This window comes from Zea mays, chromosome 3 (assembly GCF_902167145.1).
Source record: "Zea mays cultivar B73 chromosome 3, Zm-B73-REFERENCE-NAM-5.0, whole genome shotgun sequence".
Lineage (NCBI taxonomy): Eukaryota > Viridiplantae > Streptophyta > Magnoliopsida > Poales > Poaceae > Zea > Zea mays.
In genome coordinates, this window is record NC_050098.1 from 134,615,097 (window position 1) to 134,686,872 (window position 71,776).

Consider the following 71,776-nt stretch of genomic DNA (forward strand, 5'->3'; position numbering starts at 1 on the left):
AAGCACAACAATCAACGAATTAAACAACCTCGTTTGTTAATGCCACTAAGGTCAAACATCCATGTATCGACAATGTATGAAACACCTGACATACCCGTCTCTAGCACTATAAGACATGGTTGTTATTACACTAGAATCCAACTATTAGAGCTCTCCACAACTATTCTGTTGACGTGAAGCAAATGGTGCTCATGTCATGTAACGTCTTTTCCTCCTCTCAAAAGAGATAAAATTTGCAATACTCATAAAGCAATGGAGGGATAACAACAAGAAAAACTAATGTACTTCTTGACACAGACTCATGCAAAAGCTTCATAAATATTACTTTCAATACTAAAATAGCAACACGATACTATGCTCATCAGGAGTAATTGGATGTCAATAAGACAATCCACATAACCAAACTACCTTGATTAACCTCACATACAACAAAACCTACTATTACTGCACTTGAACAATTTGTACCTCGTGATATCACAGGATGCATTCAAAGTAGTAGACATACATGATCTATCAAACCATCATTCATATAAGAAAAATCTCAATCCGATGCAACAACCCCATCATTAAAGAGATAGATGACTAACAAACATAAGCAACTCCCAGTTAAGCATTGACTTCGTTTAAGATAAAGCAGTCCAAATAATGATTCAACAAGCATGCATAGAGAAACTGATCATAAAAAAAAATCAGACTACCATACAATGTTGGCAAATAAAAAAATAAAATGGGTTGTCAATATCGTCCACATGACTAGCCTGCAACAACTCAAAATTATGCATAGCCTTTATGGCTATTGAAACAAACCATAGAAGGAAAACATGCACGACATAAAATCCACTTGAAACCACCCTATTTATTGTTGAAAAAAATAAGGTTGCACATAATAAGAAAACCTATCAGGTAAACATGGTTGGACTTATCAATCTACGTCATCTTACAAATTCACTTGAGTTCTACCAGTCTCAAGATTTCATAGACATTACAATGTTGCCTTTGCTCTATAGAGACAAACCAATTTTATACTAAGATCAAGTTAGCAAGTAGCCACACTAGCCAAAAAAAGTGAGGCGCAAAGCATTGCACCCATGGAAATATTACATTGATAAGTTGGGTTGTAACCCAACAGTCAATCAAACTCAACAACACCATAAAACTACATTATATAGTGTTTTCACACTACACCAAGTCGGATTAGACCCACTATAGACAAGCTCAATAAACAATCGGTCCTACAAGTACTAGAACCCAAGAATCCTTTTGGAAAAAAACATCCACAGTCAAGCATATAGAAATATATGATAGTAATAGCTCAGAGATTTGAAAACATTGCATCAAAAAAAACATCATGACAATATGTATATAAAACAAGTACAGTAGTAGCTTCACTTGCATAATATCTTCAATAACAATCACATCAAGAAACCAATATTAAATAGAAATAACATATCATATCCAGCATTACGTCATTAATGACGTACCCCATCAAACCATAAAGGAATTTGGAGTAAGGAAGTTCTAGTCATCTATACAATAAAGTACTAATATGAAAGATATACGAACCCATACCCTTCCTATATGTGCAAGTGTGTCAAATTTATCTTCAAATTGCGTAGAATCTAAAGCCTATCCTTTGATACCAACTGTAACACCCCGGGTTCCACAAACAACCTGGAATGCTACTGAACTACACTTCTGACGTCCATATATAAAATTTCGGCAGCATCCCCTTTGCAAGTTTGCATAAATGAGGGGGCAACAGTGTATAAACATATATCATGCCAAAAACATACTAAGTATTATTAATCGGCTAGCAAGGAAAGATTAACATACGACCTGAACTGACTTAACCAGTGCGCATGACTATATAAAAAACAAACTTCCTTTGACAATAAGTTTCTAATTAACTCCTGGCTGCGCCTGGGCAGCGTTATTGTGAGAGTGAAAGTGGACGTGCTGCTACTCCCCTCATTCCCAACATGTATCCAGTTCCTGCATTGAGTAATGCAAGAGTGAGATGACACATCTCAGCAAGTAAAATAATATCAAACAGTTTAACCACATAAGAACATTGTTTTACCACCACTTGATTCCACAACCTTCTTATTACGAAGGTGCAGCACGTATACAACGTACAACACACCTAGTTACCACACCTCGCAGGTAGAAACCACAATAGTAACATAGTAATGTCACACTTCATATATTCCTCATGAATGCAAATGTCTGCAAATGCAAGGATGACTTCTGCCTTCATACCTCTAAGGATATGAAGCCGCATCGTACCCCCCCTCGAGCAACGTACGATGCTAAAAATGTACCGGTACAGTCGGACCATAAGATCACGACATAACTTCAGAATGCAAGATGGATGATGCAATGTGCATGACATGCCTACAACACTTCATATAACGTGATTAAAAAAAATACTTCAACTCCATCCATGATGGGAATCAACAACATATATCATTACCAAATCATGATCATCCACAATATTAGACAATTGAGAATTAATACTTTCGAACAAATAAACTTCATCATAGAATTCAATGATTAACATATTTAAAACTTATGCATACTCAATGACAGGGAATAGGATGCAAACCAAACGGTAGCAACCACCACTGTATTTACTTGCCTTTACCGGAAGTTTGGGTAAATCCCTAAGTACGATCCGGAAGTCCACCACCTGTTTTTGACACACAGCTTAGTGCACCAATTTCACATAACCAGGCTCATAAACGACGCCGCACCTACGCACAAACTCAAACCCCGCCGCGGGTTACATCTCTCCCCACACCCACCAAACTGCAGCGGCGCTGCTTAATAATTTCATAACTTCAAAATTATGACAGCATTGGTAACAAACAAAAACTCCAGAGGCATCTACATAAAATTCCCCACAAGTTTTGTATACAATTTATAATTAAATTCCAACATCTAATTAGCCCAAAACAGTTCACAAGATGAACCCTGTAATCTGTTTTTTTCTCTTTTGGACAGCGACATACCCGGATTCAAACAGCAATATCTTTTAAAATATAGTTCCAATTCAAGCGCATAAGTACTCATTGGAAAGATAAGACAAAGTCATACATGATTATCATACTGGTTAGCACTAATTAACCACGAAAAATTCCCAGAAATTGCTAATACTACTGCTGTTCACCCACCTGAAAAAATCTGTTTTTTTTTACAGCAACATACCCGGATTCAAACAGCGATATCTTTTAAAATATAATTCCAAATCAAGCACATAAGTACTCATTGGAAAGATAAGACAAAGCCCTACATGATTATAATACTGGTTAATACTAATTACCCACGAAAAATTCCCAGAAACTGCTAATATTACTGTTGTTCATCCACCTGAAAAATCTGTTTTTTTGGACAGCAACATACCCGGATTCAAACAACGATATCTCCTAAATTATAACTCCGAATCGAGCGCATAAGTACTCGTTGGAAAGGTATGACAAAGCTCTACATGATTATCCCACTGATTCCCACTAATTACCCCACGAAAATTCCCAGAAATCCCTAGAACTACTGCTGTTCACCCACTCACAAAATTCCTGGACAGCACCTCTACCGATTCGCAAAGATAAACACATAATCCAATTGATTGCAGCACAAAAACAACAAAAGTTAATCACAAATTCACCTTAGGTTCTTCCCTTCCTCCTTCCTTCTTCCTCCCTCCAAACTCCAATTGAGATCGCAGCCACACGACGGAGAACCACACGGGAGGGCTGCACCTTGGAGGAGGGGGAGAAATGGGGGGGCGGCTAGGGTTTTGGGTGGTGAGGGCTGCAAAGATTTGAGGAGGAAGAAGATGGGAGGGGGGGCGTCCAAGAGAAAGGGGAGGGGAAGGGGGCGGCTGCAACAACCCAAGGGGGAAAAAGGGGGGGCGGCTAGGGTTAGGGGAGGGTTAGTGGGCCGGATTGCGATTCGCGGCCCAACTCGCTTGCACGACAGCTCCCGACCAACCACTCTACTGCTATACTGGTGAATGTTTTCCATAAATTCTAAATCCCCAAAGCGCGACACCCGAATAAGAGAAAAAACCAAACAAAAAGAATAACCTTCAACTTCTCTTCTTTGCAAACCGGGTATCACACACCGGCCTAAGGAGATCACCGTCCTCCGGCATGCCGAGGTGGTTGCCTTCGGAGGGACCCCCTAGATCGACGTGGAAACATTCGTGGCTTGGGCCGCAGTCCTCGTCGCCGAGGCTACGGCTACCGTCGGAACAGTCGGAAAGGCAGTAGTCGCATGCGGTCATGAAGTCCCGCATGGCACTGGGGTTGCCAAGTCCAGAGAAATCCCAACAGAAGTTGGGCTCGTCGTCTTCCTCGGACCCAGAGGGCCCGTAGGTCGAGACGTCCGTCAGCCGGCCCCAAGGTGACCGCATACGAAACCCCAGAGGGTTTGGACTTGCCTCTACGAGAGCGCCCGCCAAAGCGAAGCCACTAGGCGGGTCGAGGCTGAATCCGAAAGACGTGGGATGGGAATCGGTCGGTACCTCTTGGTTGACGGGCGGTGATGAAGTCACATCGGGGACTGACTGCACCGTCGTCTCAGGTACGAGGGTGACGTCCAGCAAGCCTTTCGCGAGCGCGCTGGCATCGTCCATTTGCCCGGAATCGGCGCGTTGCGGGGAGACGGCGCTCGTCTTCGTCTCAAGCGCGAGGTCGATGCCCGGCGCGCCACCCGTTGGGGTGCTGGCGCTATCAACTCGCTCGACAGCCGACGAGGCGCTGCCTCCTGCTTGGCCTTGGTTGCCCCGCCTCCCCCTCCGTCGGCGGGGAAGAGGGCGGGGTGAGCTCGAAGGTTGTTCTTCCACCACGCGGGGAAGACGTCGTCGATTCCGCCGCCGGCGGGCGGGCTGTCGGCCGCCATTGTCGCTGTCGCCCGGCGGTGGAACGAGTATCATGTCGTAGCTGCCGTCGAGGGACATGAACTCAAGACTCCTGAAACGGAGCACCGTCCCGGGTTGGAGAGGTTGCTGGAGACTGCCCATCTGGAGCTTGACGGGAAGCTGTTCGTCAACACGCAGCAGGCCCCTACCTGGCGCGCCAACTGTCGGCGTTTCGAGACCGGGGGGTCCCTAAGCCGACGAGTGAATGTCGCCGCGTGCCCCAGCCCAGATGGGTCGACGCGAGGCCGAGCGCGAAGGGGGGAAGTGAGGTGGCCGGAGATGGGCGTGAGAGAGGTGGAAATCCCGCGGCCTTCGTGTTCGTCCCGCGCCCAGGTCGGGTGCGCTTGCAGTAGGGGGTTACAAGCGTCCACGCGGGAGAGGGAGCGAGCGGCTTCAAGCGAGCGCCTGTCTCGTCCTCGTCCCCGCGCGGCCAACCTCCTCTAAGAGGGCCCTGGTCCTTCCTTTTATAGGCGTAAGGAGAGGATCCAGGTGTACAATGGGGGGTGTAGCAGAGTGCTACATGTCTAGCGGAGGAGAGCTAGCGCCCTAAGTACATGCGGTTGTGGCAGCCAGAGAGATTTTGGCACCCAGCTGGTGTGATGTCGTGGCCGTCGGAGGAGTGCTGGAGCCTGGCGGTGGGACAGCTGTCGGAGCTGTTGAGTCCTTGCTGACGTCCTTTTGCTTCCGTAAGGGGGCTGAGAGCCGCCGTCGTCATAGAGTATGCGGGGCGCCATCATTGCCTATCTAGCGGAGCGAGCCAGATGGGACGCCGGTCTTGTTCCCCGTGGCCCGAGTCAGCTCGGGGTAGGGTGATGATGGCGCCTCCTGTTGACGTGGCTGGTCTGCGCCCTAGGTTGGGCGATGTGGAAGCTCCTCCGAAGCCGAGGTCGAGTCTGTCTTCCGTGGCTGAGGTCGAGTCCGAGCCCCTGGTTCGGGCGAGGCGGAGACCGTCGGCTGAGGCCAGGGTGGAGTCCGAGCCCTGGGGTCGGGCGGAGCGGAGTTCGTCGTCTTCCGGGACTTAGCCCGAGTCCGAGCCCTGGGTCGGGCGGAGCGGAGTTCGTCGTCTTCTGGGACTTAGCCCGAGTCCGAGCCCTGGGTCGGGCGGAGCAGAGTTCGCCGTCTTCCGGGGCTTAGCTCGAGTCCGAGCCCTGGGTCGGGCGGAGCGGAGTTCGTCGTCTTCCGGGACTTAGCCCGAGTCTGAGCCCTAGGTCGGGCGGAGCGGAGTTCGCCGTCTTCCGGGGCTTAGCCCGAGTCCGAGCCCTGGGTCGGGCGGAGCGGAGCTTCCTATGGTGCCTGCGGCCGGGCCTGACTGCCTGTCAGCCTCACTCTGTCAAGTGGCACCGCAGGCGGAGCGGCGCAGGCGGCGCTGTCTTTTTGTCAGGCCGGTTAGTGGAGCGGCGAAGTGACAACGGTCACTTCGGCTCTGTCGGCTGATGGGCGCGCGTCAGGATAAAGGTGTCAGGCCACCTTTGCATTAAATGCTCCTGCGATTTGGTCGGTCGGTGCGGCGATTTGGTCAGGGTTGCTTCTTGGCGAAGACAGGGCCTCGGGCGAGCCGGAAATATGTTCGCCGCTGGAGGGGGGCCTCGGGCGAGACGGAGATCCTCCGGGGTCGGCTGCCCTTGTCCGAGGCTAGGCTCGGGCGAGGCGTGATCGAGTCCCTCGAATGGACTGATCCCTGACTTAATCGCACCCATCAGGCCTTTGCAGCTTTATGCTGATGGGGTTACCAGTTGAGAATTAGGAGCCTTGAGGGTACCCCTAATTATGGTCCCCGACACTATCTTTCTCATTAAGAGCATCAATTAATTCATTGATTTTATCTACCTTAGATCTATCTAACCCCTTAAAGAGATCGCTATAATCTACATCATCATCATCAGATTCCTCATCACTAGAAGGAAGTATATTTGGGGGTATCTCGTGTACGTACCTTCTTCTCCTTAGCCATAAGGCAAGTGTGATGTTCGTTGGGGAAGAGGGATGACTTGTAGAAGGTGGAGGCAGCCAGTCCTTCATCGTCGGAATCGGGTGAAGAGCAGTCGGAGTCCCATTCCTTGCCGATGTGCGCCTCGCCCTTCGCCTTCCTGTAGTTCTTCTTATTCTTCCATTTCTTTTTGTGTACCTGGTCATTTTCATTATCGGGACATTATGCAATGAAATGACCGGACTTACCGCATTTGAAACAGGAGCGCTTTCTCTTTGACTTGTTCTTGTTCGGGTACTCCTTGCGTCCCTTCAAGGCGGTCTTGAAACGCTTGATTACAAGCGTCATTTCATCTCCATTTAGCCCGACAGCCTCCACTTGTGCTACCTTGTTAGGTAGCACCTCCTTGCTGGTTGTTGCTTTGAGAGCAACGACTGCAGCTCATAAATAGGCAGTGGTCCATTTGCAATATCATCCACATACCTTGCTTCTTTTAACATCATGCGTCCGCTCACAAATTTTCCAAGAATTTCCTCGGGCATCATTTTGGTGTAACTGGGATTTTCACGACTGAGGTTTACAAGATGAGGATCAATAACCTTAACATGAGTCGAACGATATCATGATCCGTCCATCTTGTGCTCCCGTAGCTTCGAATCCTGTTCACTAGGGTCTTGAGCCTGTTGTAGGTTTCGGTTGGCTCCTCTCCCCGTTTCATGGCGAACCTTCCCAGTTCTCCTTCCATCAGTTCCATCTTTGTGATCATGGTGGCGTCGTTACCCTCGTGAGAGATTTTGAGGGTATCCCATATTTGCTTGCCATTGTCCAAGCCGCTGACTTTGTTGTACTCATCCCTGCATAGAGACACTTACAACACAGTAGTAGCCTAGGCATTGTTATGAATTTGTTCATTAATAAATACATGATTGTCGCTACTATCAAAATGCATTCCATTCTCAACTATTTCCCAAATGCTAGGATAGAGAGAGAATAAATAACTACGCATTTTATGGCTCTAGAAAGAGTAATCATCTCCATCAAAGTGGGGGGGTTTACCAAGTGGAATGGACAATAAATGAGCATTTTAATTGTACAACATGTGTGAATAATCGAAATGATAATTGTACAACATGCGTGAACAGTCTGGTGAATTATAGTCGCGACGCGCTGAGTTTTTTCTGAGAGCAGTCAGTTCGCCGGAACGCCAGCCTGGGCACCGGACACTGTCCGGTGCACACCGGATAGTCCGGAGCACCGCATGTTGGTGCAAGCCTAGCTGGACTTAACCAAACTTCTCCAATCCGATTTCTCTCATTTTGACAAGGTTCCTAGCACTTAGTAGAATGATGTTAGTACTAAAAACAATTTACTAAGGCTAGAATCATACCTTTCTTTTCCATTTGCATCTCTTTGATACTTATCTTATATCAACCAAAACAATATGTGTTGGTCATATAATCACCAAAACATTTATAGAAATGGTCTAAGAGCAACTCCAATAGTTATGTAAATTTTAGCTCTCTAAATCACAGATTTAAGAAGTTGTTAAAGGGCTTTTGGAGTAAAAAAATGTGAGTTCTCCAATAGTTCTCTAAATATAGGTTGTAATTTTGTTTTGTATTTATCCACATTAAAAAATAAGTCACAAAAACTATATAATGCAGTCAACATTTTTGTTTAGGGAGTTGTTAAATGGTTGCCAAATGTAGAGAGAAAATGAGGTTAGATGACAAGCTGTTAAATTTAGAAAGTTCATTTAGAGAACTGTTGGAGAATAGTTTTCATGTTAATTACCTAAATTATTGATTTAGGAAGTCCTTTAAAGAACTACTGGAGTTACTCTAAGGGCACATTTCCCTTTCACTTGGTTTCTCTCCTATAGCATGGAAAACTAAGAAGAAGATTGTCGTATCTCGGTCTAGTATAGAACCAGAACTTTGAGCTCTTGTTATTACTACTGCTGAGATTATATGGCTACAATGGTTATTAGTTGATCTTGATGTCTCTTGTGATACTCATACATCTCTTCTGTACGACAAAGAGCTATACAAATTGCTATTGATCCTGTGAAGCATGAACTTACAAAGCATATTGGTGTTGATGTTTTCTTTACTCAGTCTCATTGTCATAAAAAACTATTGCTCTTCTACATGTGCCCTCAGAACTATTTTATGAGGCGATCGTGGTTGAGCAGCACGTAGAGTCACGGCGAACGGACTAGGAAACGCATATTAGGTCACACAGCACCACGCGCTTCGCAGAGGCGATGAGGTGCGACTCCCCAAAGCTAAGGCCCATCGGCGGAAGCTTGTTGCACGATGAGGCCTGACGCGATGAGGCATACGATGATGCACTTTGCGACAGCTAGAAATTTTTTTGAAAAGAATTATGGTTTATCTTAACCCTGATGAACAACCCGGATTTAATACAAAAAAGAGGGAAAAACTCTAGTGTCGGTCTGAAGCCACATGGGCTGGTGCTTTGAGCCATAAGGCCCGCACGTAGGCCTAGGTTTAACGTTGAGACTGACTTTATTTAAGTTCTTTCATCTTGTTGTCTTAGATTTAGGTTTTATTAATTTATATAAGATATTTAATGTTTTAATTACTATTTTGTGCATTATTTCACTGAGAGATTTTGTTATACCCACCACTGTAATTAAGATGCCTATAAATAAATGGAATCAACAAGAAGTTTGTTTAGAGGGAATTTGTAATTATTTCTAACCAACGTTGATTTAATTATGAGCCTAATCGTTTGTTTCCCACAACAGTGATGTAAATTGAAATTTTGTTTCACGATTTTAGTCAGACCAACATATGGTTATTATCAGGCTTTTGTGTGTATCTTGTCGTATATGATTACTAAAACATAATTTGTCATGATCTTTCAGTGAACAACGTGAACATTGTTGCTTTCTACCTGAACAACATTGAGCCACTTAATGGGACCAACTTTTCTTCTTGGAAAGAGAAGGACATCACTTGCCTTACATTCAATAATCTTGATGTGGCACTAAGAGAAGATAAGTTAGTTGCTCCTGCTGAACGACAGTCTTCAGATCCTTACGAGTTATGAGAGAGATCTGCTCGCATGGCAATCATGGTCATGGGACTGACCATAAGTGTTGGCACTAGAGGAGCTATTCCTACCAAAGATTCTGATGGTAAGGATTTAAGTGGTAAGACCTACATTAAGAAGGTCGAGGATAACTTCAAAGGTTCTTCAAAGGCTTATGCTGACACTTTAATTATGAAGATGTTGATCTCTCAGTACAATGGTTAAGGAGGCATAAGGCAGCACATTATGAACCTGTGAGATATGACTAATCAACTTAAGGATATGAACATGGCCATCTCATATAGATTTCTTATTCATTTCATCATGACACTACTACTTCCTCAATACGATCCATTTAAGATAAATTACAACACTCATAAGGGTACTTGGAACATAAGTGAGTTGATTAATTACTGTGCTGATGAAGAGGAAAGGCTTAAGACTGAGAAAATGAAGGATGTTGTGAATGTGGTTGGGTTTAGCAAAACTCCTAAGAATCGGGCTGAGTCAGGTAGCAACAACTAGTGGGCGAATAAGAAGAATAATAAGAAGGGTGGAAAGAACAGGTTTACACATAATAATTAGCATAATAATGATAAGAGCAAGATGTTGTGCCTGTTTAGTAAGTCGTCAAAACACAAGCAAAAGAATTGTGCTGGTTTTAAGAAGTGGCTGAAGAACAAATGTATAAATAATGTTGATGTTGTTTCATTTATCGATGAGTTATTCTTAGTAAAATTTCACCATGACATGGTGGATTGATTTAGGTGCCACCGTGCACATTTCCAATTCACTGCAGGCATTTGGTTCGACGAGAACTATAAGAAATGGGGAGCGAAGACTAAGAGTGGCTGATGGGGACGAAGTGGAAGTTCAAGACATGAGAAGCTTCTCCTTGGAGTTACTGAGTGGCTTCCAACTTAAATTGGATGATGTTCTTTATGTTCATTGTTTAAAAAACCTTATTTCTATTTCGGCTTTAGATGATCCAGGACACATTGTTAAATTTGGCAACAATAAGTGTTTGATTAAGTTTAATTCTATTGGTGTGGGTCTTGCTATCAAGCAAGACAAACTTTATATGATCTCTCTTGATGATAATATTGACGATTTTTGTCGGTTTACCAGTTTTTTAAAAACTTGAATTTGATTTGCTAAATTGACCAGTTTTTGGCGGTTTTGCCGGTAAACCAAGGGTAAATCGATACCGCTAAGGCTTTGTTTGTTTATTCTCATCCCATGTGGATTGAACGAAATTAGGATGGATTAAGAGAGATTGACTTGCTATGGATTTAAACCCACTTACGTCTTGTTCATTTTGTTGCTAATCCATGTGGATTGAGTGAGATTGGTCGGTTTAAATCCATAGCAAGTCAAAATTCGTCTCAATCCCTCTCAATACACTCCAATCCACATGGATTAGGAATAACTGAACAAGACCTTAATCTACTTTAATACATATGGATTGAGACTAAACCAAATAGACCCTAAGGGCATGTTTAATGGTCCTAGCTAACTACTAGCTAGGAAGTTCCATGCCACTCGTAGAGTTAACCGAAAAAGTTAGTATTACGATTGAAAGTCGCCTAGAGGGGGGTGAATAGGCAAATCTGAAATTTATAAACTTTAAGCACCATTATAAGTCGGGGTTAGCGTTAGAAATAAAAGCGAGTCCAAAAAAGAGGCGAAAAACAAATCACAAGCAAATAAAGAGTGTGACACGATGATTTGTTTTACCGAGGTTCGGTTCTTGTAAACCTACTCCCCGTTGAGGTGGTCACAAAGACCGGGTCTCTTTCAACCATTTCCCTCTCTCAAACGGTCACTTAGACCGAGTGAGCTTTTCTCCTCAATCAATTGGGACACTAAGTCCTCACAAGGACCACCACACAATTGGTGTCTCTTGCTTTGATTACAAATGACTTGGGAACAAGAAATAGGGAAGAAGAAAAGCGATCCAAGCGACAAGAACTCAAATGAACACAAATGTCTCTCTCACAAGCTACTAAGTCTTTGGAATGTGTTTAGGACTTGGAGAGGATTTGATCTTTGCTTTTGTGTCTTGGAGTGAAGTCTAGAGCTCTTGTATTGAATGTGTTGGCTGAAAACTTGGATGCCTTGAAGTGTGGTGGTTGGGGGTATTTATAGCCCCAACCACTAAAGTGAACGTTGGGGAAGGCTGCTGTCGAAGGGCGCACCGGACAGTCCGGTGCACCACCGGACACTGTCCGGTGCGCCAGCCACGTCACCCAACCGTTAGGGTTTGACCGTTGGAGCTCTGACAAGTGAGACCATCGGACAGTCTGGTGGTGCACCAGACAATCACTGTTCACTGTCCGGTGCGCCTTCTGGCGCCTGCTCAGACTTCTGTGCGCGCAGTCCGCAGTGTTCACTGCACTGTTCACTTTTGCAGACGACCGTTAGCGCTGTTTGCCGTTGCACCGCATGTCACATCGGACAGTCCGGTGAATTATAGCGGAGTGGCATTTCCAGAAACCCGAAGGTGACAAGTTCGGAGTTGATCTCCCTGGTGCACCGGACAGTCTGGTGCGCCAGACCAGGGCAGCCTTCGGTTGGTTTTGCTTCTTTCTTTTTGAACCCTAACTTTAACTTTTTATTGGTTTGTGTTGAACCTTGGACACCTGTAGAACATGTAATCTAGAGCAAACTAGTTAGTCCAATTATTTGTGTTGGGCAATTCAATCACCAAAATCAATTAGGAAAAGGTTTGACCCTATTTCCCTTTCAATCTCCCCCTTTTTGGTGATTGATGCCAACACAAACCAAAATATATAAGCGCGGAATTGAACTAGTTTGCATAAGGTAAGTGCAAAGGTTGCTTAGAATTAAACCAATTTATATTTTCATAAGATATGCATGGATTGCTTTCTTCATTTTAACATTTTGGACCACACTTGCACCACTTGTTTTGTTTTTGGAAATTCTTTTTGCAAATAGTCAAAGGTATATGAATAAGATTTCGAGAAGCATTTTAAGATTTGAAATTTTCTCCCCCTGTTTTAAATGCTTTTCTTTTGACTTCAACAAAAGTCCCCCTTAATGAAATTCTCCTCTTAGTGTTCGAGAGGGTTTTTCAAATTGAAAGAAGATCAAATATTTTAGATACCAATTGAGATAGAATTTCTTAGAGTAAAACAAATTTCAAAAGATACCAATTTTTGAAATATCACAAATACAATACCTAAATTGAAAACAACATTTTAAAACTTTTGAAAATTGGTGTGGTGGTGTGATCCTTTTGCTTTGGGCTAATACTCTCTCCCACTTTGGCATGAATCGCCAAAAACGGAGTCATTAGAGCCCTTTTTAAACTTTCTCCCCCTTTGGCAAATAATACATGAGTGAAGGATTATACTAAAGTTGGAGAGTGATGCGGAGTGACGGCGAAGGAGAAATAATACAATGGAGTGGAGTAGAAGCCTTGTCTTCGCCGAAGACTCCATTTCCCTTTCAATCTATGACTTAGCATGAAATACACTTGAAAACCACATTAGTCATAGCAAATGAAAGAGAGATGATCAAAGGTATATAAATGAGCTATGTGTGCAAAATATCAATCAAAATTCCTAGAATCAAGAATGTTTAGCTCATGCCTAAGTTTGGTAAAAGTTTTCTCATCTAATGGCTTGGTGAAGATATCGGATAATTGTTCTTTGGTGCTCACATAGGCTATCTCGATATCCCCCCTTTGTTGGTGATCCCTCAAAAAGTGATACCGAATGGCTATGTGCTTAGTGCGGTTGTGCTCAACGGGATTATCCGCCATGCGGATTGCACTCTCATTATCACATAGGAGAGGGACTTTGGTTAATTTGTAATCATAGTCCCTAAGGGTTTGCCTCATCCAAAGCAATTGCGCGCAACAATGGCCTGCGGCAATGTACTCGGCTTCGGCGGTGGAAAGAGCTACTGAGTTTTGTTTCTTTGAAGCCCAAGACACCAGGGATCTTCCCAAGAACTGACAAGTCCCTGATGTGCTCTTTCTATCAATCTTACATCCTGCCCAATCAGCATCTGAATAACCTATTAAATCAAAAGTGGATCCCTTGGGGTACCAAAGACCAAACTTAGGTGTATGAACTAAATATCTCAAGATTCGTTTCACGGCCCTAAGGTGAACTTCCTTAGGATCGACTTGGAATCTTGCACACATGCATATGTGAAAGGGAAATGTACCCTTGGGACATTTCTATAAGATTTTGGTGATTAAGTGCTTCACACAAATGCTCTAAGTAATATTTGTGCCAAAGACTTAAGAAGTGCAAATCAAGAGTAAAGGTATGTTTCTAAGACTTAGTACATTGTTTTGGAGACTAATGTATTGTGTCTAAGTGCTAGAAACAGGAAAATATCAATTTGGAAAAGACTTGGCTGAGCAGCCAAGACTCTGCGCAGTCTGGGTGCACCGGACTGTCCGGTGGTGCACCGGACAGTGTCCGGTGCGCCAGGCTGGCTCTGGCGAACTGGCTGCTCTCGGGTTTCGTCGGTGGTGTACGACTATAAATCACCGGACTGTCCGGTGGTGCACCGGACTGTCTGATGAGCCAACAGTCGGTCGGGCCAACGGTCGGCCGCGTAATCCGCGCGCGACGCGTGGCAGAGCCAACGGTCAAAAGGGGGCACCAGACTGTCCGGTGTGCACCGGACAGTGTCCGGTGCGCCAACAGCTCTGAATCTCCAACGGTCGGCTGCGCCAAAATAGGAAAGAAATCCGCACCGGACAGTGTCCGGTGCGCCAGGCGACAGAAGGCAAGAATTGCCTTCCTAGAATGCTCTCAACGGCTCCTAGCTGCCTTGGGGCTATAAAAGGGACCCCTAGGTGCATGGAGGAGGACACCAAGCATTCTCTAAGCATTCCTAAGCACCAAGACTCCAATTCCGCGCATTTGATTCTTTGTGATAGCAACTAGAGCTCCATTTGAGTAGAGAACTCCTCGGGTTGTGTTGTGAGCTCGAGTTGTGACTTGTGTGCGTGTTTGTGCTCTGATTTTGTGTCTTGTGTGCATTGCTCATCCCAGCCTTACTTCTGTGCTTCTTTGTAAACATCAAATTGTAAGGGCGAGAGGCACCAAGTTGTGGAGATTCCTCGCAAGCGGGATATAGTAAAACAAAGCAAAACACCGTGGTATTCAAGTGGGTCTTTGGACCGCTTGAGAGGGGTTGATTGCAACCCTCGTCCGTTGGGACGCCACAACGTGGAGTAGGCAAGTGTTGGACTTGGCCGAACCACGGGATAAACCACTGTGCCTATCTGTGTTGATCTTCTTGTGGTTATCGTGTCTTGCAAGAACTCCTTTCTAGCCACGTGGCTTTATTGTGCTAACTCCTAATCAAGTTTTGTGGCATTAAGTTTCAAGTTTTTACAGGATCACCTATTCACCCCCCCCCTCTAGGTGCTCTTAATTGGTATCAGAGCCATTCTCTTCACGAAGGGACTAATCGCTCGAAGAGATGGATCCTAAGGGAAAGGGGATGGTGGTCAACGATAAGGAGAAGGAGACCATTTTCAACGAGCCGAGGGACGACAAAGCTACTGACTCCGGCTCGAGTCAAAAGAAGAAGGAAGGGAAGAAGAAGAGGCGCATCAAGAAGATCGTCTACTATGACGATAGCGACGAGTCCTCTTCTTCCCAAAAGGACAACGACCACGAGAAAAAGAAGACGGTTAACTCTAATTTTTCTTTCGATTATTCTCGTATTCCTCAAAGTACCAATGCTCATTTACTCTCCATTCCACTTGGTAAACCTCCTCACTTTGATGGAGAGGACTACGGATTTTGGAGTCACAAAATGCGTAGTCACTTGTTCTCTCTCCATCCAAGCATATGGGAGATAGTAGAGAGTGGAATGCAATTTGATAGTACTGATAGTCCCATATTTATCAATGAGCAAATTCACAAAAATGCACAAGCTACTACTGTTCTTCTAGCATCATTGTGCAGGGATGAATACCATAAGGTGAGCGGCTTGGATAACGCCAAGCAGATCTGGGACACCCTCAAGATCTCGCATGAGGGGAACGACGTCACCATGCTCACCAAGATGGAGTTGGTGGAAGGCGAACTAGGAAGGTTCGCAATGATCAGGGGAGAGGAGCCAACCCAAACTTACAACAGGTTCAAGACCCTCGTCAACAAAATAAGGAGCTATGGAAGCACGCGATGGACGGACCACGACGTCGTCCGCCTAATGCTAAGGTCTTTCACTGTCCTTGATCCACATCTTGTAAACAATATTCGTGAGAATCCTAGGTACACCAAGATGACGCCCGAGGAAATACTTGGGAAGTTTGTAAGCGGGCGGATGATGATCAAGGAGGCAAGATACGTTGATGATGCGTTGAATGGCCCAATCCACGAGCCTCAAACCGTTGCTCTCAAAGCAACGAGGAGCAAGGAAGTGCTACCTAGCAAGGTGGCACAAGTTGAGGCGGCAGGGCTCAATGAGGAAGAGATGGCCCTCATCATCAAGCGTTTCAAGACGGCGCTAAGGGGTCACAAGGAGCATCCCAACAAGAACAAGACGAAGAGGGAGCGCTCATGCTTCAAATGTGGTAAGATTGGTCATTTTATCGCTAATTGTCCTGATAATGATAGTGACCAGGAACAAGAGAAGAAGAGGGAAAAGAAGAAGGCCTACAAGAAGGCTAAGGGTGAGGCACACCTTGGCAAGGAGTGGGACTCGGATTGTTTGTCATCCGACTCCGACAACGAAGGACTCGCCGCCTCGGCCTTCAACAAATCGTCCCTCTTCCCCAACGAGCATCACACCTGCCTCATGGCAAAGGAGAAGAAGGTAAACACTCGAAAGACTACTTATGCTTCTTCTAGTGATGATGAATCTAGCGATGATGAAATAGATTATGCTAGTTTGTTCAAGGGCTTAGAAAGAACTAAGATTGATAAGATTAATGAATTAATCGATGCCTTGAATGATAAGAATAGATTGTTAGAAAAGCAAGAGGATCTTTTGTATGAACAACGTGATAAATTTGTAGAGGCACAAAAATCTCTTGCTTTAGAAGTTAAAAGGAATGAAATGCTTTCTTGTGAACTATCTACTTGCCATGAGACCATTTCTAGTTTAAAAAGTGTTAATGATGGTTTAAATGCTAAACTAGAAGTAGCAAATAGATCTAACTCTTGTGAAGATCATGTTGTAATTTGCAATAGGTGTAAAGATTTTAATGTTGATGCTTGTAGTGAACACCTAGTTTCTATTGCAAAGTTAAATGATGAAGTGGCTAGTCTTAATGCCCAACTTAAGACTAGCAAAAATGAATTTGATAAATTAAAATTTGCAAGGGATGCCTACACGATTGGTAGACACCCCTTTAATTAAGGATGGGCTTGGCTTCAAGAGGGAAGCCAAGAACTTAACAAGTCTTAAGGCTCCCATCTCCGCCAAGGAGAAAGGGAAGGCTCCTATGACTAATAGTAGTCAAAAGAATCATGCTTTCATTTATGGTGATAAGAGATATTCTAGAAATGTTCATTATGATAGGAGTTGTAATGCTTATGATTCAAATGCCATGTTTGCTTCAAGTTCTTCTATTATGCATGATAGAAGTGTGACTAGGAAAAATGTCATTAATCATGTGCCTAGGAGAAATGTTCATGTTCCTAGGAAAATTAATAAACCTTCTACAATTTATCATGCTTGCAATGCTTCCTTTGCAATTTGTAGAAAGGATAAGAAGGTGATTGCTAGGAATTAGGGGCAAAATGCAAGGAAGATAAAACTTGCATTTGGGTCCCTAAGACCATTGTAACTAACCTTGTAGGACCCAACATGAGTTGGGTACCTAAGACCCAAGCCTAAATTGCCTTGCAGGTTTATGCATCCGGGGGCTCAAGCTAGACTATCGACAGCGGATGCACAAACCACATGACGGGGGAGAAGAAGATGTTCACCTCCTACGTCAAGAACAAAGATTCCCAAGACTCAATCGTATTCGGTGATGGGAATCAAGGCAAGGTTAAAGGACTAGGAAAAATAGCTATTTCTTCCGAGCATTCTATCTCTAATGTGTTTTTAGTTGAATCGCTCGGATATAATTTGTTGTCCGTTAGTCAATTATGTAATATGGGATATAACTGCTTATTCACAAATGTAGATGTGTCTGTCTTTAGAAGGAGTGATAGTTCATTAGCTTTTAAGGGTGTATTAGACGGCAAACTCTATTTAGTTGATTTTGCAAAAGAGGAGGTCGGTCTAGATGCATGCTTAATTGCTAAGACTAGCATGGGCTGGTTGTGGCATCGCCGTTTAGCACATGTGGGGATGAAGAACCTTCACAAACTTCTAAAGGGAGAACACGTGATAGGTCTAACAAACGTAACCTTCGAAAAAGATAGACCTTGTGCAGCTTGTCAAGCAGGTAAACAAGTGGGAAGCTCTCATCATACCAAAAATGTGATGACCACATCAAGACCTTTGGAGTTGCTTCATATGGACCTCTTCGGACCCGTCGCCTATCTAAGCATAGGAGGAAGTAAGTATGGTCTTGTTATAGTTGATGATTTTTCCCGCTTCACTTGGGTATTCTTTTTGCAGGATAAATCTGAAACCCAAGGGACCCTCAAGCGCTTCCTAAGGAGAGCTCAAAATGAGTTTGAGCTCAAGGTGAAGAAGATAAGGAGCGACAACGGGTCCGAGTTCAAAAACCTTCAAGTGGAGGAGTACCTTGAGGAGGAAGGGATCAAGCATGAGTTCTCCGCTCCCTACACACCACAGCAAAACAGTGTGGTAGAGAGGAAGAACAGGATGCTCATAGACATGGCGAGGACAATGCTTGGAGAATTCAAGACACCCAAGCGGTTTTGGTCGGAAGCCGTGAACACGGCTTGCCACGCCATAAACCGGGTGTACCTTCATCGCCTCCTCAAGAAGACTTCGTATGAGCTTATAACCGGTAACAAACCCAATGTTTCGTACTTTCGTGTATTTGGGAGCAAATGTTATATTCTAGTAAAGAAAGGTAGAAATTCTAAGTTTGCTCCCAAAGCTGTAGAAGGGTTTTTGTTAGGTTATGACTCAAATACAAAGGCGTATAGGGTCTTCAACAAATCATCGGGTTTGGTTGAAGTCTCTAGCGACGTTGTATTTGATAAGACTAATGGCTCTCCAAGAGAGCAAGTTGTTGATCTTGATGATGTAGATGAAGAAGACGTTCCAACGGCCGCAATACGCACCATGGCGATTGGAGATGTGCGGCCACAGGAACAAAAGGAACAAGATCAACCTTCTTCCTCAACAATGGTGCATCCCCCAACTCAAAACGATGAACAAGTTCATCAAGAGGAGGCGTGTGATCAAGGGGGAGCACAAGATGATCATGTAATGGAGGAAGAAGCACAACCGGCACCTCCAACTCAAGTTCGAGCGACGATTCAAAGGAATCATCCCGTCGACCAAATTTTGGGTGATATTAGAAAGGGAGTAACTACTCGCTCTAGATTAGTTAATTTTTGTGAGCATTACTCTTTTGTCTCTTCTATTGAGCCTTTCAGGGTAGAAGAGGCCTTGCTAGATCCGGACTGGGTGTTGGCCATGCAGGAAGAGCTCAACAACTTCAAGAGAAATGAAGTTTGGACACTGGTGCCTCGTCCCAAGCAAAACGTTGTGGGAACCAAGTGGGTGTTCCGCAACAAACAAGACGAGCACGGGGTGGTGGCAAGGAACAAGGCACGACTTGTGGCAAAAGGTTATGCCCAAGTCGCATGTTTGGACTTTGAGGAGACTTTTTCTCCTGTGGCTAGGCTAGAGTCAATTCGCATATTATTAGCCTATGTTGCTCACCATTCTTTCAGGTTGTTCCAAATGGATGTGAAGAGCGCTTTCCTCAACGGACCAATCAAGGAGGAGGTGTACGTGGAGCAACCCCCTGGCTTTGAGGATGAACAGTACCCCGACCACGTGTGTAAGCTCTCTAAGGCGCTCTATGGACTTAAGCAAGCCCCAATAGCATGGTATGAATGCCTTAGAGACTTTTTAATTGCTAATGCTTTCAAGGTTGGGAAAGCCGATCCAACTTTATTCACTAAGACTTGTGATGGTGATCTTTTTGTGTGCCAAATTTATGTCGATGACATAATATTTGATTCTACTAACCAAAAGTCTTGTGAAGAGTTTAGCAGGGTGATGACTCAGAAATTTGAGATGTCAATGATGGGCGACTTGAACTACTTCCTTGGGTTCCAAGTGAAGCAACTCAAGGATGGCACCTTTATCTCACAAACGAAGTATACACAAGACTTGCTCAAGAGGTTTGGGATAAAGGACGCCAAGCCCTCAAAGACTCCAATGGGAATCGACGGACACGTCGACCTCAACAAAGGAGGTAAGTCCGTTGATCAAAAGGCATACCGGTCTATGATAGGGTCTTTACTTTATTTATGTGCTAGTAGACCGGATATTATGCTTAGCGTATGCATGTGTGCTAGATTTCAATCGGATCCAAGGGAGTGCCACCTAGTGGCCGTTAAGCGAATTCTTAGATATTTAGTCGCTACGCCGTGCTTCTGGATCTGGTATCCAAAGGGGTCTACCTTTGACTTAATTGGATATTCAGACTCCGATTATGCTGGATGTAAGGTCGATAGGAAGAGTACATCGGGGACGTGCCAATTCTTAGGAAGGTCCCTGGTGTCGTGGAGTTCTAAGAAACAAACTTCTGTTGCCCTATCCACCGCTGAGGCCGAGTATGTTGCCACAGGACAGTGTTGCGCGCAACTACTTTGGATGAGGCAAACCCTCTGGGACTTTGGCTACAATCTGAGCAAAGTCCAACTCCTATGTGATAATGAGAGTGTTATCCGCATGGCGGATAATCCTGTTGAACACAGTCGCACTAAGCACATAGACATCCGGCATCACTTTTTGAGAGACCACCAGCAAAAGGGAGATATCAAAGTGTTTTATGTTAGCACCGAGAACCAGCTAGTCGATATCTTTACCAAGCCTTTAGATGAGTCGACCTTTTGCAGGCTGCGTAGTGAGCTAAATGTCTTAGATTCACGGAACTTGGATTGATTTTTAGCATACATGTGTTTTATGCCTTGACCATGTTCCTTATGCATTTTGTTGTTTATGTATGGTGCTCAAGTTGTACAAGCACTCCCCGGACCTCACAAGTCCATTTGCAAGTGATGCACATATTTAGGGGGAGTTGTGCTACAACTTGACCCTTTGAGACTAACCATGTGCTTGAGTTTTAAAGATTTAGTCTCAAAGGAGGTTTGAAAGGGAAAAGGTGGACTTGGACCATGCAAGACTTCCACTGCACTCCGATGAGAGGGTAACTTATTCCAAGTTCATCTCCATGCTCTTATTGCCTTTTTACTCTTAATTGAAGATTTTGGTGAGGCAATGGGGTTCCAGGGCCAAAAATGATCCCGTTTTGGTGCTTGATGCCAAAGGGGGAGAAATTAAGGGCCAAAGCAACAAATGGATCAGCTAATCAGCTACCACTTGAGAATTTTGAAAATAGTAGAGTTAGGACTTTTGATTTGTCAAAATTCTAAATGTCTCTTTTTGTCAAAAGTTGATCTCTTGTGGGGAGAATATTTGATTATGGGAAATAGGGGGAGTTTTTGAAATCTTTGATCAATTTCTCTTTGAACAACTCTCTTTATGTCTCAACAAGTGTGTTTGACTTAGAGATAGGAAATTGAGTTTGATTTGTAAAAACAAAACCAAGTGGTGGCAAAGGATGATCCAAATATGCCAAATTTGAAACAAAACGGATTCTTGTTTTCATTTGCATTGATGTTGCACTTCTTTTAGTTGTTTTTTGTTGTGTTGGCATTAATCACCAAAAAGGGGGAGATTGAAAGGGAAATGTACCATTGGGACATTTCTATAAGATTTTGGTGATTAATTGCTCCACACAAATGCTCTGAGTAATATTTGTGCCAAAGACTTAAGAAGTGCAAATCAAGAGTAAAGGTATGTTTCTAAGACTTAGTACATTGTTTTGGAGACTAATATATTATGTCTAAGTGCTAGAAACAGGAAAAGATCAATTTGGAAAAGACTTGGCTGAGCAGCCAAGACTCTGCGCAGTCTGGGTGCACCGGACTGTCCGGTGGGTGGTGCACCGGACAGTGTCCGGTGCGCCAGGCTGGCTCTGGCGAACTGGCTGCTCTCGGGTTTCGTCAGCGGCGTACGACTATAAATCACCGGACTGTCCAGTGGTGCACCGGACTGTCCGCTGAGCCAACAGTCGGCCGGGCCAACGGTCGGCCGCGTAATCCGCGCGCGACGCGTGGCAGAGCCAACGGTCAGAAGGGGGCACCAGACTGTCCGGTGTGCACCGGACAGTGTCCGGTGCGCCAACGGCTCTGAATCTCCAACGGTCGGCTGCGCCAAAATAGGAAAGAAATCCGCACCGGACTGTCCGGTGCGCCAGGCGACAGAAGGCAAGAATTGCCTTCCTGGAATGCTCTCAACGGCTCCTAGCTGCCTTGGGGCTATAAAAGGGACCCCTAGGCGCATGGAGGAGGACACCAAGCATTCTCTAAGCATTCCTAAGCACCAAGACTCCAATTCCACGCATTTGATTCTTTGTGATAGCAACTAGAGCTCCATTTGAGTAGAGAACTCCTCGGGTTGTGTTGTGAGCTCGAGTTGTGACTTGTGTGCGTGTTTGTGCTCTGATTTTGTGTCTTGTGTGCGTTGCTCATCCCAGCCTTACTTCCGTGCTTCTTTGTGAACATCAAATTGTAAGGGCGAGAGACTCCAAGTTGTGGAGATTCCTCGCAAGCGGGATATAGTAAAATAAAGCAAAACAACGTGGTATTCAAGTGGGTCTTTGGACCGCTTGAGAGGGGTTGATTGCAACCCTCGTCCGTTGGGACGCCACAACGTGGAGTAGGCAAGTGTTGGACTTGGCCGAACCACGAGATAAACCACTGTGCCTATCTGTGTTGATCTTCTTGTGGTTATCGTGTCTTGCAAGAACTCCTCTCTAGCCACTTGGCTTTATTGTGCTAACTCCTAATCAAGTTTTGTGGCATTAAGTTTCAAGTTTTTACAGGATCACCTATTCACCCCCCCCTCTAGGTGCTCTCAATATGGAAAGTATAATATCCGGTCGAGATGCACATAAATAGAGTAGAGATCCTATCATCGACCGGTATACCTTTTGATCTATGGATTTACCTCCCGTGTCAAGGTCAAGATGCCCATTGGTTCCCATGGGTGTCTTGATGGGCTTGGCATCCTTCATTCCAAACTTGGTGAGTATGTCTTGAATGTACTTGGTTTGGCTGATGAAGGTGCCCTCTTGGAGTTGCTTCACTTGAAATCCTAAGAAATACTTCAACTCCCCCATCATAGACATCTCGAATTTTTGAATCATTATCCTACTAAACTCTTCACAAGTAGATTTGTTAGTAGACCCAAATATGATATCATCAACATAAATTTGGCATACAAACAAATCATTTGCAATTGTTTTAGTAAAGAGTGTAGGATCGGCTTTTTTGACTTTGAAGCCATTGGCGATAAGAAAATCTCTTAGGCATTCATACCATGCTCTTGGGCTTCTTGAGCCCATAAAGCGCCTTAGAGAGTTTATACACATGGTTAGGGTACTCACTATCTTCAAAGCCGGGAGGTTGCTCAACATAGGCCTCTTCCTTGATTGGTCCATTGAGGAAGGCACTTTTCACGTCCATTTGATAGAGCTTAAAGCCATGGTAAGTAGCATAGGCAAGTAATATGCGAATTGACTCGAGCCTAGCTACGGGTGCATAGGTTTCACCGAAATCCAAACCTTCGACTTGTGAATATCCCTTGGTTACAAGTCGGGCTTTGTTCCTTGTCACCACACCATGCTCATCTTGCTTGTTGCGAAAGACCCACTTGGTTCCTACAACATTTTGATTAGGACGTGGAACAAGATGCCATACCTCATTCCTCGTGAAGTTGTTGAGTTCCTCTTGCATTGCCAACACCCAATCCGAATCTCTTAATGCGTCTTCCACCCTGTATGGCTCAATAGAAGACACAAAGGAGTAATGTTCACAAAAATGAGCGACACAAGATCGAGTGGTTACCCCCTAATGAATATCGCCGAGGATGGAGTTCACGGGGTGATCTCGTTGTATCGCTTGGTGGACTCTTGGGTGAGGCGGTCTTGGACCCTCATCATCTTCCTTGTCATGATTATTGGCATCTCCCCCTTGATCATGGTCCTCCTCTTGAGGTGGTTCTTCTTGATCTTCATTTTCATCATCTTGAGCTTGATCCTCATCTTGAGTTGGTGGAGATGCTTGCATAGAAGAAGATGGTTGATCTTATGCTTGTGGAGGCTCTTCGGATTCTTTAGGACACACATCCCTAATGGACATGTTCCTTAGCGCGACGCATAGAGCCTCTTCAACATCTAGCTCATCAAGATCAACTTGCTCTACTTGAGAGCCATTAGTCTCATCAAACACAATGTCACAAGAAACTTCAACTAGTCCAGTGGACTTGTCAAAGACTCTATATGCCCTTGTGTTTGAATCATAACCAAGTAAAAAGCCTTCTACAACCTTAGGAGCAAATTTAAATTTTCTACATCTTTTAACAAGAATAAAGCATTTGCTACCAAAGACTCTAAAATACGAAACATTGGGCTTTTTACTGATGAGAAGTTCATAGGATGTCTTCTTGAGGATTCGGTGAAGGTAGAGACGGTTGATGGCGTAGCAAGCGGTGTTGATTGCTTCCGCCCAAAACCGGTCCGAAGTCTTGTACTCATCAAGCATGGTCCTCACCATGTCAAGTAGAGTTCTATTCTTCCTCTCCAATACACCATTTTGTTCTGGTGTGTAGGGAGAAGAGAACTCATGCTTGATGCCCTCGTCCTCAAGAAAGCCTTCAATTTGAGAGTTCTTGAACTCCGTCCCATTATCGCTTCTAATATTTTTTATCCTTAAGCCGAACTCATTTTGAGCCCGTCTCAAGAATCCCTTTAAAGTCTCTTGGGTTTGTGATTTTTCTTGCAAAAAGAACACCCAAGTGAAGCGAGAATAATCATCCACAATTACAAGACAATACTTACTCCCGCCGATGCTTATGTAAGCTATCGGGCCGAATAGCTCCATGTGGAGTAGCTCAAGCGGCCTGTCGGTCGTCATGATGTTCTTGTGTGGATGGTGAACACCAACTTGCTTTCCTGCTTGGCATGCGCTACAAACCCTGTCTTTCTCAAAATGAACATTTGTTAGTCCTAAAATGTGCTCTCCCTTTAGAAGCTTGTGAAGATTCTTCATCCCAACATGGGCTAGTCGACGATGCCAGAGCCAACCCATATTGGTCTTAGCAATTAAGCAAGTGTCGAGTTTAGCTCTATTGAAATCAACTAAGTATAGCTGACCCTCTAACATTCCCTTAAATGCTACTGAATCATCACTTCTTCTAAAGACAGTAACACCTACATCAATAAATAGACAGTTGTAGTCCATATTGCATAATTGAGAAACAGAAAGCAAATTGTAATCTAAAGAATCTACAAGAAAAACATTGGAAATAGAATGGTCAGGTGATATAGCAATTTTACCAAGTCCTTTGACCAAACCTTGATTTCCATCCCCGAATGTGATAACTCTTTGGGGATCATGGTTTTTCTCATATGAGGAGAACATCATTTTCTCCCTTGTCATGTGGTTTGTGCACCCGCTATCAATTATCCAACTTGAGCCCTCGGATGCATAAACCTACAAAACAAATTTAGGCCTTGTTCTTAGGTACCCAAACGGTCTTGGGTCCTTTCACATTAGAAACAAGCACCTTAGGTACCCAAACACAAGTCTTTGACCCCTTGTGTTTGCCCCCAACATATTTGGCAACTACTTTGCCTGATTTGTTAGTTAAAACATATGAAGCATTAAAAATCTTAAATGAAATATTTGGCTCATTTGATGCAATAGAAGATTTCTTTTTAGGCAATTTAACATGGGTTGAATGCCTAGAGCTAGATGCCTCACTCTTATACATAAAAGCATGATGAGATCCAGAGTTAGACTTCCTAGAATGAATTTTCCTAATCTTGTGCTCGGGATAACCAGCAGGATATAAAATGTAGCCCTTGTTATCCTGAGCCATGGGAGCCTTACCCTTAACAAAATTAGACAATCTTTTAGGGGCTTTAAGCTTGACATTGTCTCCCTGTTGGAAGCCAATGCCATCCTTAATGCCAGGGCGTCTCCCACTATAGAGCATATGTGATCATTTTGTTGTTTAATTAAAGCTAGGTGATCATGGATAGCATCAACATTAATGTCTCTACATCTAGTACAAATAGTAATATGCTCAATGGTAGATGTAGAGGGTTTGCAAACATTTAATTCATCAATCTTAGCATGCAACATGACATTTTCATTTTTAAAATTGGAAACAATATCATTGCAAACATTTAAATTTTTAGCCTTAGTAATCAATTTATCATTTTCTATCTTAAGGCTAACAATTGATTCATTTAACTTGTCAATCTTAGCAATCAAATTAGCATTATCATTTTTAAGTTTGGCAAGAGAATCATCACAAACATTTAAACTCTCAACCTTAGCAATTAATTTAGCATTCTCATTTCTAAGGTTGGAAATAGTATCATGGCAAGTGCTTAGCTCACAAGTTAATTTTTCACATTTTTCTACTTCCTGAGCATAAGCATTTTTAACCTTAATATGCTTCTTGTTTTCTTTAATAAGGAAGTCCTCTTGGCTATCCAAGAGTTCATCCTTCTCATGAATAGCTCCTATTAATTCATTTAGTTTTTCCTTTTGTTGCATGTTGAGGTTGACAAAAGGGCAAGCAAGTTATCCTCATCATCACTAGAGTTCTCCTCATCACTAGATGTTGCATATTTAGTGGAGGCTCTAGATTTTACCTTCCTTTTGCCATCCTTTGCCATGAGGCACTTGTGGCCAACGTTGGGGAAGAGAAGACCTTTATTGACGGCGATGTTTGCGGCGTCCTCGTCGGAGGAGGAGTCGGTGGAGCTCTTATCGGAGTCCCAATCCCGGCAAACATGGGCATCGCCGCCCTTCTTCTTGTAGTATCTCTTCTTTTCTCTTCTCTTTCACTTCTTGTCATCGCCCCTGTCACTATTACTAGATAATGGACATTTAGCAATAAAATGACCAGGCTTACCACACTTGTAGCATACTTTCTTGGAGTGGGGCTTGTAATCCTTTCCCCTCCTTTGCTTGAGGATTTGGCAGAAGCTCTTGATGATGAGCGTCATCTCCTCATTGTCGAGCTTGGAGGCGTCGATGGGGAGTCTACTTGGTGTAGACTCTTCTTTCTTCTCCTTTGTCGCTTTGAATGCGACGGGTTGTACCTCGGGTGTAGAGGTGGCGCCTCGCTATATGATTTGTTTGGAGCCTTTGATCATCAATTCAAAGCTCACAAACTTTCCTATAACCTCCTCGGGAGACATTAGCTTGTATCTAGGATCACCACGTATTAATTGAACTTGAGTAGGATTAAGAAAAACGAGTGATCTAAGAATAACCTTGACCATTTCATGATCATCCCATTTTGTGCTCCTGAGGTTGCACACTTGGTTCACCAAGGTCTTGAGCCGGTTGAACATGGCTTGTGGCTCCTCCCCTTGGTTGAGCATGAATCGACCGAGCTCCCCCTCGATCGTTTCCATCTTGGTGATCTTGGTCACCTCGTCTCCTTTGTGCGCGGTTTTTAGTACGTCCCAAATCTCTTTGGCACCTTTCAACCCTTGCACCTTATTATACTCCTCTCGACTTAGAGAGGTGAGGAGTATAGTAGTTGCTTGGGAATTGAAGTGTTGGATTTGGGCGACTTCGTCCGCATCATAATCTTCATCCCCTACGGATGGTACCTGTGCTCCATATTCAACAATGTCCCATATGCTTGTGTGGAGTGAGGTTAGGTGATATTTCATCATTTCACTCCACCTAGAATAATCTTCACCATTAAAAGCCGGTGGTTTGCCTAATGGGACGGAAAGTAAAGGAGTATGTTTAGAAATGCGAGGGTAGTGTAGGGGGTCTTACTAAACTTCTTGCGCTCATGGCGCTTAGAAGTGATGGATGGCGCGTCGAAGCCGGAGGTGGATGGCGACGAAGAGTCGGTCTTGTAGTAGACCACCTTCTTCATCTTCTTTTTCTTCTCGCCGCTCCGATGCGTCTTGTTGTGTGAAGGGGATCCCTTCGTCTTGTTGTCGGACTCTCCCGATAGAGCCTTCCCGTGGCTTGTGGCGGGCTTCTCGCCGGTCACATCTCCTTCTTGGCGTGATCTCCCGACATCACTTCGAGCGGTTAGGCTCTAAAGAAGCACCGGGCTCCGATACCAATTGAAAGTCACCTAGAGGGGGGTGAATAGGCAAATTTGAAATTTATAAACTTTAAGCACCACTACAAGCCGGGGTTAGCGTTAGAAATAAAAGCGAGTCCGAAAGAGAGGGCGAAAACAAATCACAAGCAAATGAAGAGTGTGACACGATGATTTGTTTTACCGAAGTTCGGTTCTTGCAAACCTACTCCCCGTTGAGGTGGTCACAAAGATCGGATCTCTTTCAACCTTTTCCCTCTTTCAAACGGTCACTTAGACCGAGTGAGCTTTTCTCCTCAATCAATTGGGACACTAAGTCCCCACAAGGACCACCACACAATTGGTGTCTCTTGCTTTGATTACAAATGACTTGGGAACAAGAAATGGGGAAGAAGAAAAGCGATCCAAGCGACAAGAACTCAAATGAACACAAATGTCTCTCTCACAAGCTACTAAGTCTTTGGAATGTGTTTAGGTTCCTTTTGTGTCTTGGAGTGAAGTCTAGAGCTCTTTGTATTGAATGTGTTGGCTGAAAACTTGGATGCCTTGAAGTGTGGTGGTTGGGGGGTATTTATAGCCCCAACCACTAAAGTGACCGTTGGGGAAGGCTGTTGTCGAAGGGCGCACCGGACAGTCCGGTGCACCACCGAACACTGTCTGGTGCGCCAGCCACGTCACCCAACCGTTAGGGTTCGACCGTTGGAGCTCTGACAAGTGAGGCCACCGGACAGTCCAGTGGTGCACCGGGCAGTCACTGTTCACTGTCCGATGCGCCTTCTGGCGCCTGCTCTGACTTCTGCGCGCGCAGTCTGCACTGTTCACTGCACTGTTCACTTTAGCAGACGGCCGTTGGCGCTGTTAGCCGTTGCTTCGCATGGCACATCGGACAGTCCGGTGCTACACAGGATAGTCCGGTGAATTATAGCAGAGTGGCATTTCCAGAAACCCAAAGGTGACAAGTTCGAAGTTGATCTCCCTGGTGCACCGGACACTGTCCGGTGGCACACCGGACAGTCCGGTGCGCCAGACCAGGGCAGCCTTCGGTTGGTTTTGCTCCTTTCTTTTTGAACCCTAACTTTAACTTTTTATTGGTTTGTGTTGAACCTTTGACACCTGTTGAACATGTAATCTAGAGCAAACTAGTTAGTCCAATTATTTGTGTTGGACAATTCAATCACCAAAATCAATTAGGAAAAAGGTTTGACCCTATTTCCCTTTCAACGATATACTATATAGATGGCTAGCTTAGAGCATCTCCAAGAGATCCCAAAACAAATCTCCTAATACAAATGAATTAGGATCTCCCTAAATCTCTTAATTCCATTCCGTAGGTACTGTCTCCAACAGTTCCTAAGATTTTCTCAAAATCTAAATGTACATGTCCCACAACTGCCGTATAGATTAGTAGATACCATCGCACGAATCTCCCTGCGCCGCCTCCCAAGCGTCCAAACATTCTACATCGTCGTCGCAGTGCATGTTCACGTATCTCATTTGCTTGAATCTCGGATGCTCAACTACAACTTTGGCTGGTCGAATGCCCATCTACGACTTTGGGTAAAGCTACCTTCTAAGGTTTTTTTTTTCTAAAACTGTTTGGTGATCCTTGCCTCCTTGGTCTACACTTCCACAGAGCCAAGCCAAGCTAGCCTGCCCCTAGTCCCCTTACCCCTGCGGCCCTGCCCCTGCCCCCGCTCCCGATTCCGCCGCCGCATCCGACCCAACCCGCTGCGATCCCCTCCGCCGTGGCGTCGGCGACTCCCTCTCCCGCGACGCCCTTTCATCGCTGCAGTTGATACGCCACCCGAGCGGTTCCTTCCCTCCTCTCTTCCTCCCCTTGTCGCTCTCCGCATCGCCGCAGGCCGTAGGGCGCCACCGCGTCAGAAGGCGCGATCCATGGACCGGTCGATCAACTTCCGCGGCATCGCCGGGAGCGCCGGCAACATCATGCAGGTTCGCGCTCTGGGCGAGTTGCTACAATTATAGGCATCAGCCATCACCAATTTTGAGTTATTGCAAGCGGCGTTATTTCATAGCGGAAATGAAGCTCAAGATGCTAGTGGCTGCTAAGTCGGTTTGATGTTTACTGACTACTCACCTCCCATTCGTATTATCGTGTGTCTTGGTAGGGAATGGGGAAATTCGTTTTCGGCAACGAGGGACTCGACTCAAAGGAAGATAGGTGGGCTCAGTTGCAAATTTCATGTTGATTTTTACTTCATTCGCAGACTCGCTGCAATGCTGTCTGCTCTTATACGAAGCAAAAGTAGCAATTGATTTATGTGCATGCGCGTCACTTATATCAGTTAATCTTAACATTGTGCCCCTTGGATGCAGCTATGTTGAGAGATACCTTGACCGGATAAGCAATGGCACCATACCTGATGACCGGAGATCTGCCATGACTGAGCTGCAGTCTCTCGTGGCCGAAAGTCGCTTAGCACAGATGTCGTTTGGAGCGATGGGTATCTCCTTTCTCCCTGTGCTCTGATATTTGTTATCTAGCTGCTCTGGCGAGACTGGTGCATATTTACATTTGTTTTCTTTCTAATCTGCAAAATAGGTTTTCCTATCCTCCTCAATATTTTTAAAGAAGACCGCGAGGATGTAGAGCTTGTGAGAGGTGCACTGGAGACCTTTGTGAGCGCATTGACTCCTATTGAGATGTCACAAGGGCCAAAGACTGAGGTTCAACCAGCATCAGTGAATTCTGATCTGCTGTCTCGAGAAACGGAGAATATTTCTCTTCTTCTGAGCTTATTGGTGAGTACTCGTCTTTTGCTTTAACAGCATGCAACTTGCACCACCTGCTTCACATGTCTTGAGTCCTGGCTTATTGCCCCTGTTTGGTTTGAAGTCAGAGGAAGACTTTTATGTGAGATACTACACAATCCAACTTCTAACAGCTCTACTTACAAACTCGCTGAAAAGGTGCCCAGTAAGTCATTTTTGTCCTGTTGAGATGCCATGGCTACATTAGAATCCCATGTAAGTGCCTTTTATTTTGTTTTTTCACAGGTTACAGGAAGCAATTCTATTGATTCCCCGTGGTATAACAGTTCTAATGGACATGCTTATGGATCGTGAGGTCTCAACATTCTCTGCTTATTTTCTCACTCTCTTAGGAAGAATACATGCCACTCATGACATTCTAATCATTTTATGCTATTATTTATTACTAGGTGGGTGCCCGTGCGTTGCAACGGGGACATATAATATCACGGTAACTTATGTATTATATATGTCTCCGTTGCAACGCACGGGCACTCCCCTTGTAATTATAATATATATGACTCGTTCTCAAGCAACAAAAAATATATATATACTCAGGTTAGACATGGATCAACTCAAGTTCACACAATTGACAAGCTTCTATGTATGTACATACATGTTCTTAAGCAACAAAACACATACTTAGCTAAGCAGAACCGAGTTAATTACATGCATGATCACACGGATACTGGTGCCATCTGATGCGGCCGTGGGGAGTGTCCGTTGGTGGGCCAATTGGCTGTAGACTTGCTCAAAGATTGGTGGCACATGCACCGCGATGATCTGGTCTGCTGGGTTGATTGCCATGGCAACATCTGTCATCCATTGAACCTTCCGTGATGTCTCATTGTGAATGTCAATTGCTAGCTGCTGCAATAAGGCCAGAAAGACCCCCTGGTTAAGAGGTACTGGAACCATTGCACATAGTGCCCGCAAATCAACCTGTACAAGGGGATGTAAGCATCACAAAGCCAAAACAAGATTGTTCTAATATGGAAAAGTAGGGTCGATCTTAGCTGATCAATTTGGTGGAAGGAAGATACCTGGGAGCACAGCCACGATACTATGGAAACATCACTCCTTTGAAGAGCCATTGTAAATGCTTCGTCAAACTTATACAAAATATTAAACAAAATATTAGTACACAACAATTTTATAAAAACGAACACCATATATATTACTAACCTTAAATAAGAGATCCCCAAGAAATTCAATATAACTTTGCCTGGTATGCTAATTAACAATAGGGAGAAGCAAAAGAGTCAAGGACTTATTCAACAAAGATTGAGTTCCTAAGTGCAGCAACTCGAATAGATTCAGCAGTGACTTGTTAATGACAGCATCTAAAATCTGCAGGTCAGAACAAGTAGATTCAGCAGTGCACTGTCATGAATGTTTTTTGAAATTAAATAATGAGTGATGAAAAGATGCCAGATTGCAAAAAAAACAAGATGCACTTACTGTTTCTGTAAGTGTTGTTAATCGACTACATGAGCCTTCATCCAGCTTCATGGCAGCTTTAATGTTTACTTGCAAGGATTCAACAAACATCATCAGGCTAGTGACTGCCATTGCTTCCAGGCCTTTTATCACAGCGCCCCCAGAGACACTATGTATTGCTGACTCTATCTTCAAGTCAACATACAAACACAAGAATCAATAACATGTTTGTGCCTAGGTATGTAAAGTAAAATGTATAACTAAAAACAGTGGCATTAAAATGTTATTATTAACAATTATTAGTAACACATTGTATTTACAGGAATATAGTCATACCATAACACATTCCCTTTTCTACTACTGGAACTGGGCTATATTATGGTAAATTGATTTGCTCAATGTTCTGGTAACTTTGGTCTCTGAAAGACTTGATAATTGCTTATTTGTTTATTTAGGTTATCTTTGCTACCGTTTTGGTCATGCCCTTCTTCACATCCAATTGAAGATATCTCTAAGGCCAATGATGATAGCCTATCAGGTGCACTGGGGGAAATCAATGCTACAATAGTTAAAACACCTCACGTATGAAATCAAATTTTCAGGATATTGTTTAAAAGAGAATGTAATGTCACTAAAATTAGGAAGGACAATTGACCGCAAATGTACCTAAGACTTCAACAAATAGTAGAAACAATGGACATACCCCAGTGTCAAAACGTGGAATGATTATGTGGCCCTTCATTGAAATATAAGAATAAATAGCTTTGGATATAGTTAATGCGGATTAATGGAAATAATACGGAGATGATTTCCTAGGAAATTCAGCGCTCACCTGCTCTCTATCGCTCCGGGCAACTCATTGACCTGCCCACCTTGCCACCGGCATGGTCTTGCTAGCGGCTATAGTTGACCAGCTTCGTTAAGCTTACCCTGAAATTGGCCTTAGCCCTGCCGGCCGTCTCCGACATGGCCTCATCGGAGGCAGCTTCACGTACCCAGTTGTGCCCATCTCCATCTGCGCGAATTGATGGTTTCCTGGGAGTAAGTGAAATAAACAAAATACAGAAATCATTACTTAGCAGATGGCTGGAAAGAAATGAGCATCCATCAATTGAAGTTCTTGTTATTTAACATACAAGTATATCAAAAATAGGGCTTGAACTTACTTTTAGAGTTAGCGCTAACGGAGTATGTGCAGCCTCAACTTGCTGCTGAATAGCATACATTTGCTCAGACATTCCCTTTTGAAATGCACCATCTACTTGCTCAAACATTGTCTTGCATGCTTGCTCAAATGCTGGAACAAGCAATAATCAAAGATCTGTACCTAACTGAAATTTTAAGATCGTACATGGGGAAAATGAAAGATCTGTACCAAACAAACCATTAACGAAATTGTGTACCCCCACCACATAACTTTCCAAGAACACCTTAGTACAAAAACGAAAATGTGACAATCAGAATAGTTACCTCGCCTACAATTGCAATAAAGAGCCCTTTTTGTAGCTGCAAAGATATATCTCTGAGAACTATGTTCAGCTCAGCAACAGAGCTGCTAGACCAAGAACAGGATACATTCTGAAAGACGATGGTCATTGGATTATGAGTTACTTTGGTATACCTTTTAAAGTGGTGGTTTAAAAGGTCAGCAGAGGCATTTAACTCGGATGAGTGATGCTCTAGAGTAGATAAATAATTACTCAGCCGTCTGCTAGAGATAACCGTCTGCAGCAAACAAAGCATGCAATGTTAGTCAGCTGTAAGTTGAAAAGCTTTGCGGCACGATTGTGCTTCGCCACACAGTGGAGCTCGTCCAGTTGGGATGGGTCTTTGCCGAACAGGGCGATGTTTTGAGGCAAGCAGCCGAGGGGGCCTGTGTTGTGAATCCAGAACTTGCTAGCACCTTGGTCATACAGTTTCTGAAATCAAGGAACAGAGAAAATGGGTCAGGTGTGAAGCACCTCCTTACACCAAGACAACATATAGAAGGAAGAGTATGGAAAGAATGAAATTTCTGAACTTGGAGAACTAAGTGAATTACATTTACATCAGAGTAGGATCCCTGTACACCAATTAGTCAGCTTTGGGGAAAGAGGCATAGGAAGCTCTGCAAGGATAGATAGAAGTGCTATATCGTTTACAAACCTTGAGACCATTCTCAAATTCCAACAAAATAGTTGGAATGGAAACGATGACCTGGTCCTCTGTTCTTGAATAGAACTCACCAGCAAGGTCATTCTGCCCAATATCGAACGTGTAGAGTCCCTCTGAGAAGTAATCTTGCTGAGGAATGTATCGGCTGTGCATATCTCCTGCACGAGTAAAAAAACAAAGTTACTTCACCAGCATAGCTCTCTAGTCAAAATATAGGATTTAAAATGATGATTGCCCGCTCACTGGCTGTTACCGGCATTCTTTTTCTAGTTGTTATCATACAACCAGTGACATCATGTGGTACCTATTATGGCGGCAACATAATGTGAAAATTTGGAATGGAGAACAGAATGGTATTGTTCTATCTACCAGAAAATGCAACCATTACTGATGCATTAAGTTGAAGGAACAAACCTTCACCAAACCAGAATAAAGTTGAGCAACCTGACATAGATCAAAAGGCATACTATAGAGCACTTGCAATAATAACACACACCATGTAAATGTAAATGACAGGTCCAAATATACAGCACTAACACACACATGAAATTGGCTACCAAGATCTACGACATTATATGAACTTAGGAACTAACAAAGTCATCTTCAAGTAATGTTTTGGACAAATGTGTTCACAAATGTGTCGACAACTGTTCACTAATCAGCTAATCCTTTTTAGCGATATCGGCAAGTCTTTGTTGTATGTTTGCAGGGATGGCATATCGGCACGAATTGTCCTCATAACTTAAAAGATCAATCACAAAGTTCCTTCGAAGAGTCTTTGCATCCTACAGACAAAGAGATAAGATAACAAAATATATTATATTGTAGAACGAGATAGCTAGAATGTAAGTTTTGAACATAAAACAAACGTACTACACTCACCCCAACAAATTTTAGTCGTTTGTCATTCCCCCACATGGCCATAGCTTGTAGAACGAGGTAGCTGGTATTAAACCTATAGAATAATATTTGGGCAACTATGTTTTATACAATGATTATCATAGAAAAAATTTAAACTGCTGAGAAGGTGGTACGAAGAAAATACCCTCTTAAGTCAATTGGAACACCAGTCTGAATTGTATGTTCCCACTTAAAGATATCCTCCGCCCATCCAGAACGTTTCTTGTTGTAAGCAATCTTATATTTTTTTGAGGCCATGATAATCGCTTCCGCGAACCTCTTGTATGGCATGTGTTTACACCAATTTTGAGTCGGTGTAAAATCGATAAAAGTCACATGCTTTTTAACATGATCTATTACGAAAAGGGCGTGACATCCATTGAATTTCCATGGCATGAGAACCTGCAAAATATCAGTCATTAGGATCCTACAACAGAAGTGTCCTTTATAAATACATTCGAAATGAACACATACTTACATATCTACAACCCGTGATATAATAATTCATTGATGGCCAACAATCTAATGTTTTGGCCAACTCTTCTGTTGTAGGATCCTGATGGTACTTTGGAAGTTTACCAAAACCAACCATTCTCTAGACAGTATATATAAATGTACACATGATGATTAGATGTAGATACTATATATTAATACATTAATGATTGGAAACAAACTTACCCAAAAACGCATGTCCATATAATGCTTTCTATTATTTATGATTTCTTCTTTCGGTTTACGTGACTCTTTATTGGCAAGCAGCCGAACAGCCATATCAAAACATCTTAGAATCATATCTTGAGTTGTCGTTAATATGTTTTGCAGGTCTTTGACAGATATTTCTATCTTAAAAGGATTGAAACTTCGCACCCATGTTCTCCTGTAATGTAGCATGACGAAACTCTATATCAAGAATCTAAGTAGTCGATATACATAAAATAAATAAATCAATGAGCACTTACTCTAGTGTCGTATCGTCTTCTATTGCCATGATATAATCACATAAAACATCTATTGAATCGGCTTTGGTCACTGGCATGTCCTTTGTGGAAAGACCAACCATTAAAAAGTCATTGGTGCAACCATCGTTAGAGACTTTTACAGGAGCTCTTTTATCCCAATCATCAACAAACCACCTTTGCAAGTCTGCTTGAGTAATAGGGCCTTCCTCATCTTCAAACACTACTTCGCTATCATCAAGCACGTGGAGTAGTTTCCTCTTATTAGAATCTGTTGGGTTTTCTAATATCTCAACATCAGATGGGCTTCCAGAGTCAACTTCTTTTTCATTTTTGTATAACAGACACCCCCTTCTCTTATTCAGGTCTGAAGATAGTAATATAGCAGCCATTTTTTTCCTAAAGTGTGACATGTCATCCTACAAATAAGAAACAATTATTTAGCATTATATATGTAACACCGACTGTAGATGTCCATATATGTCATAGTAGTAATAATATACCTGGGTAAAACTGTCAGACAGTTCATCCCCTGTCCAATATTCGATATAGTTCAAAAGAAAGAGGCCACATGAAGAGCTACAATATACATTAATACCAACATAAACATTAGTATGAATGAAGAAATTGGTAAAGAAGATTTTAGGACGTACCTATCTGTCTGCTTTGCATATCCCATGTCTATTTCTCTGAGCGGCCAAGAAGCAACTTGGAGGTCTGGCCACCTGTGGTCTTTTAACTCCTTACGTTGAGATATCATATCTATTTGTCTTTGCAGTCCTTTAATCTTTATATATGGTAAAATAAAATTAGAGATTGGGATAAGTTAATATTGAATTCATAATTGTTTAGTTTGTGCATACTCACAGAGTCAGTGAGGTCTTTGCGGTCTTGTGAAGTACCAAGTGAATCGAGCACTTGTATCTCCATATTTCTTGCATGGATCACAGCAAGATACCAATGCGTCTCTCGGATGTTTATCGGAATAAACACCTACGAAACAATTATAAATACTTGCATAAGAATAAAATACATATAAACACTAACTGTTCAGATTGCAAACTCATATGTACCATGTCATGGTCTAGGTAAAGTAACACCCTTCGTTCAGCGCTACATATGTGTGTCATGTCTTTAATTGGATATAGCTCCTCTGTTTTAATTTCAAGATCACCATCTCGCTTCAGGAAATTGAACTGGAAAGCATTTTCTATGTGAACGCGACCTCCAGATCGGCACTTTAGATGCTTTTGAGCTTTTATCAAATTTATGTAACAGTCTATAACCTGCAAGTGTGTAAGTTGTGGTTAAAAATACCAGGATGAGTAAAAAAACTTATACATAACAACGTCGCCAAATATAAAAACTAAGCATGCATTACCTCGTCACCTAAATATGCGCTCGGCTGAAATAAACACTCCATCCACTTCCTTTCAACAAAGGCATCATCAATAAGAACGACTTCTACCCTTGGTTCACAAGGGATTTCCTTGATAAAATCGATGAGAGCAAGATCACCTTGCGTGCAAATATAGTCTAGGAGCAACCAGTCATGAGATAAAACTAAAATTAGTTATTACAAAAAATACAAATTGATCCATACAGAACTATGAAAATTTTAATACCTTCTCGAACTATTGCGGTTGCCACCGATTTTTTTGGCTTGTTATGAGACAAGCCTACAAATAGAGATTCCATTCTCGCGGGACAAAAACCTACATTCATAACAAATTGTTAGATGCATAAAAATTATTATTGCTAATTTCACAAATGATCCAAAACTCAACAATACTTTAAGATAGTATGCATGCTCTAATAATACACAAACATGTGCGTCTCTAATAAAAACAATTGTAGCATGCAAACATGACTCGATAATACACCAGACCAATCAAACATAAGACAAACATCATCCTATTAGTTTGTTAGCTGAACATGCAACTCTTACCATGGGTCTAATTTGTTAGGACCTCTTTGTAGACGATGTTCTTGGTATATGTCCCACAATATACGGTGGGGGTTGTCTTTACACCCTTCCTTGACTTTTTCCTCCCATCGACAGCTGGGATGACAAGAATCTTTATGTTCGATCGGGCCGTCGCTCTAGATAGAGCAACATATAGTTGGCCATGAGAGAACACTGGTTCAGGCAAGTATACACCAACATTGGGAATAGTCTGACCCTGTGCTTTGTTAACCGTCATTGCAAAGCTAAGCCGTACAGGAAACTGCTTTCTTTTGAACTGGAAAGGGAACATCTCTTCATCGGAGGGACACAACGGTATACGCGGTAGGAAAATCCGTTTTCCAACGTGTTGACCCAGTACAATCTCTGCGTCAATGCTATTTCTTTGGAAGCCACGAACGACCAGCCTGGTGCCATTGCAAAGTCCATTTGCAGGGTCTATATTCCGGAGCAATATAACAGGACATCCAATCTTGAGCTTCAAAACATGAGGTGGTAGCCCATTAGGCGTCAATGTGTTTAGGAACTCGGGTGGGTAGTAGTTGTGGGGATCATCCACGGCGCTATCGAAACTATGATACACCATATGCTCCCCTTGAAAACGATCAATCATCTTAACATTTATCATATCAACCCAGTCGTTCCGTGTTGACAGTATCGCCCTTGAAGTGATGTAGGTGGAATCAGACATATTTTCGTTGAGATTTGGGAAAGCAAAGTCTATTAGGTTGTCAAGATCGTTGTCACTCCCACTGTAAGGCACACACACATCATCAGGAAGACGAATGTCGCCGTCACTATTTGTTTCCTCAGTTCCACCGCCTACGCGCAGCAAAAACTCCGCAAACCAAGGGTCGTTTTTTGCTCTCATGTTGCTAACAAGCTTTAAGTGGGACATGGACTCCCATAGGTAAGACATTCGTAGCGAAGACGCGACCACTTGAGCCCTTGACCCTTTACGAACAACAGGCAAGACCTGTCTGAAATCTCCACCGAAGACAATGGTTTTACCACCAAATGGTAGTGCGGGGCGACCCATTATATCGCGCATGCTATTGTCCAGTGCCTCCACGGCTTGTCTCTTAGTCATAGAAGCCTCATCCCAGATAATGAGAGATGCTTTTCGTAGCAACTCTGCTGTTCCACTCTGCTTCGTGAAGCTACATACAGCGCCATCGTCAATAGTGAGTGGTATCTTGAAGCGTGAATGGGCGGTTCTTCCTCCAGGCATTATGGAAGCCGCAACGCCAGATGTAGCTGTTGCCACTGCAATCTTGCCCTGGTTGCGTAGCGTCGCGAGCAGCACTCTGTATAGATAAGTCTTCCCGGTGCCACCAGGTCCATCCACAAAGAATAATCCGCCCTGATCGGTGTCAACGGCAGACATAATCTTATCATAGGCGGCCCTCTGTTCCTCGTTAAGAGAGTCTTTAAGAGCCACATCTTCCACTGTCGGTTGGATACTTTCCTCCTCGTAAACCTCTCGAGCAGTACCAATAGCATCGTCATACGCGTCGATCATAGGAGGTAGAGGGAATGTCTTTATGTCCTTTCCCATTGACTGCAGCATGTTCCTAATGTCAATCAATACCATCTGCTCAACATGAGTTTTGTTCTGACTCTTGTGTTGATAGTCCTCTGACATAGAATCTTTGTGTTTCTGCCAGAGTACAGCCACATCGCTTGGCTCACAGTAAACCAGTATTGTGGCAAAAAGCCGTCGCAGCGACGATGGCATCTGGAAAAGAGCACGTTCAGTGAGACACTCATCTAGTGTGTTGTCCGACTCAAGTAGTCCCCTTCTCTCTGCTGCCTCACGAAAAGTCGGTAGGGTGACACCATCAACTGTCCTTAGATCCACATAGGAGGCGGCGCCAGTCACGTGGTTTAGGAGAACACGAAGATAGTAGCGCTCCCCCTCAGCCGGATGAGCAGAGACTATCCTACCGACTTGTCCACCTGTATCTCGTTTCCTCCGTTGCCATACTTTTCCCTTACCACTCTGCCAAGTGTACCACTCAGGGAAGTCACGATATAGGATGCCACGAGCCTCCTTATTAAACCTATTCGCCTCAAAATATGATGTGAGCATCGACCTATCAACACCTGGACGGTTGACGACTCGCTCGACCATTTGCCGCTCGTGAAACGCCACCATGTGCATGTTTGGAAGATGGAGTTGAAGCTGCATAACAGGTGGAGATATCTGACTAAGCTCAAAGCCGTATATCCTCCACAAGGCTTCCGGAGGAGTCACCCACCTTGCATCTCTATACTGCTTGATCTCATCAACATCATCATCTGCCTTGCTCGCATCTCTCATAACAACAGACGCACGATCATGGCCTTTGTATATGTATTTGAACAGATATTTAACAGCCTTGATGCTCCCACATGCCTCAACATTGATGTGGCAGTTGAAGAGACGAAGGAGGTATGGGTTATAAGGGACAACCCATCTATTGTCCAGTTCGCACCCTCGGACCTTTTCTTTACGATCATCGTCACGACGTCTATAAATAGGGTACGAATCCTTCCCTTGCAAGGTTGTGTCACTGAAAGGCCGAGGGTAATGATTCTTGCACGATTTACGACCCTTAGTGCATGGGCAGTTTGGGTTTAGCGACCCACACGGGCCATGCATCATATGCTTGATAACCATCTTTCGTAGTTCAGGGTACTTGTTGCTTGGGATCTCGGCTGAGATCAAAAGGTCGTACTGCTCAGGACATGTGAGCTTGTACTTCCTCTGCATTATAAGTAGAAAATGGGCATGCGGCAAACCCCGCTTCTGAAACTCCACGACATAGACGTAGGCTCGGACCTTACCAAGAATATCCTGTTTAGTCAGCCGATGCTTTAACTCTTGTAGCTTCGCATGAAAGACACGCACTACAAGATCCGCACGATCTTGCGGTGTCTGCCCAGGGAGAAGCTCCCTCCTTATCTCATCCCAGTTAGGGTTACATGTCATGGTAAGAAATATGTCTGGTTTACCAAACTTCCGCACCAGAGCCATAGCATCCATATACCGACGTCTCATGTCACGAGGACCGCCAATAAACGACGTCGACAGCACAGTTCGCTTGCCGACCTTCTCTCCTCTAATATCTCCATCTAGCATGCTATCCACCAAGCCCTGGTACAGGTCTGCCCTTAACCGATCCTGATTCTTGCGTATGTAATCTAAACGAGAGTTCTCAATCTTTATGTACGTGTCGACCGCGAACTGCTGAAAAAGCCGCTTTCCATGAAGTATAGGATTGAATACCCCGGGGCGAATCTGGAATTTGTAGCAGTAGTAGTCACGTACAGACACACATAAATGGCTAGGAGATTCTGCATACGCAAGGATTATAAAGTGAGTGATGATGAAAAAATAGTTAATAATGCGCAAATATTTCAAAATATAAACAAACAACTAACCCGCATCTTCATCATTTGCATTACTTGCCCTATGTGTCGCACGGTATGCATCCACTTCGTCCATGGATACTCCAACCTTTGGGATATTTGCGTGCCAGCCAAGTTCGCCTCTAGGGAAGAACAATGGATATGATAGTGCATCGTAGCATCCATGGTATGAGCGGATGCAGTGGCTTGAACTGTCCTTCCCATGGAGCATAACACTCTTGCTGAACTGGCCTCGCCCTTCGCTCCCTTCGATCCAGACAGCGGCCACCTCCGAAGTGAGAGGTGTGTTATATGTCTTCTGGTTCAACGTCTGGTCTAGGTTCAACGCGATACGATAGTCATCAAGGTTCTCAACGTGACCCATGGTCCTAAGGTGCTCGGAGTACGGGTTTCCACGTAGTATGTCGACTATCTGTCGAATAACCTCTTTGTCTTTCTGTTGATGCTCTTCGCGACACTTACGGTACCGATGCTCGAGAGTGGGATCATCATCATAAAAGTAAAGCTCAAGGTGTTTATGCTCTGCCCCACCATCCCTACCAAATGACTTGATATTGTGATACATCATGCCCTGTGCTCGGAACGTGTATATACCAGAATCCCTTACATTAGTTGTCATACTATCGAGGCAACAGTATAGGGAAGTGAAAGAGAAATGACCATTAAAAAACCTAATGTTATCACGAAAGTGCCTAGCATCAGAGTCTGCACTATCCCACAACCTCTTGAGTTGGGGAGGGGTCTCCAGTGGAGCTAGCTCAACCTTCCCACCACGACAACAAAAACCAGGTGTCTCATACTCAAACTTCTTCGCGGTGCAATAACCGCAGTTGGGAACAGTCTTTAGCATATGGGTTTCTTCAGGGATGTTGCTATACACCTTGTCGTACGGGTCAGGAACATCAATGGCACTCGATTCATCGTGACTACCATCGATCTCTATATCCTCATCGGTATCCTCATCTGATATTTTGTTGGAAACAATGAGTAAGACATATATGTATTTATATAAGCATTTGTATCATATCATAAAAAGATTGAAATTAGTACATTGCCCAGCGAATAGGTATCCCTCGTTCTCATCAGCATCGTCTTCAAATACGACACCGTCATCGTCATCAACTGGAGGGTGAAAATACAAGACACATAAAATACCTAGGCATTCAGGATAAAAGGGGGGGATAAAAATGATAGTAATTACCATTGTTGTTGATCTTTTCAGTCATATGGGGTTGTGTCCAATCATCCCCTTCCTCGGCGTCACTAATGATATCCTCAGCCACAGTAGCCATGTTCCTTGAAATGGATGCTTCAAATTGCCGGTTTCGACGGGCTAAGATAGCTTGTCTTTCACCACGTGGCACATGTTGTTTACGTCTTAGTGGTCTAGTAGACATACGCAGTGAATCGGCATCCTCGGTCTGTGTTGAAGCTGGTAGGAACGGGCTACTGGCGATATCAGGGATAACCCAGTCGCAGGGGGTAAGAGCGGATCCATTAGGTTCAATTGCATCTGTTGTAGGGTGTACAACCTCAGGGGTATATGTTGGGGACTCCATGGCTATGGACTCCTGACTCAATGTGTCAGCCAACAGTGCTCTACGTTTACTTATGTACTCTATCTTTGACCCTTTCCGCTTTGGTGTATTATTATACAACCTAAGGCGTTCACGATTAAGCTCCCTCTCGGCTGGAGTTAAGTTTTTGTACCGCTCTCTAAAGTAGGCAGCCCTTCCCAAATTATGGTTAGGCGTGTTACCAACAGTTTCATGCACACCGCCTGGAATAAGGCATGTATACGTTAAACGGCCTGAAATCAGCTGTTTTGCAAAATTAGTTGAGTGAACAGTCATGTACCTGGTGTCAGTAGGTCTCTAGTTGTGAAAACATCGTCTGCCTTGAATGTCTCATTCCTATGCAACCAATCGCTATCATCATCTTGATTCACATTTACATTTTCCTTTCCATCTAAAAAACAATGCACACGTTACTTTCTAAGTGTAGGTTTGTGCACAGAAACATTAATTTAAATTTGACTTGTTTCATCACCTCCTAACACAGTGGACATCATATGTTGTCCCTTGTTTTGTTGTCGCGCCTCACGACGCTTCTTATTCAACTCGTTCCTTTGGTCTACTGACATTTTTGCACGTCTTTCTCTATGCCTTTGCCTTTCTCGTTCGTTAAAATTATCGGTCGGTGAAGTGTTATTATTTGGAACTGCCAAATCAACAGTGTCAAAATGTTTTTCATGGCTACAAATCTCCCTAGCAGAAAAGGATGGGTGAAAAAATTTGTGGTTGGTATACCCGCAATACCTTGTGTTGCGAAGTTTGTGAAATCAATTGTGCTACAGCCATCTGAAAGACTAACTATGAAACACAATGAAAACCAAAAATAAGATTAATAGATATTCACTAATCCACAAGAGGATATATTAAAATAATTGTTTCAATGATCATATACCTGAACCAAGATGATCATATACCTCTGGCTGTATAGGAGGTCCTTTATTTCGTTGGCTTACTTCACGACGCTTTCTACTTTTCTCATTTTTTTGTTCAACGGTCATCGCGGCATATCTTTCCCTTTCCCTTAGCCTCTTACGTTCCTTAGCATCGACATTTGGACCAAGCGATTTTGATCCAGTTTCATCAGCTACAATATAACCTTGTGTATTAGTGTTCCCCTACATACTACATTTCAAACGTTAATCGACACGCGTGTAATAACCTTTACCTATAGTAACGGTGTTTGAGATGTTTGTCAATGGTGTGCGACCATCATTATGTTCCATCTGATCTGTTTCTATTGGTTCTCCGTTCTCCATAAAGAAACCCTATGATGGACAGTGGAACGTTTCTTCTAGTTCAGACTATCCTAAGTTTGATTAATATCTGTATCACATGAGAGAGATAAATTATTAAACTACATTTGATAATGTTATTTACTCAAGCACAGGGCAATCAAAAATTGTGATTCGACAATGTTCAAATCTGCAACATGTGCAAAAAGTACTAAACATACGGTCCAACAAACACATGACAATATTAGAAAAGGATGCAGTTGGAGCGAGTATACTCGCTAATGAAGAAGCAAATTCCACAAAAGAGACAGTCGATGAGCAACTCATGAATTCACTCATACCCTGAAGAGACAGTCGATGAGCAACTCGAGTAGATCCTCCTTGAAAGAAGATGCAAATGCCTTTGATGAACAAAATCATCACGAAGGGAAAACATACAGCAGAAGAAGGTTAAGTGGAAAGAACCATGTAGAATATGACAAAGACGGCTACCCTGCAGATTGGACTCAACGAAGACACGGAGAAGGAACTGTCGTGCTGATCGGAAGGTGCACTCAGAGATAAAGTTTGATGATTCTGAGGGACTGTGTTCAGATTCCGAAGGTGAAAATGATGTGGAAATTCAGTATGTGGAAAGGCCATTGCCTCCTAAGAGTGAGCTGTTTTCAAAAACCGTCACTTTGAAGACGAAGAGCCTGATCAAGATTTCCCTGATCTGCCGAAGACAAACCTTCATTCTCGTGTTCATCCAAATATGCCTCTTGACTATGAAACTCTCACTGCACGCTAGGCTATCAAATCTGGCAAGCTTCCATAGTGCAACAAAAAGAATAGCATCAATGGATGTTACATTTTGATCTTGTTGTTTCTGTATAATATGACATATTATAGTAGGGTTAATGCGTATATAAAGGTTGGTTGAAATGGTAATTTGAACTATTTTTACGATCTGCTCAAGTCTAGCAGTCTTGTTGCGTATGAAGCAACACTTCATGGACTGAAAAACGGGACAACTCCCTTACCTCTAAAAATCGGGCATGTGATTAATGGTTGTTTTTCTCAGTGATTTCCTTTTTTCCTTTCATAAAAAACATAAAATGCAAAAAGAATTCTTTGGAACTCTATATGCTTTAGATCTACGCTTTATAGAGTTTTAACTTGAACACTTCTCGTCCGATTTGAACCTCGTGATGCTCCCAAGGGCTGTTATGAATTGGATCCAGGCTCAACTCCACAGGAGCTTCTTCATGTAGTTTCACCATCAGGCGATGCTAAGTAAGTTTGCACTAATTTATACGGGAATTCAATTTTTCGCACAAAATATTTATTAATCATGGGAACAAAAAAATCCAGAAAATTCTTATTAAACCCATGTCATAGGTATTACAAACAAAATTCATAGACATACAAGTTTGCCTCATGTTGCTTTTGGTTGATCAATAACAGTACGACACGTATTCTATCATTATAGAATCACAGGAGGCCTAAACATAGACCCAATTATTGCTCTTTGTGAATTTGTAGAATCTATCTACGCCTTTGTTCTTCAAGAAATGTAACAGCAAATTGACGGTTGTTCAGCGCCACCAAAGCTTTTTGAATTGCTGCAATGAATGCCACAATTAGTCACATCTACACGTAGTTCATGATATAATGATAACAGTCACGATTTAAATGTAACTAATTTTTTAGAATATACTTACGTCCAAAATGATGGGTGTTGTGATGGAACGGATTGAAGTGTATTGCGGTATGATCCGAAGACTCGAGGCACTCTAGAATTACACATTTAAATCTCCGTTACGAATCATTATAAAGCAAAACTTAGTGACAGAAGTTTTTGAAAGGCGTAAGATATGGTGTACCTTGTCTTCTGAACCGTCTAAACATAGTCCCAATTATTATGCCATAATCCTCCTTAGCCAACGCCCAGCGGAGTGCATTTTTGTTTAGTAGGTCACCCCAAACTTTAATGATATGTAAATACCCTCTACGACATTGATTTTGTTAAGAATAGGTTAGTAATATTTAGATTTGAATATATATATATAATATACAATTAACGGAATATACCTAGCATCCATTATAACAATCTTTCTGAAAGGGCCCCACATTGTGCGATGAATTGTATCCAAGTGGACTACAATAGCCATAATATCTACAAAAATAACAATTTATAAATGGATTAATACTGAAAACTTTATGTTAACGATATTTTAATAATATTAAGAGGTCGATACATTCTTACCGACTAAAGTCCTGTTTGGCAACTCGGCAATATCAGCAAGGTTCAAGAGTATTTGTTTTGGGAATGGCGCCATTTGAATTGGAACAGTGTATGGCTCCACGATAGTTTGTTGGTCAAGACACAATTCCATGGGACCATTTAGATGACGAAAATTAAATTCACCCGGATGAAGACTGAACTTTACATTATGCATCTTGTAAACATGCTTTTCATGGAGCAAATTGTCGAAATGTTTGACTGTCTCATACATATATGTTATGGCTTCGATCTTGGCTCCCTAATAGTATTTCAGTAGGAGAAGATGCGATGGTATGAAGATCGTGTAAATTTGAAAATGAAACTTAAAGAATTGTTGGCTTACATTGATGTCTGATAAAACGAAATGTTGTCTATCACGGAAACGTGGTTCCTTCGGGAATTTAACTTCTACCCGAGCGACAATACTGTATTTCCGCGGTAGCCCATAAAAATCTTCTTCACGGTAGTCGTCAAACAACCTGAAGCTATATTAAACATACAACTAAATAATGGTCATAACTTTGATGTAAATATATTTATATAATAACTTACATAGGCATCCGTTTTAGGCGGTCCGCTGCGGCTCTTTCGCGGTTCAATACGACCGGTTCCATCAAAACCTTGTTGCATTAAAATTTAAAAAATTAAATAGAACACATGTCATACTTTCGCGGTTCAATATTCTATTGTTGTTACTGGTTGCACTATGGTTTATGCTTCTCTATATTTTTATGTTAAAAAAAAGTATAACTAATATGACACTTGTTCTTTGGGACTTGATATTTTGTTGAATGATGCGTGCTTCACCGTAGCAGTTCTTGTTCATATATGGCCGTGGCGGTTGGCGTGCCGCCCTCTTCATCATCGGGACAGTGTAAATATAAGAAGGACGATACATCAGCACCTAAAGGAGGTCCATTGCTCTCAAGTTATACCCCACTTGGAATCTTGTTAATACATTAGTTTACAGAGAAGAAATGGTTCGATCAATGTGTGCTTACAGTTAAATGCAGTTTAGTCAATTACTTTCCCTTTCCATTTTAAGGATGTAGTATTGCTGTGAGGGGTTGTTTTGTCCCTCTGACTAAAATTTAGCATGTGTCACATCACATAAGCGCATAGACTAAATGCAATGCGTTCCAGCGAGGATCATGTTTATACTATTACATTTCCGAAAGGCACCATATGTTTGAAATAAACTTCTGTTTCTGATAGTCCAGCTTCAATTACTTTCACTGCGGCCAAATAAAACTTTAGTCTTATCTGCTCATGTAGTTTTGTAGCAAAGACGTAAATTTTGATTAGCTGGTGTAGATATTTTTGTGAACCATCATTGATTTAGCATCATCAGTCACGTCGTGTAGGTCATAGTTTGATCAGTACGTAGATTAGGACGTGCATTGGAGAGGCAAACTGCATCTGTCACAAAGATGCAGGTTCTTTACCTTTACGACTTTACAATTCATTATGTTCTATAGCATGTGTCACATCACATAAGCGCATAGACTAAATGCAATGCGTTCCAGCGAGGATCATGTTTATACTATTACATTTCCGAAAGGCACCATATGTTTGAAATAAACTTCTGTTACTGATAGTACAGCTTCAATTACTTTCACTGATCAGGTTCGATGAATGTATATTGTTAATACACCTGCTACATCTATGCTTATCAATTGTCACAAGGCACATGTATTTTATTTAGTATCTGTTGTTCTTGAATTTGGCAAGAGACAGACATAGAGAATCTAGGTGAGAAGAGTATCTCTGTTGTAGGAGTTTCTGTGAAAATTTATTTAGTCCTTGCAGCATTTTCATATCTTCATCTTAGATCTTAAGAGCAGTTCTCTGAACAAACTGTTGCTTCATCTTAGATCCTTGCAGCATTTTAAGGATATATAACTAAATTTCTTTGGTCCTTGGTTATTAAGCATCATGTTACTGAAATTTCTTTGGTCCTTGGTTATTAAGCATTTTAAGGATGTAACTAAATTTCTCTGTTGTAGGAGTTTCTGATTTCCTTCATATATTTCCTTGGTTATAACTAAATTTCTTTGGTCCTTGCAGCATTTTCATCTCCTCATCTTAGATCCGAGTATGTTATATGTAGCCTTATTGAGAATCTGAAATTTATTCTGTTGAGATTCAGTCCACAAGAACTTGGTTATAACTAAGTACTGGATACACCGTTTATGTTCTGTTATCTTGAGACAATATCCTTGGCTTTGAGCTTCGTAAATGATGATCTTACTCGGATTGCCCCTTCAGGACATCTAAATGGATGATGCAACGCTCAGGCTTCGCATAGAATTTAACTTCTCTCTTGATGCACAGTTAAATGCAGTTTAGTCAATTACTTTCCCTTTCCATTTTAAGGATATAGAATTGCTGTGAGGGGTTGTTTTGTCCCCCTGACTAAAATTTAGCATGTGTCACATCACATAAGCGCATAGACTAAATGCAATGCGTTCCAGCGAGGATCATGTTTATACTGTTACATTTCCGAAAGACACCATATGTTTGAAATAAACTTCTGTTACTGATAGTACAGCTTCAATTACTTTCACTGCGGCCAAATAAAACTTTAGTCTTATCTGCTCATGTAGTTTTGTTGTTAAAACTGTAGCATAAATAGTGCGCCTGGGAATGGTGTCGTGCCCACTTCTTGGTGGCCTCCTTGGTAAGATTTGTGACAAGCAAAGGATACCATATGAGTATGGGAAAGGACGATTGGAGGAGCGCTTTCAGCTGTTGGAGGAGATCAGAAAGGTGTAGCCAACTCAAGTTTGTAATGCTGCCGGAGTAACTGGGAGACCAAATGATGATTTTTGTGAGACCCATAAACTGGACACGTATTGGTCCTTATCTTAAAATTAGCATCAACCGATATGTACCGGAAGAATGCATATAAACTTTATTATACCCCAATAAAAGACCCCAATACACACAAGCAATGAAACTGAGCGATAAATTCAGTAACATATCAAGCAACTAAATTATGCTAGTGAGAACTAATAATTGAAATGTTATAACTGAATAGAAAAAAGAATCACATGCAAAATGTAAACTATTCAAAATGTTACCTCTCCACTTAATAGTCAGGGGTGTGCTGTCAGTTGTCGTCCTGAAGCCCGATATGAACCAAAATGTATAAGAATTTAAAAGAGGTCATGCTATAAATCAGAAGTATAAAAAGCCTAATTGAAGACCACCATACATAATGATAGATTCAACTATTGATTCAGATCCAGCGAGGGAATAGAACAATTTGAAAATGTGAAAAATAAGGAAAATTCTACGATGTACTATAATATGTTGCATCATCTGTTTTTTAATTAAAATCAAATTTCTGTGCAGCTGAGATATCTTGATCTTGATCAAGCAAAAGACGCATATATCTACCTCACCTTACATGCAAATCGGCACATTGGTGGCAGTTGTGCTATTAACACACAATGACCAGAAGACTATTCAAGTGACCAGAAGACTATTAACAAACAATAACCAGAAGACTATTAACACACAATAATAGTACACAATGACCAGAAGACTATTAACACACAAACATGGACAATCAGGCATTTATATAGAGGTCAACTATTGAATTCCCTCGTTTAAACCTCAACAGTTGCTAAGCAAATCAAGTAATACAAAACTCAAAGATGTGAGCTGGAACCGTAACCTTACACTAATGATAATAAAACAAAAGTCACAAGTATAGTACAACCTAGCAAGCAATGAAACTGAGCGATAAATTCAGTAACATATCAAGCAATGAAATGTTATAACTGAATAGAAAAAAGATGAGGATGCAAAATGTAAACTCACGAGAATACTGTGATGCTCCTCCTCTCTACTGCTTGGTCACCGGTGTGTTGTCAGTTTCCTCCTGAAGCCGGAGATGAAAAAATGTATAAGAATTAAGAAAGAATTGATATAACAGAAATAGCATTAAGAATCACATGCAAAATGTAAACTCACCAGAGTACTGTGATGCTTTACCTCTCCACTGCTTAGTCTGGGGTGGGCTGTCAGTTCTTGTCCTGAAGCCCGATCTGAACCAAAATGTACAAGAATTAAAAATGTATAAGAATTAAGACTGATCAATACTCAAAGAGGTCATGCTATAAACTTCTTTATTTCTCATATGTGGAAAATAAGGAAAATTCTACGATGTACTATAAACTTCTCTATTTCTCATATGTTGCATCATCTGTTTTTTAATTAAAATCAAATTTCCGTGCAGCTGAGATGTCTTGATCTTGATCAAACAAAAGGCTCTATATCTACCTCACCTTACATGCAAATCGGCACAAATACAAAGCACATTTTCTTTGCGACGGCACACAAATTAATTCAGATACAGAAACTGCACCTTGAACTCATAACAATTCAGATCCAGCGAGGGAATAGAACAATTTGAAAATGTGGAAAATAAGGAAAATTCTACGATGTACTATAAACTTCTCTATTTCTCATATGTTGCATCATCTGTTTTTTAATTAAAATCAAATTTCCGTGCAGCTGAGATGTCTTGATCTTGATCAAACAAAAGACTCTATATCTACCTCACCTTACATGCAAATCGGCACAAATACAAAGCACATTTTCTTTGCGACGCCACACAAATTAATTCAGATACAGAAACTGCACCTTGAACTCATAACAATTCAGATCCAGCGAGGGAATAGAACAATTTGAAAATGTGGAAAATAAGGAAAATTCTACGATGTACTATAAACTTCTCTATTTCTCATATGTTGCATCATCTGTTTTTTAATTAAAATCAAATTTCCGTGCAGCTGAGATGTCTTGATCTTGATCAAACAAAAGACTCTATATCTACCTCACCTTACATGCAAATCGGCACAAATACAAAGCACATTTTCTTTGCGACGCCACACAAATTAATTCAGATACAGAAACTGCACCTTGAACTCATAACAAAAATACATGAAAACTTCCACAATCATTAACCAACATTGTGTTCACAGTACATGAACTTGTGACGCACCTCCGTGTCTTCTCTGCACCGCCTTTGTCTTCTATGCACCGCCGTGTCTTCTCTGCACAGTCGTGTCTTTTCTAGGGACGGCGGTGGCGAGGGCGAGGTGTGTGGAGGCAGACGCCTCCACCTTTGCTCGGATGTGGCGGCAACGTCTGAGCTGTTGATTGGGCGGCGAGCGAGGGGCAGGATCTGATAGCGAAAGTATTCTGGGCGAGCGAGTGCTGTCGGTTGACTGTTGAAAACAACCAGCGACCTCGCCATGGATGGAAGGGGATCGCGGGGGCAACCGATTGAAGCCATGGATGCGGTAGCGGTGATTGCTCGATTGAATGCGCGAGCGGTGATATCGGGGTATGGAAGGGGATCGCGATTGATGGGAGGGGACCGCGCTGGATGGAAGGGGATCGCGCTGTAAACATTGCGGCCTGCACCGCGGAAGATGGAAACCCTCGCCCAGAATACTGCGCGAGCGGTGATTGGCGAGCGGCTCAGCGCGGAGGGAGTGATGCGCGGCGGGCGGCGTGAATGGCGGCGGGCGGCGTGAATGGCGGCTGCGGGACTGATGCGCGGCGGGCGGCGGAAATGGCGTTGGTGGCTTCGCGGAGCGTTCGGCCGCGGGCGTGGGGGAGCGGCAGAACGTGCACCGCGGGATGTGCACGCCTACACTGCTCACATAATAGTAGTAGAGATTTGCCCTTGTATGTGTTAGAACAGTCTAATGTTTGTGGGAAGCTTGTATGCTAATTTATATGAACATCACCTGCGTTATCAGACTAGAATGGTTTCCGAAATCAATGTTATACAATCATTTTAGTCTGGGTTGTTATGTATCTTTTTTCTGAAGGATTCAGTGCATATCTACGCAGACATTCCACTTATGCTTAACACCTAATTCTACCATAGATCTATTATAGCATTTTCAAAGATGCAGTCCTCTTGTAAATGGCAAACTTATTACTTTCTGATGGGTACATTTTTTTGTTTCATATTTTGATACAAGTTTGTTTGAAATGATATATCATGAGTTCATGACCAATTATTATGGTATCTTATTACTCATGTAATTGCCCATTTTTATTATACTTGCAGGTCATAAGGAATGAAGCACTGTTACTTCTTACTTATTTGACTCGGGATGCAGAGGTTAAACCTGTCTAATACTAGATGTTGATTTGTTATGTCATTGGCATTTTTTTGAACACTCTATTTTGTAATTAAATTGACTTTAATTCTCTTCATTCCAGGAAATTCAAAAAATTGTTGTATTTGAGGGTGTGTTTGAGAAGATATTTAGCATTATCAGAGAGGAGGGCTATTCTGACGGAGGTGTAGTTGTTCAGGTGAAAAATTATTTATTGGTGTCCTATATCTGAAATTGGCTGTGAAGGGCCTGTTTGGGAACATAGTATTTTCTTAGTTCCAAGACAATACCGTGGTATTTGAGCATACCATGGTATTTTAGACCAAAAGGAGTTTGGGAGCACATACAAGAACTTTGTATTTTAAACCATGGTTTTATCACCAAAGTAACTACAGTCTTCTCTTCTACACTATAATTAAAATACTATGTCTCCAAACAAGTGTTGGATTGGGTTGATGTAAAATATACCATAGTTACGTCATGGCATACATTAAACTGTGGTTTTGAGAAACAATGTTCCCAAATAGGCCCTAACTCTTTTTAGTTTCCATATAAAGGTTTTAGATATATAAATTTTTATGTAAGAACCTGAGGTCTGAGAGGCACTGAAAAGGATTGAAAAGGATGAAGGGGAGTAATACGATGGACCCTAATGGGATCCCAATTGAGGCATGAAGATGTCTTGGGGACATAGCTATAGTTTGTCTAATCAAGTTGTTCAACCATATCTTTTGATCGAACAAGATGCCTAGCGAGTGGAGAAGTATATTGGTATCGATCTACAATAACAAGGGAGATATTTAAAATATCTTTAAGGAAAGGGCCATCATAGAGGAGGGCACTTAGAAGGAAGAAGATGACACGGACATGTGGGAGACGATTGCGACCTACATTTAAAAGGTGGCCTCAGAGGTGTGTGGAGCAACGAAAGGGAGTGGAAGCGAAGCTAAAGATACTTGTGGTGGAACGAGGAAGTCCAAAGAGCTATTAAGGAGAAGAAAGAATGCTATAGATATTTGTAACATGACAGGAGTGTGGACATCATACAGAAGTACAAGATAGTAAAGAAGACCGCAAAGTGAGCTGTAATGGCAAAGGATAGGGCGTATGCTGATCTTTACAAACTTTTGAGTACGAAGGAAGGAGAGGACATATATAGGATGGCTACAGTCCATGAGAGGAAGACAGGGGGCTTCAACCAAGTTAAGTGCATTAAGGATGAAACGGAGCACTCCTTGGTGAAGGAGGACGAGATCATACATTGCAGATTTGTTTCCAAGGTTGATCAGCGCAATTCCGAAGCGGCTAATCAGTTGTAGAACAGTTCAGGAAGCAATTGTTGGCGCTAAATGGATTTCTGACATCAGAGGAGCCTTGTCAGTGGGGGTTTTGACAGATTACCTTCAGCTTTGGGATTTGATTTCTGGCATCGAGCTGCAGCCGGAGGTTGAAGACAGGCATATCTTCAGTATTGCCCCGAATGGTGTATACTCAGCCAAATCAGCATATGAAGGTCTGTTCCTGGGATCTGTGACATTTGGACACTATAAAAGAATCTGGAAATCTTGGGCCTTGCCAAAATGTCGCTTCTTCCTTTGGTTGGTTGCCCATAAGAGATGCTGGACAGCTGATAGATTGGCAAAGCGAGGCCTAAACCATCCAGACAAGTGTTTTCTATGTGATCAAGAGGAAGAAACTATAGACCACCTCCTTGTGCAATGTTCCTTCTCACGAGAATTCTGGTACCTTTTACTCAGGAAATTTGGTCTTCATTCACTCGCACCACAGCCGACCGCAAACTCCTTCCTGGGATGGTGGGAAGTGGTGGGGGGAGCAGTACTTGGACTCACAAAAAAGGGCCTTAACTCTCTCATCATTTTGGGAGCTTGGACTTTATGGAATCATCGAAATAAATGCATTTTTGATGGCTGCAACCCAAGTATGTCCTTAAGTCTCAGAGCTGCTGATGAGGAAAGAAGAAGATGGGAAGTAGCTGGTGCAAAAGGCCTCGCTCATTTGGCTGCAGCCGTGGTAGAGCCTTAGGAAGTTTGAGTAGTTTGTTTTTTGCTCCCCTTATGGATCTATATTTGTATGCCTGTTTCTGGCCTCCGTAAGGAGGTTTTTCTGTAAACCTTTGTTTTTCTATTTTCTTCTGCTTAATATATAATGGGGCGCAGTTCTCCTGCGCGTCTCGAGAAAAAAAAAGAATGAGGACACAACCTTTTAGTTGGATGACTCTTTTGATGACTCCAACAGAATGCATAGTATCCATGAATCTGAGGTTAGAGAGGTATTAAAAAGGATGGGGGGGGGGGGTGGCGATGGGCCTTGATGGTATCCCAATCAGGCATGGAGATGCCTCGGGGACATAACTATAGTATGGCTAACCAAGTTGTTCAACCATATCTTTTGGTTAGAACAAGATATTTGACGAATGAAGAAGTATATTGATACCGATCTACAAGAACGAGAGGGATATTCAAATTTGTACTAATTATCGAGGAATTAAGTTGATGAGCCATACTATGAAGCTATGGGTGAGAGTTATCGAGCATTGTCTGAGAGGAATAACGAGGATCTCTATGAACCAATTTGGTTTCATGCCTGGAAGGTCAACTAGCGAAGCCATTTTCTTAATATGGCAAGTGATGGATTAATATAAGGAGCAGAAGGACCTACACATGGTTTTCATTGACTTGGAGAAGGTTTATGAAAAAATACCAAGGAATGCTATGTGGTGGGCCTTGGACAAACATAAAGTTCCAACGAAGTACGTTGAACTCATTAAGGATATATACGACACTGTTGTGTCTAGTGTTCGAACAAGTGATAGAGATACATGACTTCACAATTAGAATAAGACTATATCAAGGATCAACTTTGAGCTCTTACTTTTTTGCCTTGGTGATGGATGATAAGATCACAAGGGACATACAAGGGGATATCCCTTAGTGTATGCCTTTTGTGGACGATGTAGTGCTAGTTGATGAAAGTCGAGCATGAGGAAACTAGAGTTGTGGCATGGGACTCTAGAATCCAAAGGTTGTAGACTCGGTACAACTAAAACCGAATGTATAAGATAATCTTCAGTACTACTATACATGAGAAGATGTTAGTTTGGAAGGTCAAGTAGTGTCCAGAAAGGATACCTGTCAGTATTTAGGATCATTACTATAAAGAGACATGGACATTGATGAAGATGTTAGCCATAGAGTTAAAGTAGGGTGGATGAAGTGGCATCAAGCATCTGGTGTTCTATATGACAAGAGGGTACCACAAAAGCTAAAAGACAAGTTTTATAGGATGACGATTAGACCTGCTATGTTGTATATTGCAGAATGTTGGCCTACAAATTGAGGCATATGTTGCGTTGGATTCATGGCCATTCAAGAAGGGATCGAGTCCGGAACGATAATATACGTGGCAGGCTAGGGGTAGCACCAATTGATGAAAAGCTTGTTCAACATTGGTTGAGATGGTTTGGACATGTTCAATGGAGACCTCCAGAGGCACCAATGCGCAGTGTGATCCTAAGACATGATATCAATGGGAAGAGAGGCAGGGGAAGGCCGAAGTTGTCATGGGAAGAGAGTAAGAGACAATAAAAGTAGATCTGAAAGGATAGGATATACCCCAAAGATTTAGCCTTGAATAGGAGTGCATAGAAAACTACTATTCATGTAGAGAGGGCAATGGTTATACACCCATCGGGTAGCACCAATTGGTACCCGTACCCGTAAAAAAATCTATCCGTTGGGTTACCCATATCCGCTCGTGGGTATAGAATCTTTTCCATACCCATACCCGTGCGAGTAATTTTACTCGTCGGACGTCGGGTAACCCATTCTTGATAGGAAAGTTTCAACTTCTAATATGCCAATCACTCAAAAAGTCAAACAAACCCACAAAAATAAGTTCAACTTCAAATATAACAAATCATATGATTACATAACTTGATAATTAAATAAATGATAGTTGGAGAAGGATTTTTTGTTGGCTAAGATGACCTTTATTAGATGGTAATAGTGGTGTGATGCGGGTATATTTTATCCATGGGTACATGAGTATGGGTAGTACATACTCGTACCTGTATCCGTTTGGTAGACGGGTAGAGGTTCTTGCCCATTAACATACCCACGGGTCAAGAAACCATTTCATATCCACCTTCATATCAGGTAAAACCCGTTGGATATTAGGATTTCGGGTACTTATTGCCATCTCTATATTCATGTCTCTGAACCTTGACTTGTGGTTTCGGTTGGGTTTTATCTACCATCCATAATATCCTTCCATGTCTTGTTGCCAATTTTCCTTGCAAATACTTGGGGGTGCCTCTTACACTAAAGCGACTTGGTAAACATCACATTCACCCGTTCATTGATAAGATTGCCGATCGTTTGCCTAGTTGGAAAGCCGACCTGCTATCTAGAGCTGGAAGGCTCATTCTTGTTCAGTCAGTTCTCACTTCGATGATGGTTTATTTAGCCATGGCCACGAACCTTCCTTCTTGGGCTCTAAAGGGACAAAATTAGGAGAAGTTCCTTTGGAGAGGAAGAAAAGAAGCTATGAGAGGGCATTGTTTGGTGGCCTGGAACAAGGTTACTAGGCCAAAAGAGCTTGGAGGCTTGGGCATCTCCCACCTGCAGCATATGAGTTGGGCCCTTAGACTGCGTTGGCTCTGGTTACAAAAAACTGATCCTGACCGGCCCTGGACAGCCTTCAAAATTCATGTGCACCCTTCAGTTCTTGCCTTCTTTTCTGCGGCAGTTTCATCTGTGGTGGGCAATGGCAGGAATACTCTGTTTTGGACAGATAAATGGTTAAATGGCCAAAGTTTGCATCAGTTGGCACCTCATTTTGTCAAGTTTGTCTCTTCAAGGGCTAATAAGAGGAGTGTTCATGATGCCCTCACTACTGGGAGCTGGGTACAAGACATAAGAGGGGCTATTACTGTTAATGTGTTGACTGATTTTTTTTTAGAGTCCGGGACCTTGCTGCAAACTGGATTTTGCACCCGGAACAGGAGGATAAGCATATATGGCTGCTCTCCAGCTCATGAAAATATACCTCCAAGTCAGCTTATGATGGTTTCTTCATTGGATCAACAACTTTTAGGTCATGGGGGAGGATTTGGAAAAGCTGGGCTCCTGGAAAATGTAAATTCTTCATGTGGCTTGTGGCGCACGGGCGTTGCTGGACCGCTGACCGGCTGGCGAGGAAAGGCCTGCCTTACCCTCAAAGCTGTCTGTTATGTGACCAGGAGGAAGAAACTATGAATCATTTGCTAGTATCCTACATATTCTCAAGGGAAGTCTTATTTAATATCCTGAAAGCTGTTGGTTTGCAGCATCTCACTCCTAGTCTTAATTCTACTTCCTTTGATGACTGGTGGGAGGAAGTAAGCCTGACCCTTATTGGCCCTTCCAATAAGAAGCTGCACAAGGGTCTAACTCCCTTATCATATTAGGGGCTTGGGCCATTTGGATTCATCGCAATCGATGTGTCTTCAACGGAGAACAGCCTAGGGCTAGCAAGGTCATCAATTGGGTTATGGATGAGTCTCATTTTTGGTGTAGTGCTGGGGCTCGCGGTTTATCTGATATCCTTTTACCTCAGCATACTAATCGGTGATTTGGTCTGCAGTCTGCTTGTTGTAGGGTTCGGTCCTTCCCTTGTACAAGTGCACCTAGTCAATAGTGTGTGTGTGTTTTTTTCCTTTTTTTGTGTAGAGTTGTACGAGGTTTTTAACACCTCACCCCTTTTTCTTATTTTTCCTTCTCTTGTGTATCTGAGAAAAAAACTTACTTGGGACTAAAAGGTTTTTTGTTGTTGTTGCTAATATTTCCTTATTCGAGCAGGATTGCCTTGAATTGTTAAATAATTTAATTCGACACAACGCGTCAAATCAGGTTCATCATTATTCCAAAACTTATCTGGAAGTTTTAATTTTGTTAGATTTTTTGTTGATGTCACTTCTTTATTTTGTTCCATCAATCAGATGCTTTTGAAAGAGACAATGGGCTTTGACCCATTGATATCAATACTAAAGATTAGGAGAGGCAGTGCATTTAATTTTACCCAACAGAAGGTATTATGTTCATCAGTCCAGCTTCTGTTCTTGATGACAATTTTTTGGAGTATCTGTCTTTAGTTTGGATTAGCAACATTTTACTGAAGCTATAAACTGTCTTTTTTAGACAGTAAATCTCCTCGCTGCTTTAAATACTGTGGAATTGCTTTTGATGGTGGGCCCATCCGGTGAAGCAGGTAAAGATGCTAACAAGAATGCAAATCAAACTGCATTGGCTCAGGTATCCTTTTCTCTCTTCAAAGTCTTCAAGTGACATGCATATGACATGGAACTGAGCTTCATATATGTTCCCCTTTTTGATAGAAAAACATTCTGGACCATCTTCTTTTGTTGGGTGTTGAGAGTCAGTGGGCCCCTGTCGCTCTCCGCTGTATGGTAATTCCCTTAGGACTGTCTGCTCCCTTGTCTCCTGCATTTTCCGTTTTCAACCGGTCAATGATGCTACCCTGTTTGGCAATGTCCATAAATTTTTTCCAGGCACTGCGTTGTATTGGCAATTTGGTGTTAAGGAATCCTCAGAATCTTGATTCTCTTGCAAGAAAGCAAGTTGGAGAAGAGCCTCATGTTCAACCTGCACTGAATGCCATCTTATCTATAATCTTACGGACATCTATAGCGCAGGAATTTGTTGCTGCTGATTATGTATTCAAGTGTTTCTGCGAGGTGGCTACTCTACTGTTGTGCTCGCTTCTTTAATTATGTCTAAACTAGCAAGCACTAAGAAGGCAATGAGTCACTGTAGTAAATGCTTATATTTGTGTATTATCATCTGGGTCACACAGAGTCATATTTGTTGAGCACACTTGTACTCTGAAAATAAAAGATGAAAAATATGAATGAAAGGCCTAGCATAAAACTATGTAACATGCATACAATGATACAAACTGAAATAGAGCTAACTTTATTCACATGGAAAACTTTTGGTTTCTAGTAATCCAAGAATACTTGTTCAATGTTCTAATAGTTTGTGCTTCTAAAGTCTTCACATGTAATTGTTTGGTTAGTATTGGTTTTAAACTATTACACTTCCATGTTTTTTTCCTTAACAAAGCACATAACAATATTTGGTTTGCCATTTGTGAAACAGAGAAATCCTAATGGCCAGGCATTATTAGCATCAACTATTGCTCCACATCCAAACCAAGGAGATATTCATGAACCTGCTAGTGACATGCCTTTTGGAAGGTTGGTTTGTTGGTTGTACATAAGTTATACTCCCTCCGTCCCAAAATATAATTTGTTTTAAACTAAACATACATTCATTAATTAACCTATGAATGTGGTTTGTATGTATGTCTATATTCATTATCATTCATTCAAATGTGGACGGACAAAGAGGGCTAGAAAGAACTATATTTTGGGTTAGTGAGTATCTTACATTAAGGGACATTAACCTTCACTGCCTTTTGTTATATTTATAAATTACTGCTTCAGCCAAGGACACGATAACATATATCTTTTTTTTTCTCGAACGCGCAGGAGGACTGCACGTCATTATATTAAGAGAGGAAAAGGTCCAAGAGGACCAAAATACATTGCCCATAGGGCAAGCCAAAACACTTGACCAAAAAAGGAAAAAAACCAGCCTAGACCCTACTAATAATAGCAGGAAGACCAAAACTTGCTAATTGCTTAGCCCTAGCCCTCTCCCAACAACTTAACTCATTTAGAAACAAACTTTTAACAGGGCTCAAGGAAGGGTTCACTCCATCGAAGACAACTTTATTTCTAGTAAGCCATAAGCACCACGACCCCAAAATTATGAGGCTATTGAAGCCTTTCCTTCTGCTTTTATGCACCTTCTTAAGCACCTTTCTCCACAACATCAACATAGCCTTTTAGTCCCAAGCAAGTTGGGGTAGGCTAGAGTTGAAACCCAACAAGAAGTCACCAAAAAGATAGCATATATCTTCACCATTATATAATTTTCCCACTATGGCATTTCTTTTGTTGTTTCTGGCCTTCTGCCAAACCCATGTGATTTGTTCTTGTTGTACCAATTTTATCATGAACCAGTGACAATTGACATATGTTGCCTTTTAATGACAGTGTACTTCTGCAAGCTCTGGTTTCTAGTGATGTCAATGGAGATATGGAGGTGAAGACTTGAAAACCTAAAGCTCCAGTTTACAGAATGTTCAAATGGTATCTGCGTAACTGTGTTTAATCTATTGTTCTGACATTTCAACCAAAATTACACAGGCATGCTGCAGAGCATCTAGCGTTCTTTCTCACATTATCAAGGACAACTTGCAAAGCAAGGATCGTGTATGCACCTTCAACCTTTCATTCATTCTACCTGTACATAAACCTAAGTAGCAAACCAAGTACCCTACTGCTATGGTTTGACCATTTTTTAGATGATGGAACAAAATATTATTCCAACCTCTAGATCCAGGACGCATATGGCCAATAATTTTTTTCTCGAACACGCAGGAGAGCTGCGTATCATTTCATTAAAAGAAGGATGATAATTACAATGACCTAAACACCACTCACACAAACACACACACAAACAATACTAGTAATAATATCCACCTTCTAACCGGGGTTGAACACAAAAGCTAGGTCCGAAAGACGGGTCAAGCCTTTGGCCCCAGCAAAACACCACATATTGAACTCATCACTGGATGAGGTAAGCAATCTAGCTATAGAAGGCTGAGCACCATTGAAAACACAGTCATTACGGTGTCTCCAGATAGTCCAAGCCCCAAGAATCACCAAAGAGTTAAGGCCATCTCTAAGGTCCTTAGGAGTAACCTCAGCCGATCTACTCCACCAAGCTTCAAAATTGATATCTTCCATCCCGGGGGAGAGTGCGGACAGGCCGACCCGCTGGAGAAGAAGATACCAAAATTGCCTCGCGAGGACACAAGAAACAAGCAAGTGATGAATAGACTCTCCTTCCTGGTCACATAAGGGGCAAGAACTAGGATGGGGAAGACCCCTCTTAGCGAGCCGGTCAGCCGTCCAACATTTATTATGTAGGACCAGCCAGAGGAAAAACTGACACTTAGGCGGCGCCCAGGTGCTCCACACTCTCTCAAAGCCCGCCATGGAGGTAGAACCACAGAACATTATCTCATAAGCAGATTTGGCCGAATAGATACCATTGGAAGAGAACCTCCAATAATGTTTATCTGGAACTCCCGGTTGAAGATCAACATCAGCCACAACATCTGCCAGCAAAATGAAGTCAGCAATGACCTCCCAAGATACCACTCCCCTTAAATCCCCAATCCATGATGAGCTACACAGAGCATCAGCCACTGTCCTTCGCTTCACCAGCCTTTTAGGAACCAAACTAAAAACATGAGGGGCCAAGTCTGCAATCCTCTGACCCAGGATCCATCTGTCATGCCAAAAAAGAGTGGACTGCCCATCACCCACTATGGAGGCCATTGCCAAAGAGCACAAGCTATCCAAGAACCGGTTTGAATGGAATGGCAAATCAGTCCAAGGTTTGGAAGAATCAGTTTTTTGGAGCCAAATCCATCTAACACGAAGGGCCCTATTTAAGCATTGGAGATCAGAAATACCAAGCCCCCCTAACTCTTTTGGGCGTGTGACCTTGCCCTAGGCCACCATTAGCCTCTTTACGCCCTCGCCACAAGAACCCACGACGGATTTTATCAATTGCTTTAATAGCCCACTTAGGCAAATCTAGAGCCATCATTTGATAAATAACAGTAGCAGTGAGCACAAATTGCACCTGGGTAGCTCTGCCAGCACGGGTCATCAGGTCAGCTTTCCAAGCCGGTAAGAGATCAGCTACCTTGTCAATAAGAGGCTGAAGCTGAGCTTTGGATAACTTCTTCAGGGAGAGAGGGAGACCCAAGTATTTAATTGGAAAAGCCTCAAATCTGCAGGGAAGGAGCTGCTGGACCAAATTCAAATCAGCATGTGTGCAACGGATGGGTACAATACTACTCTTTGCCATATTAGTTCTCAACCCTGAAGCATCCCCAAACAGATCCAAAATCCTCACAGCAGTGTTTAAGTCCCTAGGCTCTGGTTTTAGGAAGAGAGCCACGTCGTCTGCATAGAGCGAGATCCGGTGCTGAAAAGAATTAGAAGAAATGGGCTGCAGCAACCCATGCTCCTCAGCCTTGATAAACAGCAAAGTGAGGACATACATAACAATTATAAAAAGCAGCGGAGACAAGGGGTCACCTTGCCGCAAGCCCCTTCTATGCGAAATGAACCTTCCAGGCACCCCATTGAGCAGGATCTGGGTGGAAGAGGTCATAAGAAAACCACTTATCACATCCCTCCACACTGGGCCAAAGCCTAATTTTTTCAGAACTTCAAGAAGGAAAGGCCAAGAGACCGAGTCGAAGGCCTTGGAAATGTCCAGCTTCAAAAGAATTCTGGGCTGATTTTTAGCATGGAGAAATCTTGCTGTCTGCTGGACAAGCATAAAATTGTCTTGTATGAAGCGACCTTTGATGAAGGCGCTTTGTGCTTTAGAGATCAGCCCCTCCATATGACACCTCAACCTATTTGCAAGAACCTTAGTTACCAACTTGGCGAAACTGTGGATCAAACTAATGGGTCTGAAATCCTTGGCAGCAATAGCATCATTATGTTTTGGTAGCAGCGTAATGAAAGCTGTGTTAAGGAATCTGAAATTCCTGAAGTCTCTCCCCCAAATAGTTGAAACAGCTGCCATAATGTCATTTTTTATAATAGGCCAGCAGCTTTTATAAAACTGCCCGGTGAACCCATCGGGGCCAGGAGCCTTGTCCGCGGGGAGTTGCTTGATAGTGTTCAAGATCTCCTCCTCAGTAATTAAAAACTCAAGAGCCTGAAGGTCATGTTGCTGCAGTCTCAAGGCATCAAGGTTGATAGTTTGGTTTCTCTGCACTTCACTTCCAATTAGATTCATATAGAAATCCCAGAAAACCTCAGCCCCATCATGGGAGGTGAACAGCTGATCTCCATCCCGAATTGCAGTAATAAAGTTCTTCCTCTTGCGATATCTTGAGCAAGCATGAAATAACTTGGTGTTGGCATCGCCGTCCTTGAGCCAAGACCGCCGAGATCTGGTCCTAGCCACCGTCCTGAGCAGGGAAGCAAGGAACAAGCAATGTTTCTTTAATTGCTGTAGCAGCCAGCGTTCGAGATCAGAGAGAGGTCTACCATCCCTTGCTGATTCTAGCTGCAACATCACTTCTCTAGCTAACTCGAGCTGTAACTTGAAGTTGCCCACTTTTTTGTCACTCCATCGTTGTAGCCCCTTGGCTGTAGCCTTGAACTTGAGGGAGAGAGATTTAAGAGGGCAAGCATTAATCTGTACAGAGTGCCAAGCATTATAAACTGCATCATGAAAGCCCTCAAATCTTGTCCAGAAGGACTCAAAGTGGAATCTCCTCTTGCCCCGAAGATTATCCTTCAATCCAAGAAGGAGAGGACAATGATCAGAGCCCTCGGAAGCGGAACATTGGAGTAAGAAATCTGGGAATTTCTGCTCCCACTCAACGGAACAGAAGACTCTGTCTAGTCGTACCAACACATCATGTGCCCCTGACCAGGTGAATTTCCTTCCATGTAGATCGATGTCTTTGATTCCTAAATCCTGAATACATCTCCTGAATCTCCCCATCATGAATCGGTTGAGATTAGGATTATTTTTGTCTTCATCTCTATAAATCAAGTTGAAGTCTCCACCAACAATCCAAGGTCCAGCACAATTAGCTCTAATAAGACGCAGTTCTTGCATGAACATGAGCTTCCTATCGTTACCCTGGGGCCCGTACACACAGGTCAACCACCACTCATCACCAATCGTTGGACAGAATTTGACAGAGACACTGAAGACATCAACCCGGGAGTCAACAATAGCTCCCAATTTAGATCTCCAGGCCAGCAGTACACCACCGCTAGCACCAACAGAATTAAGAGTCACGAAATTGTTGTCGAAGTCAGGACCCAATAACGAGAGAACAAGACGACGGCTACAACTCTGCATCTTGGTTTCTTGTAAACAAATTATGTCTGCACGGACCGACTCTACTAGACTCCTTACAGAATCTTGCCTCGCGGCGGAGTTTAATCCGCGGACATTCCAGAACAGAATCATGGAAGGATCCATTAGTAAACACTTACAAGACAACACACATCCACCAAATTAGCAGACCATGGTGGCCGCTCCACCCAAGTCATCTGGGACTGCCCAACCGAAAAGTGCTGCAAGGGCTTGAACCTGTGGATAGGAAAGAGGATGGCAGAACAGCTTGGCATAAGTCTCCAGATCCTCACTGTTGAGCTGATTCGTGTCTGAAGTATTATGGATAGCCTTCATCACCAAAATCCTGGCCCTGGGGATCTGTGGAATGTGCTCAGCGCCTAGACCAGCCACCCGTCGACTACGATGGAGTCCCTGCGAAGGGATGGCAGGTTCTCTCCTCTTCTTAGCTTTTGGAGTAGGAAGTAAACAACCAATTTTCTTGGACACCATCTCAAAGAACTGCTGTTTGGAAGGAGATACGTCCTCTGGCGCGTCAACCTGTCCAACTGAAACACACTGTCTTCTACTATAAACTTTAAGTGATGTCCCGTAGACATTTGGAAGCATTCTGCAACTCTGACACTGGGGCGAGACAGGCCTATCAGTTTCCAGCGGCCCAACAGAATGTTGGGGGGAAATTAATGTGACCTGCCCCAGCGGCCCTACGTCAGAGTGGGTCACCGGACCCAGAGTGCCCTCTTCCTGCTGCATAGCCCATTAGATTTCAGCGGACCAGCAGATTGTTGGGGGGAAAGTAATGCGACCTGCTCCAGCTGTCCATCCTCAGAGTGAGTTTCTTCAAGTTTGCCATCCCGTAAACTGTCCTGCTCCAGCTGCCCATCCTCAGATTGAGTCTCTTCGAGTCTGCCATCCCGTAAACTGTCCAGCATAATTGTTTCCTTGGAAACCAGTCCAGCAGTCTGTTCAGTAGCCCCAGCAAGCAGTTCCAGGCTGGATCCGCCCAGCAAACAATTCTTGCGCATGCACGGATCAGATGCTGTCCCCAAAGCAGACTCCACAGAGCTGTGCATCTTCAAGGATGGTTCTCCAGCTTCCCGTTGACCTCCTTCCATACGTCGAGAAGGCAGTTGTGGGCCCAAACGAGAATGGACTGAGCGTCGCCCACCAGCACTGTGCTTTGAACGTCTCTGTGGCGACCCAGGGAAGAAGGAATCACCGTCACCATCAGGGGGGTCACTGTCGCTCAGCGGAGTGGGAATAACAATAGCTTTTTCCGAGGCATCGACAGGGGTGACCATCAGGCTGATCTTGTAGGATAAACAACGCTTTTCTCCTGCCGCAGGCCCTGGCTCCGAAATGATGAGAGTCATGTCACGATGTAGATTCCTCGGATCCAGACACCACACCTTCAACATGAAGGACGATAGGTCAGTTTTCAATGCTGTTGCTGGGTGCAGCTCGGAAATGATGCACGAATCTCGCAGCAGAAATTCTGCTGTAGATCGAGACCATGCATGGGCCGGAATGCCCCTGATCTCCACATTAATCAAGGTCGGGAGCGATGTCGCAGCCGCATTTGCACAACGCGTCCACCTCTTAAACACAAGGTCAAACTGTGGTCCTCTAAAAATACTTCCATCATTGAATACCCTTGAAGCTGTTCGTTCATCCGGCAAGAACAGAATGAAATCCTCGGGCATTGCCTGGTGAATGGACATTGAACCCCCATCGACATTAAAACTTTGAGCAACTTCATTGATGATCTCAGCCCCTAGGACCTCTGGCCTAGTACCAACTATTGTGACAAACAGAGCCTTCCGCAAAGCTGCGTCCTCACGCGCCATCTCCGCCGAGAATTCCAGCACACATAAAGGAGAGAACATAGGCCTGCCTTGCTGATCATATTTCTGCTCTACCGTTGTAATCTCCTCCAAAGCTGTCAGAGCAACGACATCGTCGGAAGAAACAGAAGTTGGTGATAACTGTTGCATTGCCGCCCCCTGACGACGCTTCGCTCGACGTCTCTTCCTCTTTCTGCGATGAACTGGTGGAACAGCCTCCCCGGAGCCCGACGCCAACAGCAGGGGTGAATGATATTCGTCCCCGGTGGCCGACTGCAACGGAGAGATTCGCTTCCACACTGATTCCTTGCGCCTGGACATCTAGAAATCACCTCTTTGAGAACTAGATCCTTGCATCCTTGTTAAGCGCTGCCACACCGGTACGCGGGGACTTTGACGCGCACGGTGCGACCTCGCTGTCTTCTCCGTATTCTTCTGGAACGAGCACGCAGAAGCCCAGTGGCCGAGACCGTGGCACACCAAACAGCGTGTAGGTCGTCTACAGGCAGCAACGAAGTGGGAGGGAGACAGACAGTTGAAGCATCTACCTCGGAGATCCTTTAGGGACCATCGACGAGGACCAGATGCAGCACGTCTAGCTCTCCTATGCACCACCTCCTGCCAATCACCTTCAGGTTGAGAAGGGAGCACTAGCGATCCAGTCTGCCCTGTTGGACGCCTGCAGCCCGCCTTCCCAGCCGGTATGAAACGGTGAGCAACCTTCAGTGGAGAAGAAGAAGCGTCCACACTCGATAGGGAAGGTTCTGGTCTCCCACCAAGGACGAGCACAACATCCTTATAGGATCGGAAAATCGTCCCAGAGCCGCCGGAACTCGAAGGGGCAGGGCTGGCGTCCTTCCACCTCTGAGACTTTGTCCGCCCACCCTGGGGAGCTAAAACGGTGTGCACTGAAGAGCTAGAGGCCGGAAGGGATGGGAGGTTTGAGGAGGTGGTCGCCGGTTTCGTGATGAAGTCCGGCGAGATGGGGTGGTGGTGGTGGCCGTTGGCGTCCTGGGTGGAGGTGGCTGGGCTGGGGAGGGGAGACGAGGAGTTGGGCGTGGGAGACGAGGGGTTGGGCGTGGGAGACGAGGAGCTGGGGGCTGGACGCGGGGTGGGAGACGAGGGGCTCATCCCGATCATTACAATTTTTGGAGCACTGATATAACATAATCATAACACATGCCTTACATCACCATTCACCACTAATATTTTTTCTCCGAAACGCGCAGGAGAACTGTGCCTCATTATATATTAAGCAGAGGAGAAAGAGGTCTAAAGAAGACCAGGTACAAAAGCCTCCTTAGGGAGGCCAATAGCAAACATAAAGAAAAGAATCCATCTAAAAAAAGGTAACTCCACAGCAACCACAACAACCCTAAGCCTCAGCTAAAGGGGCAGCCAAATAGGAGAGGCCCTTTGCTCCAGCAATTTCCCACCATCTTCTCTCCTCTTCTGCAGACCTTAGGATCACAGATAAATTAGGAGTCCCCCTATCAAAGATACATTTATTCCGATGATTCCATATTATCCAAGCCCCCACAATGTTGAGGGAGTCAAGGCCTTTTTTGATAAGGCCATTGACTGTACCTGACACCTCTTCCCACCAATCCAAGGAGGACTCCGTCGGCTGAGGGGCTAGAGAATGCATCCCAAACTTTCTCAATAGATAATACCAAAATTCCCTTGCAAAGGCACATGACACGAGAAGGTGATTCAAGGTTTCAGCCTCTTGTTCACATAAGGGACATTTCTCCTGATGATTCATACCTCTTTTTGGTAATCTATCAGTTGTCCAGCATCTATTGTGGGCAACCAGCCAGATGAAGAACCGACACTTTGGCGGGGCCCAGGTTTTCCACACTCTTTCTTTCATAATGACCGAAAGAACTTGATCCTAGGAAAGGGCCTTCATATGCAGATTTTGCCGAGTAAATGCCATGAGGTGCTATGCTGAAAATATGCTTGTCCTCTGTTTCAGGATGCAGCTCAACCTCTGCTAACAAGTCCCAGAGTTGAAGATATCTATCAAAACCCCCCAGTGATAGAGCTCCTTTAATATCAGAAACCCATCTCCTAGTCAATATAGCTTCTTGGACAGTCCTGCTGTTGACATACCGTTTAGGAATTGTGTCAAACAACTTAGGAGCAAGGTCTGCAATTCTTTTTCCATGCAGCCACTTATCACTCCAGAACATGGTATTGGACCCATCACTAATTTCAGTGACGACAACCTCAGAAAAAAGGCTCGAGCTTTTTTGGGAACATGAATAGGGAGACTTGTCCAAGGGCAACTTGAGTCAGTCTTTTGCAACCATAACCATCTCATGCACAGCCCAGCAAAGCTCTGTAAAACTGGAAATACCAAGCCCTCCAAGCTGCATAGGCCGGCACACCTTCCCCCAAGCCACAAGACAATGTCCAACACTCCAACTCTAGCTTCTTTTCGGCCTCTCCATAAGAATCCTTTTCTAATTTGTCAATAGCATCTAGAGCCCATTTAGGGATATCAATTGCCATTGCTAGATACACAGTCATGCTAGTAAGGACATGCTGAACTTGGACTCTCCTTCCTGCCCTTGTTAATAGGCCAGCCTTCCAATTTGGTAGCTGGTCTGCAATTTTGTCAACAAAGGACGGGAACTGCTGTCTAGGCTGTAAGGATAAAGGAAGCCCCAAATAGCAGCAGGGGAAGGAAGCCATCTCACAAGGCAGCAAGTTCTGAGCTTCCAACAAGATCTCCCCAGAGCAACGGATAGGATATGCATTAGATTTTTGAGAATTATTCTTCAAAACGGAAGCATCTGCAAAGAGCTGAAGGATGTCTAGGGTGAGAGAGATGTGTCCGCTGCTGTTGGATGCAGAAAAGGGCCACATAATCTGCATACATAGAGATCCTATGAAATTTCTTCCTGCTAGAAAGTTGCTGAAGCAAACCAGCCTCCTCCGCCTTGGAAAACAGAAGCCCTAGAACATCTATGACAAGAATAAACAGCATTGGAGAGAGGGGATCCCCCTGCCGAAGACCTCTCCGATGCTTAATATGCATACCCGGGAATCCATTCATCAGCACTTGAGTAGAGGAGGAGGCCAGTAGCCCACACATTATGTCCCTCCAGATTTGACCAAAACCCATCTGCTTCATTACATCAATTAAAAAAGGCCAAGACACTGAGTCGAAGGCCTTAGTAATGTCTAACTTGAAAAGAAGTGTGGCCTTGTTTTGTTGATGAAGAAGCCTTGAGGTTTGTTGCACCAACATGAAATTATCCTGGATAAATCTCCCTTTCATAAAGGCGCTCTGATTAGGTGACACCAACTCATTAAGCCTTCTAGCCAATCTATTGGCTAGTAACTTGGTGATCAGTTTGGCGAAGCTATGCACAGGACTGATAACACGGCCGAAATATTAAGTGGTGTAAATCTAATTATTAACCGACTCCACTATTCTATTTTGAAAATAAAATTAAATGGATATTGAGCTGCATTGACACATAACCTTTTCTTACTTAGTGTTGTTGCTAGAACTATTATATGCTTCCCTGCTTGTGATGGGAGTACCTGAGCTATGATTCTTCTTGATCCTAAATTAATTAATATTTAGTTATGTCATTTTTCTTATACCCTTAAACTATTTGGGGGCTTTAGTGCCTGTTTATGCCAATTCTTTGACTAATGACTACTATATAAGGTATGATTCAGTAGCGTGTTTCACACGTATATTTATTTTATACCTCTTGTACAACTTAAGTCAGAAGGTTGTCTCACAAGTCAAACTGATGTTATTTCAGGTATTGCAAATTCAGCTTGAGACATCTACAGCATCCTTGGGGCGTACTGAGCCGGTATTGCATCGTATTGTTACATGTTTGTCCATCGCAGCTTCAATGGAGGGAGAAAATGACCAAAACAACCAACTAGAGGAACCGTACATTCAACCTTTTATTCTTCGGCTACTCATCATATGGCTTGTTGATTGTTCAAATGCTGTCAACTGCCTTTTGGAATCAGCGGTGCATCTGAACTTCATAATAGAGCTTGCTTCGAATAAACGTTACGCCGCTTGTGTCCGTGGATTGGCTGCTGTTGTTCTAGGTGCTTGCATCCTGTACAATGCTAGCCGTGAGAAGGGTCGTGATGCCTTTGCCGTGGCAGATGCTATAAGTCAAAAGATTGGCCTCACAACATACTTCTTGAGGTTTGATGAACTGAGGAAAAGCTTGGCACATCCGTTGTCAGAGCAGCATCACCGCAAGGAGCTTTCCCGATCAAGTGCGAATAGCATGTCAGATTTCCAAGAGATTGAAGAGGATGAAACAAATAAGGGCGATCAACACCCTGTGCTTTCAGAAATATTTGATTCACAGTTTGTTAATTTACTTACTAAGCTTGAGGCTGATATTAGAGAAAACATAATGGATATATTTAGTCGGACAAAAACTGCAACAGCAGTCCTTCCTACTGAATTGGAGCAGAAGAACGGGGAGGTCGATGAAGAGTATATCAAGCGACTAAAGTCATTTGTAGAAAAACAGTGCAATGAGATGCAGGTAGGTTTCCATTTGTTGCTTTCTGAGAATTTCCTATTGAATTACCTCAAGAATTCATAGCTAAAAAACGATGTTTTGTGCATTACAATGAAAAAGATATACACCAACAACAAAGTCTTTTTAGTTCCAAGCAAATTGGAGTAGGCTAGAGTTGAAACCCAACATAAGAAACAAGGTTCGGACACATTAAAAAGAAGATATGATGGTACTATATTAGGACACCTGGCAATAGTTTAAATTTCATTAACACCATTTTCTTAATCCAAAA

At 43.1% G+C, this 71,776-nt stretch overlaps 3 protein-coding genes, 2 long non-coding RNA genes and 1 pseudogene across 6 annotated transcripts; 2 read left to right on the forward strand and 4 right to left on the reverse strand.

Moving 5' to 3' along the window:
- The first annotated feature begins 29,873 nt into the window (after nt 1-29,873).
- LOC100273672 (uncharacterized) lies at nt 29,874-48,122 on the forward strand. Its single transcript, NM_001148084.1, has 7 exons — nt 29,874-30,188; nt 30,365-30,417; nt 30,573-30,700; nt 30,799-30,998; nt 31,093-31,166; nt 31,254-31,323; nt 47,725-48,122. Exons 1-7 carry the CDS (start codon nt 30,132-30,134, stop codon nt 47,785-47,787), a joined length of 645 nt encoding a protein of 214 aa, NP_001141556.1. The 5' UTR covers nt 29,874-30,131; the 3' UTR covers nt 47,788-48,122.
- LOC118476700 (uncharacterized) lies at nt 31,627-33,831 on the reverse strand. Its single transcript, XR_004857195.1, has 5 exons — nt 33,614-33,831; nt 33,280-33,482; nt 32,469-32,636; nt 32,051-32,357; nt 31,627-31,949 (listed from the first exon to the last, which is right to left on the reverse strand). It is a non-coding gene; the product is annotated as an uncharacterized lncRNA (long non-coding RNA).
- LOC103650582 (uncharacterized) lies at nt 34,934-38,970 on the reverse strand. 2 transcript variants are annotated; one of them, XR_002268080.2, is made up of 11 exons: nt 38,083-38,970; nt 37,839-37,993; nt 37,531-37,743; nt 37,325-37,450; nt 37,111-37,244; nt 36,961-37,036; nt 36,461-36,876; nt 36,180-36,378; nt 35,980-36,096; nt 35,484-35,903; nt 34,934-35,386 (listed from the first exon to the last, which is right to left on the reverse strand). XR_002268080.2 is itself a non-coding variant. In XM_020550310.2 (10 exons), exons 1-10 carry the CDS (start codon nt 38,180-38,182, stop codon nt 35,613-35,615), a joined length of 1,827 nt encoding a protein of 608 aa, XP_020405899.1. In that variant the 5' UTR covers nt 38,183-38,970; the 3' UTR covers nt 34,934-35,612. The 2 variants fall into 2 exon arrangements, 1 of the variants encoding a protein (XP_020405899.1); XM_020550310.2 differs by having other exon boundaries at nt 34,934-35,903.
- LOC103650581 (uncharacterized) lies at nt 45,925-47,529 on the reverse strand. Its single transcript, XM_023301986.2, has 6 exons — nt 47,462-47,529; nt 46,892-47,394; nt 46,717-46,801; nt 46,509-46,633; nt 46,347-46,418; nt 45,925-46,247 (listed from the first exon to the last, which is right to left on the reverse strand). Exons 2-6 carry the CDS (start codon nt 47,139-47,141, stop codon nt 46,171-46,173), a joined length of 609 nt encoding a protein of 202 aa, XP_023157754.1. The 5' UTR covers nt 47,142-47,394; nt 47,462-47,529; the 3' UTR covers nt 45,925-46,170.
- A 1,019-nt stretch (nt 48,123-49,141) lies between the features above and the next one.
- LOC111591220 (uncharacterized) lies at nt 49,142-49,212 on the forward strand (annotated as a pseudogene).
- A 1,626-nt stretch (nt 49,213-50,838) lies between these two features.
- LOC118476701 (uncharacterized) lies at nt 50,839-52,604 on the reverse strand. Its single transcript, XR_004857196.1, has 2 exons — nt 51,841-52,604; nt 50,839-51,562 (listed from the first exon to the last, which is right to left on the reverse strand). It is a non-coding gene; the product is annotated as an uncharacterized lncRNA (long non-coding RNA).
- Nucleotides 52,605-71,776: the final 19,172 nt, after the last annotated feature.

Coding starts and splice junctions, on each gene's coding strand:
- LOC103650582 (XM_020550310.2), bottom strand. CDS start 38,182: ATGAATGTAGGTTTTTGTCCCGCGAGAATGGAATCTCTATTTGTAGGC. Junction 37,744..37,838: donor GCGCATATTTAGGTGACGAG/GTAATGCATGCT, acceptor ACACACTTGCAG/GTTATAGACTGTTACATAAA. Junction 37,451..37,530: donor TTTACCTAGACCATGACATG/GTACATATGAGT, acceptor ATTGTTTCGTAG/GTGTTTATTCCGATAAACAT.
- LOC103650581 (XM_023301986.2), bottom strand. CDS start 47,141: ATGTATGAGACAGTCAAACATTTCGACAATTTGCTCCATGAAAAGCAT. Junction 46,634..46,716: donor ATTGTTATAATGGATGCTAG/GTATATTCCGTT, acceptor TCAATGTCGTAG/AGGGTATTTACATATCATTA. Junction 46,248..46,346: donor CAACACCCATCATTTTGGAC/GTAAGTATATTC, acceptor CATTCATTGCAG/CAATTCAAAAAGCTTTGGTG.
- LOC100273672 (NM_001148084.1), top strand. CDS start 30,132: ATGGACCGGTCGATCAACTTCCGCGGCATCGCCGGGAGCGCCGGCAAC. Junction 30,189..30,364: donor GCGCCGGCAACATCATGCAG/GTTCGCGCTCTG, acceptor GTGTCTTGGTAG/GGAATGGGGAAATTCGTTTT. Junction 31,167..31,253: donor CTTACAAACTCGCTGAAAAG/GTGCCCAGTAAG, acceptor GTTTTTTCACAG/GTTACAGGAAGCAATTCTAT.